At 44.8% G+C, this 68,930-nt stretch overlaps 11 protein-coding genes, 1 long non-coding RNA gene and 1 pseudogene across 12 annotated transcripts; 7 read left to right on the forward strand and 6 right to left on the reverse strand.

The window, feature by feature from the left end:
* Window positions 1-2,341: 2,341 nt before the first annotated feature.
* LOC130150477 (histone H2A) lies at window positions 2,342-2,831 on the forward strand. The gene has a single exon (XM_056341473.1). The coding sequence runs from the start codon at window positions 2,378-2,380 to the stop codon at window positions 2,765-2,767; it is 390 nt and encodes a 129-aa protein (XP_056197448.1). The 5' UTR covers window positions 2,342-2,377; the 3' UTR covers window positions 2,768-2,831.
* A 1,897-nt stretch (window positions 2,832-4,728) lies between these two features.
* Window positions 4,729-5,491, forward strand: LOC130150460 (histone H1). Its single transcript, XM_056341455.1, has one exon. The coding sequence runs from the start codon at window positions 4,771-4,773 to the stop codon at window positions 5,425-5,427; it is 657 nt and encodes a 218-aa protein (XP_056197430.1). The 5' UTR covers window positions 4,729-4,770; the 3' UTR covers window positions 5,428-5,491.
* Window positions 5,492-6,449: 958 nt separating this feature from the next.
* On the reverse strand, window positions 6,450-11,916 carry LOC130150478 (histone H2B 1/2/3/4/6). Its single transcript, XM_056341474.1, has 3 exons — window positions 11,783-11,916; window positions 9,694-9,858; window positions 6,450-7,642 (listed from the first exon to the last, which is right to left on the reverse strand). The coding sequence occupies exon 3, from the start codon at window positions 7,257-7,259 to the stop codon at window positions 6,879-6,881; it is 381 nt and encodes a 126-aa protein (XP_056197449.1). The 5' UTR covers window positions 7,260-7,642; window positions 9,694-9,858; window positions 11,783-11,916; the 3' UTR covers window positions 6,450-6,878.
* Window positions 11,917-13,957: 2,041 nt separating this feature from the next.
* Window positions 13,958-17,046, reverse strand: LOC130150488 (histone H3-like; annotated as a pseudogene).
* LOC130150469 (histone H3) lies at window positions 15,242-15,738 on the forward strand. The gene has a single exon (XM_056341463.1). It carries the CDS (start codon window positions 15,278-15,280, stop codon window positions 15,686-15,688), a length of 411 nt encoding a protein of 136 aa, XP_056197438.1. The 5' UTR covers window positions 15,242-15,277; the 3' UTR covers window positions 15,689-15,738.
* Window positions 17,047-20,849: 3,803 nt separating the features above from the next.
* LOC130150489 (uncharacterized) lies at window positions 20,850-25,790 on the forward strand. The gene is made up of 2 exons (XR_008822238.1): window positions 20,850-22,637; window positions 23,206-25,790. It is a non-coding gene; the product is annotated as an uncharacterized LOC130150489 (long non-coding RNA).
* Window positions 25,791-27,919: 2,129 nt separating this feature from the next.
* On the reverse strand, window positions 27,920-28,677 carry LOC130150471 (histone H2A-IV). The gene has a single exon (XM_056341466.1). It carries the CDS (start codon window positions 28,625-28,627, stop codon window positions 28,238-28,240), a length of 390 nt encoding a protein of 129 aa, XP_056197441.1. The 5' UTR covers window positions 28,628-28,677; the 3' UTR covers window positions 27,920-28,237.
* Window positions 28,678-28,954: 277 nt separating this feature from the next.
* Window positions 28,955-29,475, forward strand: LOC130150481 (histone H2B 8). The gene has a single exon (XM_056341477.1). The coding sequence runs from the start codon at window positions 29,014-29,016 to the stop codon at window positions 29,392-29,394; it is 381 nt and encodes a 126-aa protein (XP_056197452.1). The 5' UTR covers window positions 28,955-29,013; the 3' UTR covers window positions 29,395-29,475.
* Window positions 29,476-50,583: 21,108 nt separating this feature from the next.
* Window positions 50,584-51,026, forward strand: LOC130150480 (histone H2B 1/2/3/4/6-like). Its single transcript, XM_056341476.1, has one exon. The coding sequence runs from the start codon at window positions 50,599-50,601 to the stop codon at window positions 50,977-50,979; it is 381 nt and encodes a 126-aa protein (XP_056197451.1). The 5' UTR covers window positions 50,584-50,598; the 3' UTR covers window positions 50,980-51,026.
* A 286-nt stretch (window positions 51,027-51,312) lies between these two features.
* On the reverse strand, window positions 51,313-51,941 carry LOC130150470 (histone H4). Its single transcript, XM_056341465.1, has one exon. The coding sequence runs from the start codon at window positions 51,678-51,680 to the stop codon at window positions 51,369-51,371; it is 312 nt and encodes a 103-aa protein (XP_056197440.1). The 5' UTR covers window positions 51,681-51,941; the 3' UTR covers window positions 51,313-51,368.
* Window positions 51,942-56,695: 4,754 nt separating this feature from the next.
* On the reverse strand, window positions 56,696-57,633 carry LOC130150473 (histone H2A.J). The gene has a single exon (XM_056341468.1). It carries the CDS (start codon window positions 57,570-57,572, stop codon window positions 57,183-57,185), a length of 390 nt encoding a protein of 129 aa, XP_056197443.1. The 5' UTR covers window positions 57,573-57,633; the 3' UTR covers window positions 56,696-57,182.
* A 222-nt stretch (window positions 57,634-57,855) lies between these two features.
* On the forward strand, window positions 57,856-58,600 carry LOC130150479 (histone H2B 1/2/3/4/6). Its single transcript, XM_056341475.1, has one exon. It carries the CDS (start codon window positions 57,901-57,903, stop codon window positions 58,279-58,281), a length of 381 nt encoding a protein of 126 aa, XP_056197450.1. The 5' UTR covers window positions 57,856-57,900; the 3' UTR covers window positions 58,282-58,600.
* Window positions 58,601-59,528: 928 nt separating this feature from the next.
* LOC130150458 (histone H1.10) lies at window positions 59,529-60,459 on the reverse strand. The gene has a single exon (XM_056341452.1). The coding sequence runs from the start codon at window positions 60,425-60,427 to the stop codon at window positions 59,762-59,764; it is 666 nt and encodes a 221-aa protein (XP_056197427.1). The 5' UTR covers window positions 60,428-60,459; the 3' UTR covers window positions 59,529-59,761.
* Between the last annotated feature and the right edge of the window lie 8,471 nt (window positions 60,460-68,930).

Here is a 68,930-nt window from a genome sequence, read left to right on the forward strand (position 1 = left end):
AAAGCAATTTCATTACTAAATGACAATACTTTAATCAACTAGATATATTTTTCTCTTTATACAAGTGTATAATCTTTGACCTTTGATAATGACTCTGAGTGGAATCCTTAAAAAAGAACAGGTCAATGAAATTTGCTTTGGCTGAACATCCATTTAATTATCAAAGGTTTTGTTCTTATACATACTTCTACCAAGAAAAAAATAGGACAATGCTCCCTAGTGTCTACCATGTCTCAGTACCCCAACACCCATAAAAAAGGGATTGAATAAGAAAGTGTGTGGAATAGATATACATGTGTATATAGATTTAACATACTGTTAATTTAATTGGAGGAGGGAGAGTTGAATCAATGTTTAGTATTTAAATAGAAATTATTTTCTTAGGGGGGAGAAAAGAACACAATAGAAAGCTCGTGGCATATTCAAGAATAGTCTGTGTTTCAATATAGCCTGTAGAAACAATTATGTATTTAGTTTATGATGGCACGGGTCATGGACACAATCCTGTAATGCTATCTTCTCTACAGCTCCAGAACAGACGCTTTCAGCTCTGGATAACTGGTAACATAATCCCAGGCCAATTTCTTCTTGGTTTTTGTGTTGTCATATAGAGCTTTGGGATTCTTTGTAATACCACCTTCATCTTGTGGTCACATTTTTCATGTGTGGTCCTGAGTAGTGTTCACAGAAGAAAAAATTATCATGGGGAGGAAAAGGACTGGGAGGGGATGGAGCTGCAGTGATGTGATGTGACTTGCCCAGCGCATCATTGAAAATTAGTGACTGCATAAAGATGGAAATAGAAGACTCTTGAGGTTAGTGAATTTTGCACAATCCATTGAATGATACCACTAAGGAAAGATGCTTTCTAAATGTTACTGAACCTTCAGAACGGGGAGCTGGTCTTAGTTACCCAGAAACAAGCTGTGGCAGTACTTTGTGTGTGCTATAAAGTTCTTTTTGTTTTGCCTTGTTTATAATTTTCCTGCTGCAACTGGCATACACTGAACAGTTTTGATCGGAATTCCTGTTATTGTACCCTTCTGGAAAGAAGGCTGTGGTTCTCTCTTGATCTCAGAGTTGCAATGTTTAGATGAAATACTGTCTTTTGGCGTCGTTTTTTTGTTTTGTTTTGGTTTTGTTTTGTTTTGTTGGGGTTTTTTTTGGTAGGCTATCATGGATGGCCCGGTGGGAGTCATATCTTTGTCTTTCCCTGAACTATGACAATACTAGCATCATATCTGTATTATAGGGTCTGGGGTGCATTACAAAGAAGAACCCACATATTAGAGTGCAAAAACATTAAGGAACAAAAAATCACACAACTGGAATTTATGGAAATGAGCAGAATCCCATGCTGTGGGGAAAATGGAGGAAGAGCCTGCCATGCAACACTGAGGTAGCACAAGGATGTGGCTAAGTCCAGGGTGAACGTTCCTTCATGGCTGTAGACAAGGATAGGGTCTGTCCATACTCAAAATATATGGAAGAACGAGAAAAAGTTGCCAGGGAATAAAGAGAAACCATGGGTAATTAGTGCAATGGAGGAAAAAGGACCAGGGATCTCATACAAACATTCTGAATCTTGAAGAAGTCGCTTCAGCTTATTGCTGCAGTGAGATATTCTCCAGTTTGAGTAAAAGTGTGACAGCCTGACTTCTAATGTTCTGCAGAATAGCCTTGCAAGTAATACTGTATTAGTCTGATTACAGTAATATGAGTCATTTGTTTCCAGAATCAGAGAAAAATCCTGTTACATGTTCCTGCCTAGTTTCTAAACATTATCAGTAGTGCTGGGTTGCAAGTGGTCCTACCAAAAGGAATGTTTCTCTTTTGTAATGATAGTACTTTTTTACAAAGTAATCCTGTAGTAGCATTTCTGAGGTTCTAAATACAGAATTATTTCTAAAACAACAACGATGGCATCAGGAGAGGTTCCCCCCGTTCCTGGAAGGCCGCTGCAGGCGAGGACCCGTCTCCCTCTAAGATGGCCTTCTGGAGCGCGTCTTGGGGTCACGGCTGTCGGGCTGCGCAGCCGAACACAGCCAGGAGCAGAGCGGAGGCGGTGGGCGGTGGGGCTGGATCCCCGCCCAGGGGTGGGCGCTGGCCCCACCGCGCCGGGAGCGCCCAGCCCGTCCCCCTCCCCCTGCCGGCTGGCGGGCGGGGGCAGCTCGGCGGGGCGGGCCGGTCGCCCGCTCCCCCATTGGATGGATTTGGATCCGCAGCCCCATTGGTCGGAGCGAGAGAGAGCGTGCTACGACCAATCAGAAAGCAGGCCGGGGCGCGCGGGGACGCTATAAAAGGGGCCGGGCGCGGGGTCTAGTGACGCGTATTGCAACGTCGTTGGGGTGGTGGTTGAAGGAGATCGTCGAGAGCGATGTCCGGCCGCGGGAAGCAGGGCGGGAAGGCGCGGGCCAAGGCCAAGTCGCGCTCGTCGCGGGCCGGGCTGCAGTTCCCCGTGGGCCGCGTGCACCGGCTGCTGCGCAAGGGCAACTACGCGGAGCGGGTGGGCGCCGGCGCCCCGGTGTACCTGGCGGCCGTGCTGGAGTACCTGACGGCCGAGATCCTGGAGCTGGCGGGCAACGCGGCCCGCGACAACAAGAAGACGCGCATCATCCCCCGCCACCTGCAGCTCGCCATCCGCAACGACGAGGAGCTCAACAAGCTGCTGGGCAAGGTGACCATCGCGCAGGGCGGCGTGCTGCCCAACATCCAGGCCGTGCTGCTGCCCAAGAAGACCGACAGCCACAAGGCAAAGAGCAAATAAACTCCGAACTTGAGGAGCAGACCTACTTCAAAAGTAACCCAAAGGCTCTTTTTAGAGCCACCCACTTTGTCATAAAAGGAGCTGTAATTTTAGGAAAAAAGTCTTCAATCCTCATAACCAAAATCTCACAACAGGATGTGTCATATTTGCGTTCTAAAATGAGATTCAAGTTTAGAAACTCCAAAAGTTCTTGTTGCCAGATTTATGCCATGTGAAAGGAATTTGGTGTGGTAGGGTCCAGAGAGGCAGTTCAGTTCTATGGCAAGGAGCCCACAGGCCCAGCGGGCCTCTCCTTTTTCAGCTTAGCTCTATGTGAAGTTGGGGTAACTCACTGATGTGTCTTAAAACAGCCCTGCCCCCCTTCCCCCCCCAATATTTTGACCTGGAGACTTGCTACAAAAGACAGACATTTGGAATTATTAATTTTCTATGGGGTTTTCTCATTGCTTTGTCTGAGCTGCCTTGCCCTTTTTCTGCCTGAAATCTGAATGGGTTGAAAATAATTAGTGAACGCTGGACAGGCAATTTAAGGGGAAAAATGACTGTTGCCATTTTACATTCTACCTTCAACATAGTGCTGAACATTACCATAAAGATTTTGAAATAGAAACGTAAAATCAGTGGTCATAGGTTAAGAAACATAATTTAATTATTATACATTTGAAAACATAATTTTACTCGCATCATAACTGAACAAAATGTTAGTACCGCTGACAGTTACAGTAGCAAGAGGTAGCAAGCATTTTGCAGGCCTTTGGTAAAAAAAGGCTTATAAGAAATAATAAAAATATCAGAGAATACTTGTTTTAATTCTCTGTTTCTGTAAAAAAGCAAGCATTTATTTCTTTAAGCATGGTCTTAGTAAAGTGCAGATGAGGACTTTCCCCTACTTGCCAGCAGCCAGTTGTTTTAGTATAGCAGATACATCAGTTGGATATACTATTTTTAGTATTACTTCCAGTGCCTAAATCCCGCCACTGGACATTAAAGAAACTGAATATTTCACAATCTGCTGTGAAAGGGGAGCCGTAACTGGTAACTTGAGCAAGTTTGATTGTGTAGAAGTATGGAAAAAGCAGCAGCAGCAGTGTCTCCTTAGATAATGATGACTCAGATTTTTACCAATCAGGCTGTATCAAAGTAAAAACACTGCTGAATTATGAAATGATGGGGCACTGATTATAATTCTTAACAAAACCTGGCCGTGTTCAGTTCTTACGTCTCCTAATTTATTAAGAAAATTAATATTTCTGCAGCAGAGCACTGGGGAACCATGTCTGCATTGTGCTCACTGAGCAACACAGTACAAGCTGCTATGCTGTAAAAAGTCATCTCCTTCTGGGACAAAAACAGCCCTTCATAAAACTTTAATCTGCTTCTTGCTTAGTTGCATAATGCACTAATTTAATTTATTTTAATTATTTTGAAAGGGGTAAAGGATTTTGGACAAAGAAGCTAATTTCTAATCCATATTCAGTGCTCAGGATGAGCCTGTGTTACTTCCTCCTCTTTGAAATCAATTTGCGATAAAAATATCGGTTCAAATTCCTGATTTTCAGTTCAGATTAAGAGAAGACCCTTTAAAGAATAATAATTAATTACTCTGGATATTTAGTTGCCCACATCGCGGATTTTATTTAGAAGGAAAAACAAAAGTTTCTGTCTCCGGAGGTCTGTCCAGGTCCAGGACTCGGGGTTTATCGCCTCTTTTTTAACTCACCCTTTGCCTCTTCGAGGGGAAACTTTGCAGAGGGGAACAACAGTCTTTCTTTTCCACGCCGCTGCGAACTGGGGGGGGGTTGGTGGCAGAAATTCTGATAAAAACAGGCTTTTTTGACTCCTAAGAAACACAAAATGAGCGGGGAGAAGGGACCTTTCTGCCGTGCAGCGGGGCGGGCTCTGCAACGCACCAATCACCGCGCGGCTCCTCTCTATAAATATGAGGCCGCTGACTTGCTCCAGGCCCAGTGGTTTCCCCTGATTCGTGGACGACAGCTGCCACTATGTCGGAGACCGCGCCTGTTGCCGCTCCCGCTGTCTCTGCTCCCGGGGCGAAAGCCGCCGCCAAGAAGCCGAAGAAGGCGGCGGGCGGCTCCAAGGCCCGCAAGCCCGCGGGCCCCAGCGTCACCGAGCTGATCACCAAGGCCGTGTCCGCCTCCAAGGAGCGCAAGGGGCTCTCCCTCGCCGCGCTCAAGAAGGCGCTGGCCGCCGGCGGCTACGATGTGGAGAAGAACAACAGCCGCATCAAGCTGGGGCTCAAGAGCCTCGTCAACAAGGGCACCCTGGTGCAGACCAAGGGCACCGGCGCCTCCGGGTCTTTTAAGCTGAATAAGAAACCGGGTGAGACAAAAGAAAAGGCAACCAAGAAAAAGCCGGCAGCTAAGCCCAAGAAGCCGGCTGCCAAGAAGCCCGCCAGCGCCGCTAAGAAGCCCAAGAAGGCGGCAGCAGTGAAGAAAAGCCCCAAGAAAGCCAAGAAGCCGGCGGCCACCGCGACCAAGAAAGCAGCCAAGAGCCCCAAGAAAGCGGCCAAGGCAGGCCGTCCCAAGAAAGCGGCGAAGAGCCCGGCCAAAGCGAAGGCGGTGAAGCCCAAAGCAGCCAAGCCTAAAGCAGCTAAGCCCAAAGCAGCCAAGGCGAAGAAGGTGGCGCCCAAGAAGAAGTAAGACGACTCAGAATAGAGAGTCTACTCATTTAAATAAACCCAAAGGCTCTTTTAAGAGCCACCCACTTATTCTTAAAAAGAGCTGGAACACTATGGTAATCCTAGCAGCTAAACCAAATCTTAGGAAGTTTTAGTAGTAATTGATGCCGTAGTAGGGTAGTTACCATCTTCGAAACGTGCGGTACAGCCTTCATGGGAGAGCCGGGCTTCCTTAAAGAGGAAGTGTCTTCTACGTGCAGTCCGGCAGCTCCGCGGCAGCGGCGGCACTTGCCCCGCCCCCTCTTAATTGACCGGCACAGCCGAGAGCAGCGACGGGCAGCCCCGCGCGCCAGCGAGCACCCCTTGGTTGCGGGGCCCGGGGGAGTTTAAAAGTCCCGCGCTGGGCCCGGATTGGCCCCTTCCACCCTCCAGCCCCGCCCTCCCCTCGCGGCACCGCCTCGTGGGGCGGTGACCGGTGACACCCCGCTCCCCCTCACACTGAGGCTGTTCCCGGGGCCGTCCCCCGCGCGGGTTACGTAGGGCGCCGCATCGGCTCTCCTTCCCCCCTCGGATGGGCTCCGGGGCCGGGCGCGGTGTGGGGCGGGGATGGGGACACGCGTGCGCCGTGCCCTGCTGCTGCCTTGGCCCCGCAGCGAAAGGCTGCCCTGTGCGGCAGCCTAGCCTCTGCGGCGGAAATTGGCTTTCGCACGAACTTGCGGCCCCATGCCCCATACTCAGACCCTGGGTACCTTGCACATCACCAACCGCCCCCAGCTTCACTTCCATAACTTTAGTGTTGTTTTTTTTTTAAAGTACCAACTCCTGCGCAACTTCGGGAATTGGCGTTTTAAACCGCAAAATGTTCGCAAAGAAAAATCTTTGCCCGTTGCCTCGAGTACACACAACTACAGTGAAGAAAAAAAATAAAAAAATAGGGGCGGGTGCAGTGGAATGTTCAGAAAACAAAGAAACCGAACTGCAAACACCTGAAAAACTTGCTTCAGAAACTGCTTTCGAAATATTTAGTCACTGAGGAGGCCAAAATAAAAATTATTTTTTATTTAACAGGTACAGCGCACAGAATTCTTAATAGCAGCTAGCATTTTGTACTGGACTTACCAAGAGGAATTAAACCCCTTAGAAAATGAAATGTTACCTACCTTCCCCCCAAGGACTCTGAACTCTTGAAAGCAGAATTAGCAAAACACTAGGACAGATTCAAGACCAGAAATCCTAAGCTTGAAACAAGTACAACTCTAAGGTGAGCACAAACTGTTAAATAAGAGCCCTCCACCCTTAAAATTAAGTAGTCGCGTTTCAGCCACTTGAAAGTACTTAATTTTCAAATTATGTGCAAACAGGCTGTTTACATACCTCCTACCTCCCAAGAAAAGTAGTATTCAGCCCTTCTATCTGAAAAAATTGGTGGCTCTTAAAAGAGCCTTTGGGTTTGAAGTGACGGTCCGAGACACTCTACTTGGAGCTGGTGTACTTGGTGACAGCCTTGGTGCCCTCGGAGACGGCGTGCTTGGCCAGCTCACCGGGCAGCAGCAGCCGCACGGCCGTCTGGATCTCCCGCGAGGTGATGGTGGAGCGCTTGTTGTAGTGCGCCAGGCGCGAGGCCTCGCCGGCGATGCGCTCGAAGATGTCGTTGACAAAGGAGTTCATGATGCCCATGGCCTTGGACGAGATGCCCGTGTCGGGGTGCACCTGCTTCAGCACCTTGTACACGTAGATCGAGTAGCTCTCCTTGCGGCTCTTCTTGCGCTTCTTGTCGCCCTTCTTCTGCGTCTTGGTCACCGCCTTCTTGGAGCCCTTCTTGGGCGCGGGGGCGGATTTAGCCGGCTCGGGCATAGCTGAAGCTGCGCGCTGGCTCTGTAGCACCGAAATGTCCGATAATGCGATTACTCCTATATTTATAGGAACCTTATGCAAATATCTAGCCTCAGCGATCAGCGCTTCTATTGGATAATGGACTCAGTGACGTCTACAATCGTACGAACAGCTTTGTAATTGGTCACTTTTACATCCCACGCTATTATTGGTTAATAATTCGAACGCTGTCAGCCAATCACATTGATCTCTTTCAATCCCTCAGTTCGGTGGCCAAGCTCGTTCTTGCTGTCGGGCCTCGCCCTGCCCCCGGGGTCACCTCGGAGCATCTGAGCTCCCGGGTCTCCTGAAGCTGCCTGCTCCGGTGGATTTTTACGTACAAAATGTAGTTATCAGCAATTACTCTAGAAAAGAAAAAACAAAACAAAACCCAAACCTAGAGAAAATTGTAAAGGGTTTTGCTACTCTTTTTTTCCTTCCAAGAAATATACCTGCATACCTTATGTAATAGCCTGCATTTGTAACAGCCACAAGTTAAATATAAAGGCGAAAAAATATAACCAGAATACATATAGAGGATCTGGAATACGAAGCATTATTAATATTGTTTGAATAATTTCTCTGTCCCACAGACCGTGGCTTGTTTTTCAGGACTTTAAATGAGATGGAAGTTCTGATTTAATTTGTATCTTCAAAGAACGTAGACTTCTTTTGAGATGAAATAAATGTTGGATGAATGTGTTTAAGGCAAACCCAAGATAATCCTAGTGGATTTTAAATTGCATTTTGAATTTATGATCAATCAGAAGTTGAAGCTATTTTCATATTAATTTGACTTGTGCAAGAAGAAAATACAATCTGTAATCAACTGAAACAATTTAACACCATTAAGAGTTCTGATGTACTGGCATTTTTTTTTTTTATTAAAATGCTGTATGGTGACATTAGAAGATACAATTATAGACTCATTCATCAACAAATTAGAGCACTAAAATACACTTTTAAAGGGTTCAACTTCATTTGTGGTTGAATGAAGCTAGGATTGGGTAAGTTGGTATCAAATACCCAGTGCTATAATGATGCTATTTCCTTTTGGAACGTGTTGTGGTTTAACTAGGTACCACACAGCTGCTTGCTCACTGCAGAAGGATAGGGAGAAGAATTGGGAAGGACTGTAAAACTCAAGCATTGCAATAAGAACAATTTAATAATTGAAATAAACCAAACCAAAACAAAACAGCATAATAATTAAAAAAATCTAATGAGAAGGAGGGAGAAGGGGAGAGGAACAAAATCCAAAAGTAAGGAAGAAAAAAAAAAGAAGTGATGTACAACACACTGCTGAGCAATGTGCAGCCAGTAGCGATTCACCGACCCCGGCTTATATATTGAGCATGACATTCTATGGTATTGGACTAGCCCTTTGGCTAGTTTGAGTCAGCTGTCCTGGCTGTGTCCCCTCCCAATTTCTTGTGCCCTGTCCAACCTTCTTGGCAAGGCCTGAGAAACTACAAAGTCCTTAACTTAGTATAAACATTACCTAGCAACGTCTAAAACCATCTGTTACCCACATTGTTCTCACACCATATCCAAAACACAGCACTGCACCAGCTACTAAGAAGAAAATTAACTCTGTCCCAGCTGAAACCAGGAGAGAACCCTTAAGGGCCATTCAAAGTCTAGACTTTTTTGGTATCAGAGGAGACAGACAGTATGGGGCCTATACAAGAAACCTACCTGGCACAGGTAAATGTAGTTTAAGGTAGGTAACACTGCTAAAACCAAACCAAAACTAATTGTTAGAAAGAGATTCTGGATACCAGCACAAGCAATAAAAAGACCTATCACCTCACCAGGCTGATTATACTTCTGCTTTTTCTTTTTTTTCCCTTTTCTTGTCGTGTCACACACACACCCCACCCCCCTTTACCCTGCTGGGCAGAATTCTGGATTCACAAAGATTTCCAGCCTACATACAAATTAGTGCTGTCTCAACAAAGGGAACCAGGCAAGGAAAGGGTGGGACCTTTCTCTTTCCTAGCCAGTAAAGCTAGCTTGCAAATGCTTCTCTTGTGCTCAACAACTCTACTGGAGAGACAAAGGCAGCCACCTGTGCTGAGCAACTTCATCATGCTGCCTCTGTGATGCTGTGGATCTCTGGTTTAACGTCTGTTGCCCCACCACCACCCTTGCTCCTCCTCATCAGGAACAGCAATGGGATAGATGCTCATCCATCTCCTATTTGCTCTGCTTCCCCCACAGCTGTCTTCAGCAGCTCAATCTAGCTTGGAGAAAATCTGGTAAGACAGAAGGGAGCTCTTTCTGCCTTTTCAAGAGAAGAAAAGTAGTTCTCTCTTTTTCAGTAAAGCGAGAAGAGAAGCCAATGTGGCCCATCTTTACACATTTAACTCTTTACACTGTGAACCTGATTACCTTTTTTTGTCATAAACATTACCTGGAAAAGCAGTTCACTGAGAACACCTCTGCCTGGTAACAGGACTTCTGATGAACACCTGTGAAAGTCCATGATTTGACATGCCCCTTGGGGACAGTGTGGTGTAGGATCACCAGTTTTCTCTCCACAATAGCAGACAAAGGCTGTTGCTCTTGTTACACTGCTCTGAAAGACAAAATTTAGAATAACAAAGGGCAATATCAGCAATGTAAAGTACATAGGTCCAGAAAGCAGAGGCATTAAAAATGCAGCACCTCTCCTCCCAAAAAAACCAAAACCACTTGTGCAAACACCCTCCTCCCCATGTTAATCCTTTTAAATCTGTTGATCATTTCCAACAAAAATGGCAGTTGATCCAAGTCTCACAGATTCTCAGTTCCAGTAAGTTTTCTAAAGATCAGCTACAGAGTAGAAAGAAATCCAGGTTAGAACTCCCAGTGAGGAAAAGTAGTTACTTGTGAACTGGACAACTACTGCTTTGTTTTAGCCTTCCAGCTAAAAAAATCTGTTAAACCAAAATATCTCAGTAATAACTAAATGCCAGTCATTCCCGGTATAGTGTGGTGGTGTGTGCTGCCTTCACAAAGAGATACAGCTGGACAGTACTGAAGGCAAAATAACTGGGGATGGGAGTAGGAAGAAGGTTAGAAGATATTTATAAAGGGAACTAGAGTTCTTGGAAAGGAATGATTGTGGAAACCTTATCAGCGATGGCAGAAGAGCTGAGTTTAGTGCACTGTTTAGACAGGATATATGTAAAAGAAATGTAGACATACATATTTCTCTCAGAAGTCTAAAAAAACATGTTCACTAAAGGAAACGGATGGGAACTTGTTAACATCCAGTCACCCATCATCCATTCCCCTTCAGTAACACTGGACTTTCTAGTGACTGACCAAAGGTTGGGAGCATCCATAAGAAATAATCCTTCAGAGTGAGGAAACCTAAGTCTGATAGGAGGGAACAAAAAAGGCTTCAAGAACAGCCCTAGAACAGTTCAAGGATGTCAGTGTTGGAAGGAGTCACCAGCATACTGCATATTACCAAACAGTATGAACAAACAGGAGTAACTGCTCCAGCTTGAAATTTTTAGGAGGCAATGAGAACACATAAAGGCAAAGCTGCTGTCAGTGTTTTGCTACTACATCTCCTGGGTGAGCTCTGCACAGATTTTTCTGGAAAATGCTCCTTCTTATTCTGAAATCTTGAGTCAGAAAGACAATTCTTTTACATCTGTACTTGTTGCCTAAATGGGCTTCAAGAATAAAAATGGATTTTTTGAGTAGTATCTTAACTTTAATTATCCCACGTTCTGAAGCCTCTTCAGCCAGAAACGCTAGAGAACCAGTTGTCTGAAGAAGTCAGAAACCTGTGTATTATCTTGGGCTTACAGAGTACACCATGCCAATGCCAAAAGCTTAGAAAAAAACCAACAAAAAAACATTTAACAAAGCAAACAAGCAGAGACAAAGAAGTAGATTTTAAGCATAGTAGGATAACTGCTGGAGATTCAGATTGGTGTCTGAACGCTACTTTGTTTTAGTCTGATGTGTTCCACACAGAGGAATACAGAGAAAAGAACCAAGGAGAAGTCCAAGAAAAAGTTATAGAACAACTAGAGCATCAACAGAAGACACTGTGTACATAGCCTTAGGAATTATTACAAATATATTGATGATGAGGCAGAACTGTCTAGTCGTTGTGGTTATTCTGGAAAATTTCTAAAGCACATGATGTGCCTTAGAATCACATTTGAGAAGTCAAGTTTTATGGTTATGGGTAGTTACTGTAGACCTTTTAGTTGCTGAGGTTGCAATATTAAACATAATTATGTTATATGCTGCATATCTTGCTGTCTATACCTGCAAGTTTTCTAGGTTGTTAATTGTTGAATGGTGCTATAATCAGAAGGCCTTATTATTACTTAGAGTAACAGTCAATATGTGGGTCACATTTCTACAGGATAAAATAACTACTGGAAAAGCCACAAGGTAAAAGGAAAGGATAAAGGAGAGACAGGAAGTTGCCATGCATTTCCCAAAACATTTGGACACTTGAGATGACTAAAAATGATTAAAATGATACCTACCATTTGTTAAAATTATGTGCCCCTGCTTATGAATGCAGCTGTAGAACTACAGTTAAAAATATCATATGTTCAAAAAGTAAAACTACATGAAGAAAAACAGCAAAAGGAATACTTTGAGATATTACGTATCAATGAAGATTAAGTCAAAGAAAATTAACAAACACATGACATATCTTTGAAGGCAGAAGAAACAATCTACTTTTTGTCACGGGCACATTAAAGACACGAAAATCAGTTCCTGTCTCGGCACCTCAGTCCCATAAACACAAAAAAGTCATGTGATCGTTGTTTTAGACACGAGAAACAAAGCCAGAGTATGTCGTACCCACAAAAGAAAAAAAAAAAGCTGATTAATTAATTAATTAATTTGGCTGTTGGTATAAAAGGGTGGATTTACGCAAACACCGCGACAACCACAACGGCCGGGTCCCCACCTACCCGGCCGGGCCCTTTGTTGGAGCGCAGCGAAATGGCGGCGGCTCCGCGCGGGCGGGAAGCGGCGCTCCCGGCCCCGCCGCCCCCATTGGCTGGATTTTGCTGCAGACCCGCGGCCGGCGGGGCCCGGCTCCCCCGCCGACACCGAGCGCCGCAGCAACGGGACCGGGCAGCCGAGCGCAGGAGAGCGTTCCCCCGCCCGAAGATTCGCTCCCGCAGCGCCCAGGCCGAGCCGGCGGCGGGGTCGGCTGTTTCCCGGGGCCGGGGCCGGCACCTTGCCGCCCGCCCCGCCCCCTGCCGGGGGCGATGGCGCGAACGTCCCCGCCCGCAGGGGGAAGAACGCGGAGGAGAGCCCGCCCTTGCCCTGCCTCGTCGCAGTTCTCAACCAGGTCGGACTACGGGCTATATAAGAGCGGCGCTGGCGGGTGTTGCCACCGCGCGTTGTTCACGTCGGGTAGACGCTGATCATGTCTGGCAGAGGCAAGGGCGGGAAGGGGCTCGGCAAAGGGGGCGCCAAGCGCCACCGCAAGGTGCTGCGCGACAACATCCAGGGCATCACCAAGCCGGCCATCCGGCGCCTGGCGCGGCGCGGCGGCGTGAAGCGCATCTCGGGGCTCATCTACGAGGAGACGCGCGGCGTGCTGAAGGTCTTCCTGGAGAACGTGATCCGCGACGCCGTCACCTACACCGAGCACGCCAAGCGCAAGACGGTCACGGCCATGGACGTGGTGTACGCTCTCAAGCGCCAGGGGCGCACCCTCTACGGCTTCGGCGGATAAACCTGGGGCTTGGCATAGGTTACGCTTTTAGAACACAAAGGCTCTTTTCAGAGCCACCCATGTCATCAGGAGAAGAGCCTTAATCGCTGTTGAAGATCTGTCGTGGTTTTACGGTCACGATAAAGTTGGGGGGGGGGGGGGGGAGGGTTGTCGGGTGTATGCCGAGCTTCTGCTGTTACTGCCCGTACCGGGCCGTACGGCCCGATGTCTAGGGGTCCGGCTTACAGCCCCGAATGCTTAACGGGCAAATTTGCAATCGGTGACTGGCTATATCCCCATTGCCCTGTCCGATGACAATAGGGGGGAGCAGGCGGAGCTAGTGCGTGACTTGAGGCTCTCTGGGCTCCACAGAAAAGCACGTTCGGCTCGTAAAGATGACTGCGTCCTCGGCGCTCCGCTCGCGCTCCTTCGGACAGGGTACATAGAAGGGACAGGCAGGCAGGAAAAATCGGACGCCGGCGGCAAGCGCCACTGCGGCAGCCGCTCCCCGCTACCAGCTTCACCGCGACAGCCTGAAACGGGAAGCTCGTGAAATGGCGGCGGCGCGCGCTCTGCCATTCGGGGGCGGGACAGAGCGGGAAGGCGGGGGGGGAGGGGAAGAGACCGTTAAGAGCGGCCGTAGCGCCCCGGGGGCTGCAGGGGAAAGAAGCCGCGAGCCCCGTGCGGAAACGCCTTCCCTTAGTGCTCTCCTATTGCGGAAAGGCTGTTGGTCCCCTGGATACCAGTACCGACACGCACCCCCCCACGACCCTCCTTCCCCCAGCTTTAAACGGGGCACCTCAGAACTGCCAAATTACTGGTCTGGGCGGGGGGGGGGGGAAGGGTCCCACGCTACCGGCAGTCCGAACCTTCCCATCATCCCAGAAGCAGCGCTGCCTCAAGCACGGGAAAGCGCACTCGGCAGCGGCTGCATATGCCTGCTCCCACAACCCCAGAGATACAGCTCTCTCCAGTGGCCGTGTGGCGGCTCTTAAAAGAGCCTTTCGGTTTGGTGATGGCAAGGCAGGAGCCTCAGGCCCGCTCGCCGCGGATGCGGCGTGCCAGCTGGATGTCCTTGGGCATGATGGTGACGCGCTTGGCGTGGATGGCGCACAGGTTGGTGTCCTCGAAGAGCCCCACCAGGTAGGCCTCGCTCGCCTCCTGCAGCGCCATCACGGCCGAGCTCTGGAAGCGCAGGTCGGTCTTGAAGTCCTGCGCGATCTCGCGCACCAGCCGCTGGAAGGGCAGCTTGCGGATCAGCAGCTCCGTCGACTTCTGGTAGCGCCGGATCTCGCGCAGCGCCACCGTGCCGGGCCGGTAGCGGTGCGGCTTCTTCACGCCGCCCGTGGCCGGCGCGCTCTTGCGGGCCGCCTTGGTGGCCAGCTGCTTGCGGGGCGCCTTCCCGCCCGTCGACTTACGCGCCGTCTGCTTCGTGCGCGCCATTGCAGATCATAAACCCACTGTCTCGCGGTGAACCCCGATCGCATTTCAGACTCCTATTTATAGCGGTCGGGCCCCGCCTTCCCAGTTGTGATTGGTCAAAACCGGGAAGAATTTAATTGCGTCACCTCGGAGGCAGCTGAAGGCGCCCAAAGTCCGAGCCCTCACCTAAGGGGTGCAGTCGCTCTTTTATTTTTTTTCATATAAAATTTGAAGTTTTATCTATTATTTACTAACCCTGTTTTTTTCTCTCAATTGTTTAAAACTCTCAATCGTGCTTGTAAACTCTATGATACAAGTATACGATGTAATACTGTACACTATTTTAGCTGCTAAAAACCCACACTAATATGGGAGTTCTACTTTTGGATTGCAATTAAAGCTCTCCATTACTCCTGAAATACCTCCCTAAATGATTTAGTACGGCAAAATAAAAGCGAGCGGCTTTTTGCATAATTAGGTTTTATATAAGGAAACCTGTAAGAAAAAGATGAACTTTCAGATAAACCTAGAAAATGTGTTTAGGTTTCATATTTAACCATTTTCAGTAGTAGGCTACTTTTACGATTACATTAGTATAATTGATTTGATGAAGGGAGCAATACATTAAGGGTAATCGTTAAAAAGGGGGAAAGTAGTTTCCGAAGAAAAGGAACATGAAAAGATTATGCCTGTGATTGAAACAGCAGGGTTTAGCATACAAAGGGTTAACGCGGGATTTTCAAATTAGCCCAATGAAATGGCGCTTCCTCTCAGCCAATGAACCAGCAGAGATCGCGTATATAAACGAGTCAGCGCAGAGCGCCCGGAAGAGTTTTACATTGCTACTTCTAGTAGTACTGTAAGGAAGAAGACTTTAGAGATGGCGCGCACGAAGCAGACGGCGCGTAAGTCGACGGGCGGGAAGGCGCCCCGCAAGCAGCTGGCCACCAAGGCGGCCCGCAAGAGCGCGCCGGCCACGGGCGGCGTGAAGAAGCCGCACCGCTACCGGCCCGGCACGGTGGCGCTGCGCGAGATCCGGCGCTACCAGAAGTCGACGGAGCTGCTGATCCGCAAGCTGCCCTTCCAGCGGCTGGTGCGCGAGATCGCGCAGGACTTCAAGACCGACCTGCGCTTCCAGAGCTCGGCCGTGATGGCGCTGCAGGAGGCGAGCGAGGCCTACCTGGTGGGGCTCTTCGAGGACACCAACCTGTGCGCCATCCACGCCAAGCGCGTCACCATCATGCCCAAGGACATCCAGCTGGCACGCCGCATCCGCGGCGAGCGGGCCTGAGGCTCCTGCCTTGCCATCACCAAACCGAAAGGCTCTTTTAAGAGCCGCCACACGGCCACTGGAGAGAGCTGTATCTCTGGGGTTGTGGGAGCAGGCATATGCAGCCGCTGCCGAGTGCGCTTTCCCGTGCTTGAGGCAGCGCTGCTTCTGGGATGATGGGAAGGTTCGGACTGCCGGTAGCGTGGGACCCTTCCCCCCCCCCCCGCCCAGACCAGTAATTTGGCAGTTCTGAGGTGCCCCGTTTAAAGCTGGGGGAAGGAGGGTCGTGGGGGGGTGCGTGTCGGTACTGGTATCCAGGGGACCAACAGCCTTTCCGCAATAGGAGAGCACTAAGGGAAGGCGTTTCCGCACGGGGCTCGCGGCTTCTTTCCCCTGCAGCCCCCGGGGCGCTACGGCCGCTCTTAACGGTCTCTTCCCCTCCCCCCCCCGCCTTCCCGCTCTGTCCCGCCCCCGAATGGCAGAGCGCGCGCCGCCGCCATTTCACGAGCTTCCCGTTTCAGGCTGTCGCGGTGAAGCTGGTAGCGGGGAGCGGCTGCCGCAGTGGCGCTTGCCGCCGGCGTCCGATTTTTCCTGCCTGCCTGTCCCTTCTATGTACCCTGTCCGAAGGAGCGCGAGCGGAGCGCCGAGGACGCAGTCATCTTTACGAGCCGAACGTGCTTTTCTGTGGAGCCCAGAGAGCCTCAAGTCACGCACTAGCTCCGCCTGCTCCCCCCTATTGTTATCGGACAGGGCAATGGGGATATAGCCAGTCACCGATTGCAAATTTGCCCGTTCAGCATTCGGGGCTGTAAGCCGGACCCCTAGACATCGGGCCGTACGGCCCGGTACGGGCAGTAACAGCAGAAGCTCGGCATACACCCGACAACCCTCCCCCCCCCCCCCCCCCCCAACTTTATCGTGACCGTAAAACCACGACAGATCTTCAACAGCGATTAAGGCTCTTCTCCTGATGACATGGGTGGCTCTGAAAAGAGCCTTTGTGTTCTAAAAGCGTAACCTATGCCAAGCCCCAGGTTTATCCGCCGAAGCCGTAGAGGGTGCGCCCCTGGCGCTTGAGAGCGTACACCACGTCCATGGCCGTGACCGTCTTGCGCTTGGCGTGCTCGGTGTAGGTGACGGCGTCGCGGATCACGTTCTCCAGGAAGACCTTCAGCACGCCGCGCGTCTCCTCGTAGATGAGCCCCGAGATACGCTTCACGCCGCCGCGCCGCGCCAGGCGCCGGATGGCCGGCTTGGTGATGCCCTGGATGTTGTCGCGCAGCACCTTGCGGTGGCGCTTGGCGCCCCCTTTGCCGAGCCCCTTCCCGCCCTTGCCTCTGCCAGACATGATCAGCGTCTACCCGACGTGAACAACGCGCGGTGGCAACACCCGCCAGCGCCGCTCTTATATAGCCCGTAGTCCGACCTGGTTGAGAACTGCGACGAGGCAGGGCAAGGGCGGGCTCTCCTCCGCGTTCTTCCCCCTGCGGGCGGGGACGTTCGCGCCATCGCCCCCGGCAGGGGGCGGGGCGGGCGGCAAGGTGCCGGCCCCGGCCCCGGGAAACAGCCGACCCCGCCGCCGGCTCGGCCTGGGCGCTGCGGGAGCGAATCTTCGGGCGGGGGAACGCTCTCCTGCGCTCGGCTGCCCGGTCCCGTTGCTGCGGCGCTCGGTGTCGGCGGGGGAGCCGGGCCCCGCCGGCCGCGGGTCTGCAGCAAAATCCAGCCAATGGGGGCGGCGGGGCCGGGAGCGCCGCTTCCCGCCCGCGCGGAGCCGCCGCCATTTCGCTGCGCTCCAACAAAGGGCCCGGCCGGGTAGGTGGGGGACCTGGACGTCGCGGTTGTAGCGGTGTGGTGAATCGATGTTGTCGATTTGGGGATGATCACTGTGCGCAACGTTGCCCGCGGAATACTTTTGGCAATACCTTTGGGGTCTGTAACGGTTCCGGTGTTCCGGGATAGCAGCATTTTTTCAGGAGAAGATATAGGGGCGCCGTTCGCGCCACGAGTGCACTGCGCGGGAGCTGCTGCAGTGACTCCTGGAGGCACGACCGGTATAGAAAGCCCTTAAACTTTGGGTGCCCGTACACGCAGTTTTACTTTTCCTGACTTTGTATTTAATTTTTTCCCCGAATATGTATTTAACGTATTTTTATTTTGCTTTTGAAGCATCATCTTATAAATGCTTTCCCAGATATTTATTATTTACCATCTTTTTGTTTTTTTGTTGTCGTTTTGTCCCTGGGTAACTTTCATGTAATACACAGGTTTTAGAATTTGTTTGATTGCAAAGGTATTTGTCTTTTTGTTTGATCCTCCCCATCTTTTCCTTGTTTCCTGATAGGTCCCCATTACTAGATGCTTCCTGATCATAAAATTTTTTTGCTTGGTTATTTCACAGCCCTCTCCATTTGAGCTGTAACTTTGCTGCCCCCCCCCCCCCCCCCCCTTTGTTCTTTTATTCCAAGAAAAAGGGATGAATTTTTCTCCGTGTTTGGGGCTTCTAGGGTTTGGGTTTTTTGATATTTTTTTTTTTCTATCTCTCTGTAGCCTTCTAGTATGTATGTTGTTAAATTCAGGTTTTTTGGCCACCATTTTAATAAGCCTGTTTCCATGTGTAGATAGCCAGCTTTGTTGTGTTTATCAGCCTTTATGAATATGACCCAGCAGTTCAACAGAAATAGCAAAGATGTATTTATCTTTGCAAATCAACCCTAACAGCGGTCTTGGCAGAGATGAACCTCCTCAGTTTATATTAGAATCATTAGTGTGCAAAGACACAGTTATGAGTTCACAGACTGACTGAGAAAAAAAGAATTGATATGCAGCCTTTTTTTCTCCCCCATTTATTGGTTACAGCATAAATAGAATACAAGAGAGCTCAGTAACGCTTCTGCATAACTATAAAGTACATTCTTCCCTCCTTGTTACTTCTCTCAGTACTTAATATAAAACACCTTTTCCCTGAGAGGTAATAGTGTGTTTTCCCCTCTATTTGTCTAGATTCAAAGAACCTCTATTGTTCTCTTTGGGACTGCTGAAATAATTATTTTTTCTTTCTCATCTGGCATATTTATTTTTAATCATGCATTATTTGCACTTTTTTATAGCCTTGCCTTCAATTCACTTAATGACTTCAAATGCGTAACTGTTAATGTTCTTCTAGATTATCCACTTAATTCTCTTTTTGTGGTTTAGTGGGAACAGGTATTCTTGCCTTGCAAGTTCCCCTATTCACCTCCTGTGCCTAGTGTTGATTGGCACTTTGTCAAAAAGTTTCAGTCTCCTTTAGCATCCATTTCTTGCTTCTTTTTAGTTCACTGGATCTCTGTTTGTGGCATTTATTTTGCACTTAAAATTTTGGCACAAAATTTAACTTTTGCTTATTTTTCATCATACTTCCTTGATTCTCTCTTTATTAGACGTACTTAAATAAACAACTTTTCATCCTTATCCAGGGTCCGTTACTCCTGAAGAGTGACAACCCAGCTGCAGAACTGAAGCAGCTGCCAATGTAGCTTGTTCCTGAGATAAGCAATAACTTAGCTTCAAAAGGCATAAAACCCACAGATTTTCTAACGCATGATTATGACCAATTTCACACCAAATTTCTGTAGATACCATAGCAATGTACAAACATATGTTGCTGCATTACAGTGTGCTTGAGTTATTTGAGGAAATATTATTCTATATATCACAACTGTGAAATATAGGTTATGTTTACCCAGTTTTATCTTTTCCACACCAAACAACAGACAGTTTAATTTTAGCATAATATATGTGTGGTGTCTTTCTAAACTTTTCACTGGCAGCTGTAGGTATAAAGTAACAGTGTGTATATTCTTGAAATGTTGGGGTGCTCCTGAAAATAGACAAAACTAAACCAAAAGGAGGGGCATACATCCTGTTTACAGGGCTCAAACCTTTCAACGTTCTGGAAAAGAAGGAAGGAGCTCTGTGCAATCTGCATTGACTAAATCTTGGAGTAACACTTCCATTTCCTAATACGACATTTTGGTCTCATTTTATGGCTAGTGTTCATTCATCACTCCTGGTGGTTCATTTACATGAATTCTTGACCAAGAACCAGCCAAGTGAGTATATGAATTACCCATTAATTTTATTGATTTTTATTTTTATTTTTTTTACAGTTCAGCTTTTCTCATTAATTAAGACAGAATGGGGAGGGGGAAAGTTCTGTTTCCCTCTTTCTGATAAGGCATTAGTTGAAAGAGCCTTGAGCTGTTTCCCATGGTGTGGGAAGGCAGCCAGGGCACAATGGACTGAAGGAGCAGGTTGGGTGAGGGCAGAAAGGAGTGAGAAAACTGTACTCCTCTTTCTACTCTAGGTACGTTGTAGCAGATCATAATGCTCCTGTCTTTCTCCATCATCTCTTAATCTCTCACCCTGTTATTCCTGCTAATACTCCTGGCCTTCCTAAGAGACAACCATCCCCTGAGGAAGCTGCTGAAATAATTAAATTCTAAAATCTGTTTTCTCTTCAGTGATCTACTTTTCCTTGAAGTTTTCAGGAAACCTGTTTTGTTGTTATCTGAAGGAGTCGCTGGTCTCTCAATAGATCTGCCAGCACATGTATTTTTGGGTCCTTAGGAGAATGAATATCAATTTACAAAGTCTCTGCAGCATGGTTGTTTTTTTTAAAACTAGCTAAAAGTATTGTGATAGAAATGTTGCAGTTTGGAGATATAGATCTGCCCCACATCCTAAAGCAGAAGCTTGTGCTAAACATGCTGGTTTACTTAAGTGAGACATTTGTGAGGGAAAGGAATTAAACCGCGTCATCTTCCTAGGGAAGTGTAAGTGTTCTCAGAGCATAATCACATGAAAAGTAAAGTCCAGCTAAACACGGAGATGGATTTTTGCCTAGAATGACAACCAACATGATGAAAATATTACAGACACTATCTAATTCCGTGGGAAAAAAATATTGCTGTACACTGCATCACAAGCTTATTACAGCACAAGCAAAATTAATGTTTTGTATAGCCTACTCATATGGAGATTCCAACCTGTCAGTCTCTGCCCAGGCCATCTGCCAGAAATATTACAGGCCCATCAACATGACTGGTTGTTATTCTCTCAATATAAAGGGGAATCCCACATTTTTCATGTGACAGCTTGATATGCCCCTAAATTATTGCTGGAATGTCTGAGTTTTGGTCAGCTTAGCCCTAGTTTTCGTTCTCATTCACCTGGAATAACCTGATGGAGGACCTGGCACCTGGGACAATGGCTCCCCATGGGTCTTTCTGCCCAGTGAACAGCAGGATTCCTTCTCGGGTTGCATTTGCCTCTGAACTCTACTTGCAACTTTGTACTGAAGGCAACAGCTGGTGCATCCAAAGACACTTTCCTCCAGTACAAGCTATAAATCAGCATGGATCATGGCAGCTCATGCCCCAGAAACAGTGGGGTCCACCTCTGACAGAGCATTATAAACCTCACTGAAATCATATATGTACTTATTAATTACTGATGCTTAAAAGTGTTACCTTTTCATGCATTGATGTGTTTACACAGTTACCTCCAGTAATGCTTGCTGGTTGTCCCCAAAATCACAGACAAGGACAAGGGATAGCCCAGGATGAAAGCAAAAAAAACCCCAACCAAACAAACACATAGGAGAAAGTTACAAAGTCCTTTACAAGGACTATTTCCCTATTTCCCAACCCTTACCCCCCATTTTTCATGTATGGTAATGAAATAGTAATCTTATTAGTATTATCTTGATAATTGTTATCCTATGCTGCTGCTTTTCTGTATGATACTGTCCTTTTACACATCCAGCATGTTAAATGTGCTTGCATGCACACAAACACATTCAAGCATCTAGTATGATATTTTCTGTTGAAATGCCCACCCTAAAGAAGCCTTAGAGCTGCTCTGATGTGACTGCAAGGTCCTTCAGCATTTAGCAGTGCGTGCACACACATTGAGTACCTAGGGCTAGCAACTAATGGAAACTTCACCACCTATAGAGACATGTGGACTTAGACTTCTGGGTCACAATGTAAGGTGGCAAATCCAACCATTCTTTTGTTGATGAACAAAACCTCCGTTTGCCTGATGTGCAACACTGATCTTCCTGTGACCTTTATAGCATGCACATCTTGGGCTTTCTAAACTTCAGTAGTTTTGGATGTCGTTAAATGAAAATAAACTTCAGCCTTCTCACTTATTCACTTTTTTAAACCATAGATTTTAGGTTCACTGCGTGTCCTCCTGCCCCTGATCCGTGAGTCAATCTTCAAACTGTCTCACCACCATCTTCTACGTTCACTTCAACCTCCAGGTTGAGCCTAATAAAAAAATCCTCCCACATCTGAAAACAAATAAATAACTAAACAAACCATTTGTTCAATGCTCAGAAGCACTTCAGTGAAAACTGAATATCAACAATCGCTAGATGAGGAACAGAGAGCGAAACAGAGGATATTGTATCTTTTTACCATTGTAGCATTTTGTGCAATAGTTGCACCTTGAGTGCTGTGCCCATTTCTGGCCTCCAAATAATAATAGCTAAAAAAGATTTAGTGCAACTGGAAAAGAAGGTTTGAGAAAAGTGGTAAAGATGATTTGAGGTCTGAAATGTATTTTGTAATAAGTATACTAGGACACTTTCAGAACAGAGAAAACTACTGGGTGAAGATGTTCTTGCTTATCTTTACTATTCACAAGGTTATTTGTTAAATGTATCAGACTTAGTTAGTTTGATAATTATAAAGTTAGTTACCAACCAAAAGGTTACTGATGCCAGAAAGACTGCCTAAATATCATAGGCAGTTTCCTAAAGTAAATGGACTCCTTATCTCTATAGGCTTTTTCCAAATGAAAGAGAAGAGCTGAAGATGCAGAGTGACAGGGTGAGGAAGGAGCACCTCTCTCCTCAACAGAAACCAATTCTGGAGTGCACAGCTACTTGCATTACCGCAAGCACTTCCTAATACTGGTGGTGAATAGTTTCCATCTCTTAAAGACTTCTAAACTGATTCCTAATGGCATGAACTGCCATTTAATTACCTACACTTCCTCAGAGTCAGTTTTGTTTTTGTCATAAGGTCAAAAAACCCCAAACAGCAAACCCCAGCAAAACACTACTAAAAAAAGGACTTCTAAAAGAAAGCTCCCATTTTAGTTTAGTTTTGTTTGTTTGTTGTTCCCCACCCCACCCCGGGCTTCCAAGTTACTAGCATCCTGTTTTGTGCAGGTATTTCCATGGTTCTCTCGCAAACTACTTGGAGGGAAGGACTTGTTTTCTATTTAAAATCCCTCCCCACATGTCAGGGGCAACATCATTCATACACAGAGTGCAGAGGCAAGAATTAATTGAATTTTTTAAGACCTGATATATAGACATGCATGCCATCTGGAGAGGTTTGTCTGCATCAGCCTAGCTAGTATGGTAGTGTTGTTTCTGTACTGTGCAGTCACGTGTCAAGTTTTCTAGGACAGAATGGACAACGGGAGCAAAGCTCTAATGATCACAGATTCCTTCCTTACTGAAGCAGTTTATCATGCAGGGTCCGTTCCTCTCTCAGCAGCGAAGCCTGCAGAATCAAAATGGAAATCAAAGCTGGAAGTCATACCTCTCCTCATTTTTTTGTTTGTGGCTTGGTTTTGTTTTTGGTTTGTTGTTTTGGTTTTTTAACCCTGGGCAGCAGCCACAGTATCAATAAAGCACAGTTAAAATAAGACCGACCGTGGATGCAAGAAGCACTGGAGATATTGACAGAACGCAGGCTGGTTTTACCAGCAGCCAGGGCGAGGTGCTCCCCATTTCACCGCGGTGTCATCCGGCAGATCCACCTGCCTTGCCTGCCAGTTAACGACATGGAGAGGACTCGGGGGGGAGAGGGGTGGGGGTGGCAGAGAATGTAACCTGGGGGAGACAGAGGGGAAGGGAGGGAGAGGAGGAGGAGAAGGCAGAGGGGGAAGCCGCTTCCTGGGCAGGATTGGTCAGGAATTGCTGCAGCTCGGGTGCAGCGGCCCCGCGCCTCCCCGCCTCGCTCCCCAGCCTCGGCTGGTGTACGGGGGCGGGGTGGGGGTGGGGTGGTGGAGCACCCCAGCCCGACCGACACCACCCCACCCCCCGTTACTCGGCTGTGCCACGGTAACGTTAGAGAGATTCTCAGAAGATTTAAAGAGAAAGATGGAAAAGCACTGAGCTACGGTTTACAGCAGTCTGCTTTGCTGTTAATACCAGGTATACTGGGAGCGTTTATTGTTACCTGCAAATGCAGATTTCTGTTGGATTTCTACAGCTCTAGTGCAACTGGCTTTCAGATTTTCATTCAAGTTTCCTGAATGTCAGCATCAGTGCCTCTGAAATTATTGGACACATGTGAGTTTCTTTCATATTTACCAAAGTCTAAATTGATCCTGTTCGGTGTCAGAGAAAAACACAATAGTATCGATACTTTTTTTTTTAAAAAACACTTCATTAATATCTAAGCAGGTTTGTTCTGAAGTCAATATGAAAAGTAAATTACTAATGATGTTACTCAAAAGGTTTCTATACATTACAACAGATTTATAAGATATTACTATTTTATTTTGGTTTGCTGTGTATGGTCACAGAAAGGTACTAAAGGACTAAAAATCCAAGTGAAAAGATTTGAAAGTAATTTATGAAAAGACCTACAAATGTTTATAACCTTTCCATAGACTGCATTACATAAATGACCGAACAAGTTTTACAAAGAACAGCCCACAGCCTCATGGAGATACACTTCTGTTGACCTAGGCACATACACCAACTTGCCTACATTTTTGGTAAATATGGTAGCCTAAAGCAACTTCTCCTGAAAGGCAAGAGGAAAAATAATTAAAAAATAACATCAAAGCTTCCTTTCAGACTGTAGAAGACTGCTTAGTATCAAGGGAGTTTGAACAATCTATTTATCCTGTCCACAATCAGGTCATTACTGAGCAGCCCAGCATAGTCTTTTTCAAGAAAAACGGGAATAAGAATTTTTGAAGGAAAATAATAATTTGAAGGCTTTTGCCATACACTACTGTCACTATAACAAAGTCAACAGGAAAGTGAACGTCCTTATATTACTTTATTTGTCTGCACACTTGGGAATGCTTCTGTGGGAACTTCTGCTACCGAACATTGTCTTTTATTTAAATTGTATTTTCTTTAAATTGTATTTTCTTGCACATTATCTTCTAGTGCTTTACAGAAAAGCAGAGAACTATTAAGTAATGCAGGTTGAATAACATTCTTTGAGTGCAAGCTGTCTGAGAGATTGCACTACCTATGCTATAAGCCAGTACTTTAAAGCATAACAGTCTATTTTGTGAGGACTTAAAGACCAAAAGTAATTTAGGTCATCTGTGACACTACACGTCTTTTCATGACTGCCAGCATCTCTGATGCACTCTTCTTAAATGTAAAGCCTTTCTCCTTTATGAGAATTTAGGCTGCCTGAACAGTTGGAAATAAATTTAGGAAGGAAACCAGATTAATTAGAAATCAATATGCAATGAAATAAAACATTTGTCCTTTTGAAGAGAAATTCTTTAACTCTTACCTGTCATGTAAGTAAATAAGTTATACGATCAGTTTCTTCTATTTTAAAATATACAAACCTTTTGTTTCACTATGGTATGCAGACAGATGTGTTCATTTATAACAAGCACAGTTACATGAGGTAGAATAACATATTGCCCTACTACATAAAATGTGAATGTGCTGATCAGGAGAAATAAAGATACGCAATAATTGTAGGCAAATATTCCAGTCATAGTTTAGCTGAAGAAAAAAAAGGATTTGGTATCCAGAACTCATCAGTTTTCCTGTACTAATAAAAACATACTAAAAAACATCTTGAAAATGCTGTTGGTGGCATAGATAACAGAACATTAGTCATCAAATACTATAGAAGGAAACCGAGCTCATTACATGCACCGTCTCAAGGGGGAAACATGGCCAGAAAGGCAGAGAACAAAACGGTAAGATTAATGAATTACAACTACTGAGTGTAACTAGTTTCTAGTGAAGATAATAGAGAAGAAAACAACCGAAGAAAAGAACTTTAGACTGTATTTTAATCTGCCTGTATCTCATTTGTAAATAAAGTTAAAATACTTGTGTTTTCAAGTGATTTTTCAATCAGTGGGGAAAACTCCTCCTTCCCTAATTTCCAAGAGAAACTGAACAGAGATACTTCCTTCTCAAGCAGTTCAGGGTCTTATTGCTTTTGAAAAAAAAAGAGAAATGCTCCCTCCCCACACCGTGTTTTTGAGGACAAAAATAAAACCCAGAGGCCTCCGTTTCAAAACACGGGATTTTCAGATGGCCCAATCAGGCCTTCTGCAAATCAGTCCTTTGCTGCAGACCCACGCAATCTCTTCCCCTATATCAACCAATAGAATATTATACTGCGTACGAGAAACTGAGATTATTAAGAAAAAAAAATCCTCAAGTGCTTTACACCTAGTTCTAGCTTCAAATTTCAGCGTAGTTACCAATAAGTTCCTGTAGCTGATACTGTTTCAAAATCCAGCTCTTAACGGTAGGTGATTAGTACCTAAGGCAATTTCATTCAGCAAGACACGGCCGATAACAGAAAAAAAATCCACTCCTCTCTGAGTATTTAGGGTCAAAGCAAAACAAAAACAACAACAAAAAAAATCAACAAGCCAACTTGAAAATTGCGTAAGAAGCAAGTACCGTTTCAAACCAGTCCCGCGATTCTCGTCTTGTTTCCAAGCAACATTTCGGCCGGGCACTCCCCTGTTATCTCCCTCTGCTTGAGAAACATTTTCCATTACACATTGGATTGGCAAAATGGCTCGCTCCTCTGCCTCCAGAGGCAGGACAGTGCAAAAAGCACCACAGTTTTCCCCGCCTTAGCTCTCAGGAGGCACTTTTAAAGAACAAAGAAAACACCCCCCGCCTTCAGACAGCCTGAATCGGAGACTCCAAGTCTTGCATTCCCACCTCCCCTTCGGGCAGTTTTTTCTTCCACATAAACCACTACTGAATGAAAAAACAAATAAAAGCCCCTTTCATCGATATCGGCCTGACGAAAGAGGGAACACCGTGTCCGTTACAGGGGAAGAAAAGCTAATCTGTTCCGAGGAAACGAGGGGAGAAGCGCCTTCCCTGCCTTCCAAGCAAGGTAAACTCCCAGAGGCACGAATGGCAGAGAGGCTCCTCCCTACAAATGGCAGCCTCTCGCTTATTACCTTGATTTACACCACAATGACACACCACCACCACCCCCTTTTTCAAACCCATCTCTGCCCATGTCCGAGCCTTTGCTCGCTGCTCCGGCCCCCGCCTCCAGGAAACTGAAGGCGGCTCTAAAGCTCCCGGCCCCACCACCACCGACCGAGCTGGTTGCCAAGGCCGTCCCCGCCTCCACGGAGCGCAAGGGGCTCCCGCGCTCTAGCAGGCCAAGGCGACCGCTAAGAACCCCGAAAAGTCGGCGGCCGCCGTGGCCAAGAGGCCCTAAAAGTCGACGAAGCCCGCCCTGCACCTAAAGGTAGCACCAAAGGGCACGGCCAAGGCAAAAAAGGCAGCACCCGAGAGGCAATACAGTAAAAGCAAAGGAAAGCTTTACAGAAAAGCCCAACAACGCTTTTAAGTGCAGCTCAAGCCGTCAGAGTGAAAAAGAACTGGAAACACCAGTAGAAGTCTATACTGTTACACGGTGATCCCCTACTGCAAATATATGTGACTTTTTGTAGTGCTTCTACACAATCTCACACGCTAAGAAGTACGGTTGAGCCTATTTTGTTTTAACTCGTGACCCTCCATTACAATTTCCACCACCGATAAATTGCTCAGAACAGTAAATACTGCCCTTTAGAAACCATCCATGATTAGTTACAGGACAGCTCCCCAGGCAAACACTAAATTCTCTCACCGCTGCCTGCAAGCAATAAATCGCAAAGAAAGAACTTCAGCGTGCAGAAGGACAAAGCCGCCCCTACACACAAGGCACTCGGACTCCGTTACGGCCCGTGAAACAGGAACAGGGGCGCCTGCGCCGGGACTAAAGCGCGCTCCATCCCGTCTGGGTTTGAAACCCGCGCGCTCTCCTTGGATTGGCCAGCGGCGGCCCCGCCCCCCACAGTGGGCAGGCACAACCCCCGGCCCCTCACCCCGCCACAGCCCACCTCTGCCGCGGGTCGGGGTGCTTACCCCCCACTGGAACCAAGGAGAGGGCAGCAGCGAGCGCACGCTTGCTGTGTTCTCATCTCTCCTCACACCATGCTGTGGTGACCGATTTAATCAATCGCAACTACTACTTTTATTGATTTTTAAAAAAAGTGAATCGGAGAAACATTTACATAAGAAACTTGTATACATAAAACTTCCTGAAGAAAAATACAGGCAATCTACACTGATCAGAATGAAGCTGGAAGATCTAATAGTTTTGGCTTCAAAAAAGCCTTCCCTCACATCTAAAAATTTCCCAGATAAAAACAAAAAAATTCTGCAGATGCACATATATTTAGGGCTCAGGTGTTCCTGCTCTTTCTGGGAAGACGTGGGTGGCTCTGAAAAGAGCCTTTGAGTTTTTTGTTTAAAGAGCTTTACTTGGCTTTAGCCTTGTGGCTGTCGGTCTTCTTGGGCAGCAGCACGGCCTGGATGTTGGGCAGCACGCCGCCCTGCGCGATGGTCACCTTGCCCAGCAGCTTGTTGAGCTCCTCGTCGTTGCGGATGGCGAGCTGCAGGTGGCGGGGGATGATGCGCGTCTTCTTGTTGTCGCGGGCCGCGTTGCCCGCCAGCTCCAGGATCTCGGCCGTCAGGTACTCCAGCACGGCCGCCAGGTACACCGGGGCGCCGGCGCCCACCCGCTCCGCGTAGTTGCCCTTGCGCAGCAGCCGGTGCACGCGGCCCACGGGGAACTGCAGCCCGGCCCGCGACGAGCGCGACTTGGCCTTGGCCCGCGCCTTCCCGCCCTGCTTCCCGCGGCCGGACATCACTTCGCTTAGAACTCTAACAGTGAAAAAAAAAAAGGGAAAAAAAAAACCCCAACCAAAAAAGACTTACCTAACTAACGAAAAAGCTGTAAAACCAGAACAAATGTAGTGAGGGAGGCCACCCTGCCTTTTTATCCCTTCCTTCTCGGGTTCGGTGGGACTTGTGATTGGTGGAGGCGCCGATTATGAAATTAACCAATGGGAAGAGAGATGCAATAGCGACCAATTGGAGCTGCTAGCTGCTTTGACATCACGAACCCGATTTGTCCAATAGACTGGAACAGCCTTGAGTCAGCTCATTTGCATACCGTCCCTATAAATACAGGGGTCGCCGCTATTGTATTTACGTCGTTACTGCGGTAGACAGGTAGTGACAGACTTGTAAAATGCCGGAACCAGCCAAATCAGCTCCTGCTCCGAAGAAGGGCTCTAAGAAAGCCGTCACCAAGACGCAGAAGAAAGGTGACAAGAAACGTAGAAAGACTAGGAAGGAGAGCTACTCGATCTACGTGTACAAGGTGCTGAAGCAGGTGCACCCCGACACGGGCATCTCGTCCAAGGCCATGGGCATCATGAACTCCTTCGTCAACGACATCTTCGAGCGCATTGCCGGCGAGGCCTCGCGCCTGGCGCACTACAACAAGCGCTCCACCATCACCTCGCGGGAGATCCAGACGGCCGTGCGGCTGCTGCTGCCCGGTGAGCTGGCCAAGCACGCCGTCTCCGAGGGCACCAAGGCTGTCACCAAGTACACCAGCTCCAAGTAAATTTTTGTTTGAAAGATCAACTAACCCAAAGGCTCTTTTAAGAGCCACCCACATATTCAGTAAAAGAGTCGTTCACACTGATTTGATTCGGTGAGTGGCAATTGTGTTTAGCACTGTTTTTGTTGCCAGGCAAGAACATACTGTTTAATAGAGAAAATTTTTTCAGGATAAAAGTACCAGGGCTTATTTGGGTCTTGCGTGTTCTCTATCCTGACTGCTCATCAGGCAGATCTATAAAGGCTTACAAGTCTGAGTTCTAAAGCTATTAAAGTTTTACTTTGTCATTTTAGAGTAATTATCTGGGTTCCAATTTTTGTATATATACAGGGAAATATGTAGCTGTGTTTAGCGTGTTTTGGTGTTTTTTTCCTGCTGTTCCGATATGAAATAAAGTATGTAGGGTTTTCCTTACATTTTCAGCCTTAATCCAAATGAGTTTATGCCTTGTCTAAGAAAATGTCATTGTCGCCTTTGAACACCAGCTGTCATTCTCAAACGACTAGGCAAGCCAGAGCAGCTTGTTTACTTAAAGACATGGGGATTAATTTGTATATGTGACATTTGGAAGACTAATCTTTAATGAAAGTTATACTGCGCACAGAAGTGAAATGTTATAAAGAACAGTATAATTTTAGTCCCACATTTTGTATGGAAGTGGTGTAGTTTTTTGTGTTGCTTCTCTTTAATGGAGAAAAAGCTGAGTAGGAGAGCTTCCTCGTAGATCCTAAGTGACAACGTAGTCGGAAAATACAGATTAAAAAAATAACGGATGTTTAAGAAGTGAATGAGAGCGATTTATCATACTTAATGTGGTGCAGGATATGCAGGGAAGGCTGCTTTTTCGGGAAAAAAAAAACCAAAACAAACCCAAACACGTTTGCAAAGAGGCTGAAATGTTGGCTGCCGGGGACAGGGGCGGCGGTAAAAAGCCTGCTACGCAGCCCGTGTAAAAACCCTGCATCCGCTGGGAGGTTGCCGCTATGGCAGAGCGCCCAGCCACCGCCGGCCCCGCTCGGCCGGGCAGAGCCTAGGGGAAAAGAGAAGACAGAATGCCGTCACGGCCAGCGGAGGAGGGGACTGCGGCGTGTGCTAGCAGCCGTTACCCGCCCTGCCCCCCTCCATGCCTGTCGCCGGGCTTTTCAAATCGTTCCCATTGTCCAATGGGATTTCTGCTTTTCCTCTAGCCAATCACAGCGCGGTGGTACCCATAAATTGCGGGCCCGACGTTCGCTTTCTGCACAGACACTCACTGCTGAGTGCTTGAAGCTTATTGCGGCAAGATGGCGCGCACGAAGCAGACGGCGCGTAAGTCGACGGGCGGGAAGGCGCCCCGCAAGCAGCTGGCCACCAAGGCGGCCCGCAAGAGCGCGCCGGCCACGGGCGGCGTGAAGAAGCCGCACCGCTACCGGCCCGGCACGGTGGCGCTGCGCGAGATCCGGCGCTACCAGAAGTCGACGGAGCTGCTGATCCGCAAGCTGCCCTTCCAGCGGCTGGTGCGCGAGATCGCGCAGGACTTCAAGACCGACCTGCGCTTCCAGAGCTCGGCCGTGATGGCGCTGCAGGAGGCGAGCGAGGCCTACCTGGTGGGGCTCTTCGAGGACACCAACCTGTGCGCCATCCACGCCAAGCGCGTCACCATCATGCCCAAGGACATCCAGCTGGCACGCCGCATACGCGGCGAGCGTGCTTAATCTTCTAGCAAAACGGACCTTTGAGATTATCGAAAACCCAAAGGCTCTTTTAAGAGCCACCACATGGCACTAAACGGAGCTGTAAACTCTTTAAGTTCTATATAGGCAGTGATGCGTTTTGGTGTTTTCGGGTGGCTTTATAGTGACCGGAGCCTGTATCTCGTCAAGTAAGTACCAAATGGAATGTGGCAGTCACAATTCAAAAACAGAAAAGGATTTTTTCAGTAGCAAGTACGGTGTGGTTTATTCATGACGAGGTGATTGTGCTAGGACAAGTTTAGCCTAAAAATTATGTATGCGTTTTTTCAGATGGTGTAAGTTAAAAATTTTTGGCTGCTAAAGAAAAAGTAGGGCACGGGCTTTCCTTTTCTAAAGGAAATGCTTGGCTCTAAAAGATTCATATGTTTTTGTCTGTTTACTGCAAAGAATGCTTTTGAGACAGCCAAAGTTGAATTTATAAAGTTAACTTTTTAGAACTGCATTTTCCATTAACTAAAATTGTATTCGGTTATGAGTAATGTAAATTCCTCGTGCTATGCTGCTTTTATTTTTATGTTCTTATGGTAACAATTTTACTGGTTTTCCCTGTGAAAAGTATTGTTTTATTTTACAAACCCCTTTTTTTTGAAGTGGGGAGTGGGGTAGCGTGATTTTTCCCTGAAGCCCCAGGAAGCCCTTTCCCGCCCTTCCAGGAAAGGCACCATTCGGCAGTTTTCTTAGTGTTTTATCACCCGTTGTCTGATCGTCTCTGTCCTGAGAGACTTCCCCTGGGCATCTTCAGCCCTTCTCAAGCACTTCTAGTTTATTCCTGACATAAATATATTTCCAGAGCGCTAGAGACAGGGTAGTTGCAAGGGTAATCTCTGCAAGTCCTGTTTTTAAGAGGTGTGCTTTTTTTTTTGCTTTGGTCTTCTGGGATACACGTGGCACGTTTCATGGTGCTGGGTATCCTGTATGAATTATTAGAGATACCTATTTAGATCAACTTTCTTGGTCTGTGATTAGGCTCCCGAAAATATTTGCTGCACTGAGGAAGTGTTTTCCACGGAGTATTAGTGATGAACAACTTGACATAGTGTCCGAAATTGTTGTCAAATGGAGACTCTTGCCTATCAGTCCTGTTCGGTCACTTAATTTTTTTTCTAGTGGACCTACCAGGAAAACAGGGTTTCTCCCTGACTTAAGTTCACCTGCACAGACCCTCACCCTCATAATAAATAGATCTGTAGTTGGTGCCTGAAAATTGTACGTTTCCAAAAGTGTCTGACTTTCCGTCGTCCTTTAGTTCTGTTCTTATACTACAGGCTTTTTTATGTAATTTGGGAAGCTTGCTGTTCCATTGAGGTGTTGGAAATAATGTCTGATTTTTTTCAATGCTACAAACGAGCAGCTGTGCCTTTAAGAAGCAGTTGGATCGAGTTGAATAGAGCCTTTGTTTAAACTCGGGAAAAAACCCACGGAGAACTGTGGAAATAATTCTCTTGGAAAGCCTAAACCTGCAAGACTCCTGGTTTTGTTATCTGTTGATAGGGTTCATATTAGGAAATTTTCTTTTCTGTGTCGGGAACTTGGACTCTGCAGCAAAATCTGACCAATCCCGTGCCCGGACACACCATTTTCTTTCCCTTGTTTTTCTCACTTTCAGCCATTTTCTAATACTTTACCTCGACGGGTAAAATGGAGGGGCTAATGTGTCGGAAATAGATTGTCTTAATTCCTACAGTACTATGCGATTTATTCATACATACAGCCCCCTTTTGTTCCTTGACATAGGATTTGCGTTTTTCAGAACAGATGAATTTTTTTTTTACAGTAGATGATCAGCAGTGTGATTGCAGAAATGAGTCTTAGTGAAAGCAAACTAATTTCTTCTTACTGTCTGTGATAGCAAGAGATCTATTTATCTAAACCCGTTTACATATGTTACTACTATTAATTAAATCAAGTAAAATATTTTTTATTTTTGTATACTAGGTGATTAATTCATAAGCAAACAGTCAGAATACTTAAATCCCAGCAGAAATTTGGGTCAAAAACTATGCTTTCTTGCATGCACAAGAAATTATTTTTGGAGGAGTGACACAGGGAAAGAGGTTATATTTCGCTTAATCTGTCATTTTTCCTCTAGTCTTTTGAAGATCTTGGCCTGTCCTATTAAATATAGTACTATTTGGACAATTGCATGCTTGAGTTGTGAAAACCACTAACACCCCCATCAACTGAGAAGGAAACAGTTGTGCAAGGCTTCTGCAAGAAGGGTGAGCTCATATGAACTCACAATTATAATGCCTGAGTCTGAGGTAGTTTTGGGGTGTTATATGTCTTGAAAAGACATTAATAATAACCTAGCATAGCTTGTCCTAGTGGACCAGGCTAGAAATTGGGAAGAATTATGTGGATTTTAAAAGTCTTTAATAGCTGCAGATGACTGTAGTAGTGATATGGGGAACAGTGGTAGACTGATTGTATCTTAATACAGTAGTAGTAGGCTTTGGTCTTACCTTACAGAAGTGATAAATCCTGTCTGGAATCCTATTCCTATCAGTTTGCATATGGTGATGAGTTAACTGTAAAGAGAAACAGCCGAAATCCCAAATTGGATGTAAGTTTGGGAGGAATCCTTTTATAAGGTATGGGTATCAAGAGCATTTAAAATTGAGCATTTTAAGCAAAGATAAAGTGCTTAAGGATTTGAAGTACTTGCCACAAAATTCAGAATAAAATTGATCAATTAAATCTGATGTAGAGTATATCCTGGAAGGTATTTGCTAAAGCAAAACCCAAACATACCATGATTTAGAAATGAAGCTGTATTTGCCATAGACAGTTTTTGATATAAAACTTTTTTTAATCTAAGACACACAGGTGACTTGGTGTAAGATATACTAGTTCCAAGTGACAGTAAAAGTGGAGTTTCCTCTGATACCAGTAAGATCTAGCAGTATTTTGGTGTTTTTTGCAGGGGAGAGTGAGTAAATCAATGTGGCTAGGTAGAAGCAAAGTAATGAGATGAGCAGACCAGAGTGCTGCCCAGCTGAGGACCAGCTTGCAAACTGGTAGTGGTATAGGGTGCTTTTGTTGGTGACTTGTGATGCTGAGTAAGATCTTTGCTAAGACTTGCTGGCTGTTCTGCTGTCCTCTGAGCAGACCAGGCACTCTGTTGGTATGGTCTGGCTCAGATCACTGCTTGGAAGGATGTACTTCCTGTCAGATGGAAGGGTAAGATGGACCATAACCACTGAGGCCCTGGTGAAATACTTCCTTTCATCAAAAATGCATAAAAAACTCTGAAAGCATCTTTCTAGTACAAAAATATTAGCCCTGCTTGACTCTTACTAGTTTCTGAAAAACTCTGAACAGATGTATCCATATGAAAAGAGTTGAGGTTTTAAAATTTTGAATTAACTTGTAGTGTAAAAAACTTTAAGGGTGATATGGTGGTTTCCATGCTAGGCAGTACTTAAAGATAAACCCTAAACATCCTATCACATTCTCTTCATTTGCACATCCCTTTTCAGGGCTGCTTCACAAGCGAATCACCTGTTTGTTACAGTCTTCAGTAATCAGGATCAGTGAAGTCTGAGCTCAGCCAGTCTCAGCTCTCCTACTAGCCTGGGCAGTACTGCCTTGCTGCATCTTATCCTCTTCTCTTCCACCTTTGAATCATACTGTGTTTTCAACTGGATATAAGCACCTTTCAGACTGTAGATGTACAGACATTGTCATAATGGTATGAACACTTGCTAAGATTTCATATTACATATTGTTGAGCTTCAGGAAGTACTGCTTGTCAGCTACTGCTGTTAGGGATTTAGGTACATTGGCCACCATAACAAGGTCCAGTCCTTGGATCCTGCTGATTCATGTGTGGTCTGGGTGAAGGTTTCCAATTCTTCTGTTACTAGTTCTCAGGTTACAACTTGAGCTAGTTGCCTCCAGAGAGGTACCCCTGCAACAGATCATGCCCCTCAGCTACACCTGCAGCACCCAGCACTTGATCCTCAAGTCCAATCACTTAATTTTGCTTCTTGGTCTCTTGATTTCTTATTGGTTTTCACTGTTGCTGGGCTGGCTGCCTTCTGAAGTTACCTCATTCTCTTGGAATTGTTTCCTTGGTCCTTATCTTCATTCTGCTAGTATCTGCCAGATTAAGCTAGTCTGTGTTAGCAGCATTAGTTTTCTCAAAGTTTACTTCTGGTCAGCTCTTGCAGCTTAAGGCTTTAACTACTTTAGCTACTAGTGTTAAGCTACTAATGCAAAATGAGACAATTCAGCGGAGAAAACAGGTAACCAAATTTCTTCTGTAACACTATGAACTGGTAGTAACAGCTTCGCTGAGAATAGATTCCCCCTTTGACTGAAGTAACATGATAGTAATAAAAAGGCAACCTACTCAAGGAACATATATAAACAAATCAAACCAAATGTTATGAAAAGCAGCTGGTAGATGAAAACTAAGCACAACTGGTCATGTTGGCTCTGAGAGACAAACTCTTTGAACTAAAAATTATTGGTGTTCTAGTGTCCTGTAAAACTGTGTATAGTTCTACAGTATACTGTAAAAGATGCATTGCCCTAGTTCTAAAATTTGGTCTAACAAACATTTCCATGCCTTCTTAAAAGTTAGGGAAATGTAACACAATATAGACCACAAAGAACTGTAGCCATAGAGCTCTCTGTAATGTGAAAGTCCAGGAGCGAAGACATTTCCAGGCTCTCTAATCTCCTTTATTCAGCAACAGGTCCTGCTTGTAGGACAGCACTGTGGCGAAGTCCCTAAGCATCTAGGTTGCAGTCTGTATGAAAAATCACCTCCTACTCTAGGCGTGTGTCTTACTGTCCTAGTTGACTGTACAGAGCTGCAGTATGCAGCAGTGTTGCAAAGCCCTTACTTCTGGTGAACACTTCACTATTCTGTAACTGCCAAACTCCAAAGCCTTAAACACTCATGAAAGAGTGGTGGCCTTTACAGCTCCAATTAGTACTCATACAGCTTTAGTAATTGAAATACTGAGATGGGGAAAAAAATATACTTGTCCAAAAATGTGAAAACCGATGTATTCCTGAAACTCTGGAATTAGTATATGCAAGTGTCTGAAAGAAGAGAAGAAGCACAGCTGTAAGTATGGAGGGTGTCAGTTGCACCTAGATAGTAATAAAGAGCCCCAAATTTCTACCTGCAGCTTGTCTGGGACACCCAGGCTGTGAAAACAAAGCAGAGCATAAAGCAAGGGGCAGTATAAAGGAAAGCAATTGAGAGGAGAGGAAGATAATGATCAGTCCTGGACCAATAAGGCATTCTGCTATAGAGACAACCAGTGGTGAGTGAATTCCAATGCTTACAGAAGTCTTAGATGTTGAAGAGACAGAAGAATAGAATTGCTGTTAGCTTCTAAACTGCACAAGAGGCCATTCAAAGATGACCACATTGTAGCCAGCACCTCCCCCTCCCTGGAGAGCTGCTGAGGGCTCATAGCAAGCATTCCTTGTCCTGCCTGTCCCTGAAAGCAATACCACCCTGCCCTTTTGCAAACTTGGTCTTTTGGGTATGTATCTGTTTTAGGATTGATTTAAAGAACGAAGTCAAAATTTCTTAGTGACTAAGTATCCTTTATTGGCAGCGCTGGATGCACGGGGGACCCTTCCACCTAACGTGCATGCTTTAAGTAACTAATTAGCTTATTTATACAATAAGACAAACAATTAACACCTATACATATTCATTACCTAATCCTGCCTACCCTCACTTCGTGTGTTAATTAGCTTATCAGTCCTTCGTGCTTGCGCAAATTCCTCCAAGAATTGTGGGCAGTGGTCTCTGGGAGGAAGTAGGTCTTCCTCATGGTACTTTTCACCTTTTGCCTGGTATGTGATGGTCTTGCAAGTTTGCAGTGTTCTTATGGGTCTGAGCTAATTTATGTCCTTGTCGACATCTGTTTCTTCTGCTTGTTTCTTTTACTCGCTCCCTCTAGGTAACTTTTAAACAGGGCCCTTGTTAGAGAAAGTTAAAGAAAGAGAAACAGACTCCTCCTTTGATCAGTTATTCATTAATTATTTCTTTCAGACTATGGTTACATGGCCTAATTACTATACCTACATTCTTTGAGTAAATATAAGTTCTTAGCCTTGGTACAGGGCTGTACAGAGGATTTCATAGCCGCTTTGGTTGTGCAACTACTAGTTTCATTAGAATATATTTCTTATATTCATTAACTACAAGGCTTATTCTATCCTAAAGTGAATTCATACAATATCATTCCCCCCTTTTCTAGGTACATGCAAATTCCTTTGCATCATATGTATCTACTTGTATTCAAACACCAAAGCATACACTTAAATAATATACATACAAATATTCCAAATACTATAAAAATTATTACAACAAATATCTGCTTCAACCATTGAAGGTCAGGTAACCAAGAAGTCAGCTTGTTCCACATTTCTTCAAATCCCCAAGAAAGATCATCTTTTGTAATCTCGTGCAATACTCTGGTTTGTTACCAAATTTCTTCTAAATCAGTGGAAACTCTTCCACTCTGATCTATGTATATACAACAACTGGTATTAATAATTGTACATACTCCCCCTTGAGCAGCCAATAATGAATACAAAGCCATTCTGTTCTGTAATTCCACTTGTGACAAGCTAGATATTTCTATTTGCTATGTCTTTATAGCATCGATTGTTTTGTTTTCCAAGTTTTCTATCATTGCTGATATATTGACTATAGTTTTTTTTTTTTTCAGTTCACTTACTCCTAACCACAGGATAAACCATTGGGAAAGCTATGAAAAGCACTTGGCTTTTCTATTAAAGAATTTTTGATTACTCGTCTAATTCTCCGCATATGATTTCTCAGGTATCCTTTTGACAAAGAATCATGTAACATCATGTTAGGAACTACTGCTCCTAAGGTACATGTTCCCATCTGTTTTTTTTGGTAATATCTTTCAGGCTGTATCATTACACAGCCAGTACCATCCTCTTCCTTCCGGTATTGGCCAAGCTGTGGAGTTAACAGAAATAGAGGTACCAATATTTAAAGTTGTATTATAAGAAGTTTGATTTCCTACATAGGTCACAGGGTTACAGTCCATGTTTCCCAATCCTTTGGGTGGATTACATCACTGAACACACGTATAGTATGACTCTTGCACCTTAGGACTATTTATCTCTAATTTCAAAATTTCATCATTTTCAATACTCGAAGAGGTATTTTCCCCACAGTTTTTCCCAAGATTTATTCCTAGGTAATGGAATTCCAATCAATGATATACCCTTTTCTCCATATTCAGGCAGATGTGTACATATCCAACAATCAGTTTTATTCAGAGCCTGAGATATGCCTTGTACCAGGGATAAATGTACATTATTATTCCACAGAGTTAAGTACAAATTTGGCAAACATCTGACTATAATTATGACCTGAAGAATCGTAGTTCTGTGGGTCCTGCCGAGGCAACGGCCCATGATTTCTCAGGAGTTTTCTTTACTCTTGAATAATGGATCCAAGCGGCTTGTTCTTTTCTGTTCATCTTCGTCACTTTGTCAAGAGAAATACTGGATTCACAAGTGAAGAAATCTGTTTTCACATTACATGAGACTTTGCTGGACTGTTATTCTGTTCTAGTTCATGTTTGTTAATAAATTGTTATTTGTTGTTTACTAATTGTCAAATGGTTCATTGAAGTTACTTTGCATCAAACACACAGTTTTCAAAATAAATCCAAAGGGTTGGGTAATACATATAATAATAACCTACAAAAACAAAACCTAAACCCAACACTTATAGCTATATGTTTCACTTAAAATATAGTGTTTATAGTTCATTTAAATAATATTGATTTTTATTATTACTTAACACTTTTTTTTACATGCATCACTGTCACGGGTAGACTATAGGGATTTTGCATGTGTGGTCTTTCACGATTTTTCCAACACATTCCATGGGGCTTTAAAATTGTGTATGTGCATGTTCAAAGGTATACACAGATCATGTGTGTGATAAAAACATGGCTACTGCATGTCTAGATGAAGTCCCAAACCCATTTCCTGACCTTACCACTCCAGTAAGTCTATTAATGGTAACATTTATGGCACTATGGTCAAACAATAGGTCCCTGTTTTCAATGTAATGTTTTCTCACCACCAGACCGCCACATCACCTGCCAGGGAAGAAGGGTCTAGAGTGCACATTTCCCCCTCTGAACATTCTGTATGGTGAGTGTTCTCAAAACGTTTAACCTATATGGTTCATTGGAAAGGGGAATGAAACTTTTTTTTTTTTCTTCCTGTTGTTTAGGCAGAGGGTGTGTTTTTCTGCTGTCACACATCAAGAACTTATGGCAGAGGTGGAAAAGTATAAAAGTCATTACCATATCCTCATCTATGCGTTCCTGGTGGTTGTTTTTGCTGTTATTCTATTTTTATTCTTACTCAGCCTACGTTGTTATCTGAATTGTTAAGAGTCAATTGTTTCCAAATTCCCGTTGGCTAGTAAATTGTTATTGTGTGTACATTTTGGCATACTACTCAAATTTGTTTAACGCCATCGGGTGAAACCATAATGGCAAATTGCATGTTAGTTATAATGTGTTGAATTAACCTTATAAAACATGGAACAGCACATGGCAAAAACAATAAGGTGGCTAATCCACATAACAAATAAAATAGGATTCATTTTACCCGGGGGCTCCTGAGAAGCCAGGAAAACAAGTCAATATTCGTCTTTCCAAGTTCGGACTGGAATAGGGGCTACTTCCCTATCTCTGATGTGATTTGTTTAACTACCTCACCATTGTCATCAATTTTCAAACAACAATTGGAAACAAATAATTTACCACAAACACCTCCTTCTTCAGCTAGCAGGTAATCGAGAACCATCCTGTGTTGATAAATTGCATTTCACATCAAGAGCTTTAGCTGTTTGATTAGTAATAATTTCCAAGACAGCTTGTAGAGGAATGACACTATTCAGATTGTAGATAGGTTCTTGAGCACCGCTAATGAGTTCATTAGGATTCCAAGTTGCAGGTGCATAATACTGTATGATACGTTGCGGTGTCCATTCATTTAATAAATATTGGTACCCCCCTTTTCTTGGGAGTTTGGAAAAATCAACTTGTCACTGTTGCCCTGGCTAATTTTCAAACACATTTCACATTGCTGTTTTATTTTATCACCTGTTTTATTACAGTATACAGGTTCCGCCCTATCAATTTCTGATTTAGACTTTTACATAAATTATCAGCTCCCCAGTGCGTCTTATTATGTTCTGTTAGGGCTGTGGTCCATATTAAATTGGATGGTACCACTATACGACCATCCCTCAAATAAGTCCACTTATTTTATCATTCATGTCCTGAATTAGCTTTAAGTTTTCTTTAGAATAGTTTGGCTCCTGATCTGTACTTATAGTTTGGATTTTACCATCTGGTATTAAGGATAATTCCTCCTTTCCTACATCCTCTGCTACTTGTCTGGCCTCATGGTTGGCCAGGCAGTTTCCAATTTCCAGATCAGTGCCTCAATGGGTCATCTTATGTTCTTCCTTCCTGGATGACCCTCTTATAACGGAGGGGGTCATTCCTCATATCAAGGTCTGGCATGGCATATGTTCCCACCGCTCAACGCCTACTGGGTTGCAGCCAACAGCAGAGCTCAAGATTCTTCTTGGTGGCAAACACAGAGGCCAACCCAATCTTGCCCTTGATTGTGGCAGGAGGCACTTGACCAACCTTATTCCTTGTACTTTGTTGTCAGTGCAGAGTTTCATCTGGCATCCCATAACAAGTCAGTCATGGTAAAACACACAGATTTACATTAGTAGAACTATTACAGAGTGTATTTTATTTTAGTTTTTATGCCAATAACCCCCACAGCCCTGCTGACCACAGGATATTATTTTACCTGAACTAGGCAGGCCTCCCGCTTATCATTTTTACTGTAACAGGGAAAGCATTTTTCGCCTTACCTGGAATTTATTTCCAGATATACCTGGTTAAAGATTTCTTTTACTTCAGGGAGGTCCTCTCTTCCACTTTTCTGTTGAATTAAAGATAAGCTCAACATTTTAATAAATTGATCATTTTTAACTTTTGGTTTCATTTCCCCTTCTTTAAAGGTCTAGATGTTCTAATAAATCTCATCCCAACAAAGATTTTGGTGAATTTGGCATTCTTATTTGTTTTCTTGGTTTGTACTTTAAAGGTTTCAGGATATTTTCCTGGTGGCCAGCAGCTCCCACAACTGTAACAAATTCTTTTCACTGAAGTTTAACACCAAATAAGTTGGTTTTGTATTCACAAACTTTTCTACATCACAATTACCTAGTAACAATCAACTCGAAACTTTATCCAGTCCTATTCACAACCAACTTTCAAACATCTAAATTTCCCCATCAAAGATTCACCTTTATTCTGCTCAGACCCACTGTCTGCCCTAAAGGGGCCGTTACCGGTCCTGTTGTACTGCAAATGCTGCAGCAATTGGGGTGACATTGTCAGGTCCTTCTGCTTAATCGTCAGCAACAGCAACCCCCTCCTCCTCACCATCAGGAGGACTGGGGGCAGGAGATGCTCTTCCTGCTCTTCAGGTTACACAAGCCTGCCTCTGCAACAGCGCTTCTGTTTTAACTCTTTCTTACCCTGAACGCAAAACTGTTACTTGTTGCTTTAAGTCTGTGTTCTTACGTATCAGCTTTCGCGGGCAAACAGCAAACACCCTGCCGTGCGTCCAGCAGGATTCAGCCGCACCTTCGAGGGGGTACGGGGGGTTGTACAAACTCATTCCAATACTAACACTTTCACACGGTCTTTGACTCTCCACCCCCCACCCACCCCCTGCTTCAGATCTTACATACATTAGTATAAATTTTATCTTACAACGTGTGAGAAGCTATGGACTAGGGTATTGTTTATTAAGATTTATGTTAAACCCAATGTAAAGGTTAGGCAACAAAAGATAAGATAACCGCAATCGCTTACACAAACTAAACCAGATACCTCTTGCGCAAGATAAGATAACCACCAGATATCCAGGAACCGACAGAAGCAGGACAAACAACCCCATATAAGGACATATGAGTGAGGGGTCAACTATGGGACGAAGGAGGAAGACTTCTTACGTCGGCCTCAACGACCACCAGGAGGCAGAAAACGACCCCCTAACAACAACTGAAGCATGCCTCCACTACCTCATGAACACGGAAGTAAAGATGTATAAAAAGGGACTGTTTGAACTGCTCAGTATGGCAGTTGGCGGAGCGCAGACTCCCCTGTCGTCCAGCGCTGTTTTTGCTCATATTCTACTTGCTATAATTAATAAAATTTTAATTGGATTATGATCCGTTGTGGTCTCAATTTATAACAAACGTGTTTCATTCTGGTTGCTCCACAGAAGGAACCACAACCTGAGCTCTCTTTTTTTTTTTTTTTTTAATTTAATTTAATTTAATTTTTTTTTTACACAAATATTTCAACGGGAACATCCTTTTAGTTTAGGTCTCAGGTTTTTTGTTTTTGTTGTTTCTTTGTGGGTTTGGTGGGTTTTTTTGTTTGTTTGGGTTTTTTTGTTTGTTTTTTTTTTTAATCCTTTTCTAGAGCCATAATCAAAGATCAGGTGGTGTTAATCCCACACTCCTCCTGTCACAGAAACATATCAGCACACATTTCTTGAGGCGAGAGGAAAATGGGATGAAGTATAACATTTACTGTAATAAAACATTATAATTCAGTGTCCCATTTAAGGGCCATGTCTCTCAGTCCCCCAACTTATACAGGAGCCACCACTGATTACAGTACTTACAAAAGTTCTCTTATTCACGGTTCCCGAGGCTGCACCCACCCCCCCCGCCATTTCCTTCCAGTGACTTAAAACACATCCCAACAGACTCTTTCTTACTATTCCACCACTTTGTTATCTCAATCGCTATCCCAGCCATAGACCACTCTAATTTCAGTTACAGCTTTCTCTCTTATCCCAGGGCGTCCAAACCTTACAGTTAGGGCATTCAGTTTCTTGTCCCCACCATATAATAATTCTTTACACCATATACACTTTAAAACATATAGAGGTTCACATTCACCCCTCAGATGTTCAAGACAATTTATAATATACTTAATACAGAAATGTTCTCACATTTCTAGCATAAATGCGTATAACAATTATTAATTAAAAGACCACTTTTCTCCACATTCCAGCTTATAAAGCGGCAACCATTGATTACAATATTTTATCAATGTTTTCCTATTCACATTTCCACCAGCAGATCCTCCAATATCCTTCCAGTGACTCAAAACACATCCTAAAGGGCTTTTCTTTGAAATCCCACCACTTTGTTTTCCTCCCATTTTCCACTTCACACTAACAGAATACACTTAACACTTAAAAAATGCAACATGCAGGTACCTTTCTACAGCAACATCAAAACTCCACTATTATTGCCAAGAGTATAGCCAATATCACAATAACAATAATCAGAGCCAAATTCCACATCCAATACGTCAAAAAACCATAAAAAGCAAGATTACCAAGAATATAGCCAAAATCACAATATCGATAATCAGAGTCAAATTTCCATGCCCAATAAGTCAGAAAACCGTAATAAGTGAGACCGTACCAAACGAGCCCTATAGGTGAACTTGCCAGGCTCCAAACTGCAATTTAATGCCAACCAAACGTATACTTAAGGTGCTAGCCACAAAAGTATACACCACCCTGCAGAAGTTTAACTTTTGACTTACGGGCAGTTCCAAATGACCGGTCTACCAAACAAACAAACCAAAATAAAGAATACCGTCACTTACAGCAATGGGGTCCTTGTCTGCCGCCGCAGTGATCCGTTGAGTCAAGGAGTCCCTCTGGGAAATCCTGGGGGTACCCTGGGGAGTCCTATCCCCAGCGGGTCCTACAGCCTGGCAGAGAAGTATCTCACCTGGGTCACCAGATTGATTTAAAGAACGAAGTCAAAATTTCTTAGTGACTAAGTATCCTTTATTGGCAGCGCCGGATGCACGGGGAACCCTTCCGCCTAACGTGCATGTTTAAAGTAACTAATAAGTTTATATTTATACAATAAGACAAACAATTAACACCTATACATATTCATTACCTAATCCCGCCTACCCTCACTTCGTGTGTTAATTAGCTTATCAGTCCTTCGTGCTTGCGCAAATTCCTCCAAGAATTGTGGGCAGTGGTCTCTGGGAGGAAGTAGGTCTTCCTCATGGTACTTTTCACCTTTTGCCTGGTATGTGATGGGTCTTGCAAGTTTGCAGTGTTCTTATGGGTCTGAGCTAATTTATGTCCTTGTCGACATCTGTTTCTTCTGCTTGTTTCTTTTACTCGCTCCCTCTAGGTAACTTTTAAACAGGCCCCTTGTTAGAGAAAGTTAAAGAAAGAGAAACAGACTCCTCCTTTGATCAGTTATTCATTAATTATTTCTTTCAGACTATGGTTACATGGCCTAATTACTATACCTACATTCTTTGAGTAAATATAAGTTCTTAGCCTTGGTACAGGGCTGTACAGAGGATTTCATAGCCGCTTTGGTTGTGCAACTACTAGTTTCATTAGAATATATTTCTTATATTCAATATATTTTAACTACAAGGCTTATTCTATCCTAAAGTGAATTCATACAATATCAGGATGCACAAGTGAAATCACTTTTGCTTTAAAATAATGCTTTCCATTCCTTTTCAGTTCTTGCACTGAGCTTTGCTGCAGGACATCAATGTCTAGATGATGTGGGATTTTTCTTAATATCAGTTAACAATTAATCATGGAGAAATAACGATTTGTTATTCAGCTTCCAGGCAATTGTAGTGTATGCTTCAGTTCCAGAACAACTTCCCTGTCTTCTAGGCTGTTTTACCCCTAAACACTGACAAGTTGCTAGCATAGAACTGGGAAGAAAATGTGTTACTAGGATTGATGGCTCCACCTTTATACATCAGCAGAGACTATACTGTGCTCTGTTATCTGTTCTGATGCACATGTGGTTCTGAAATGTAGTTTAGAAATTCAAAAAACTGCTCAAATCTCCTGTGTATCCTTTTTGCTTTGATATTTACCCTTTATACTGACCCATCATTATACATTTCTAAAGACCTTCCAGTATTTCCTTGCCTCCCCTGTATAATGAGTATTTGAGATGGTTATGACCACCCCCCTTCTCTCTGCACTTGTGGGATGGTTTATTTGGTTGGGGTTTTTTTTTGTGTGTGGTGTTGGTTTTCTGTTTGTTTTTTGTTTTGGTTTGGGGTTTTTTTTGTGTATGTTTGTTTGGGTTTTTTTAGCCCAAACACACCACTGAGATGGACCAGTGAAGTTATACAAAATGCTGATCTGTAAAGCTTCAGTCTGTGAGGCCATTAGTAAGGAAGAAATTGTTCCAGAGGGCACATGAGATAATTTTCATTAAGTGTTCAGTGTGCTCACACATGAATCTTAGCATAATATGCCAATGTTTTAATGTGCATGTCGATGCAGAGCTTAATGCATGGTGTAAGAAGCATGATGGAAAAGGGAAGAAGAATGGTTTCTGGTGTTGCCTAAAGTCCTGAATTAACTATATGTTAAACAAGTATATGCACAAAGTTTAAGTTAAGATGACCCGCTCTCTCAAGCCATCAAAACTGATGTATGAAGGACTACTTGATTGTGGGAGTCAACCTTTGGAAACAACACATAGTAAGATCACAGTTACCTAAATGATGCAGAAGGAAGCCTTCAAGTAAGAAAGTTCTGGCTACAAGAGAAGACAAGCTGAATAACGTGTTGCAGCCCACAGGAAATTAGTTGGAAGTAGGACAAAATTAATTGTGGTAGTGGGAGATCGCAACCTTCAACTCAAATACAGCCCCCTCCCCCCAAGAGGGCAAACCCCCGCTTTGGGAGCATGCGTAGGTCACTTGCATTGGAAGCAAGAAACTTGTAACCAATCCTGTGCATGAAATGAAATATGTAATGTGCTATGAATATGCAAGTACTCTACTTCCTATAACGTGTACCCTCTAACAGCTTGGTGTGCATGTTAGCAGGAAAAATCCCCCACGCACCCAGCACTGCAATAAATCAATGGCAAATTATAAACTGTCATTTGCTTTGGAGAGTATTCCTGGTTACGATTTTTGGTAACACTGGGACACAGCCTTTCAGGAACAGCCAAAAATTGAATGCAAAGCTTGGTGTGGTTTAGATGCCGATTTAATGAGCTGAGCTCTCAACATTTTCAGTATTAGACTACTCATGGTCCATGAAAAGCAGGCAACATCCCCACTGCACCAATGCAATAAGTAGCATTTGAGAATTTCTGTTTACTTTTGTGCAGTCAGCCAGCTCATTGTCAAAATTGCTCACGCTGACTTTAAAGGACTTCAAAGCAAAGAACCAGATTTGTTGTTGTTTTGGGGAAAAGGAACATATCTGGAAAAAATTAAACTTTTTTACATGGATATGGACTAGTCCACTTCCAGGAGAGATTATTTTACAAGTCTAAGAGGTAATTACACAGATGCCAAAGAAAATGCAGGGGTTGGTTGCCAAACTACTCTGGTAATATCAGCCTAGGTCAATATAACACAAAAGTTTCAGCAAACCAAACGTGTCACTCCACCTCTGCATTCAATGCCTGAAAACTGTCACAGTGTAAGCAGCATTGCCAGGCCAGTTCTTGCTGTTTCGCTGGTTTAGGCAGGTGTGTGCAGAGTTTGAGTTCGCCTTGCAGCAGCATAAGTGCAGTCTACACAAATAAAATGAACAGTCTAATGTGAAATAGTAAATACTGATTACATGCTATGAGGACTGCATAGCAGCTGGTATGTATGTGCATGAGTATGTGCAGTTGTTATACATTTTCAGGTATCTGTCACTTCTGATATCTTTAGACTTAGCCCAAATCCAAAGTTCTTAATTTATCCCTGTAAAATGTACCTGTGTGATGGTCCTGGAATGAACAGGGAAAGACCAAACTAAAAGTTCTTCAAAATACATTGTATTTTAAGAACACTACAAAATATTGATACTTTGTATCCTCAAGAGTATTTGGGGGTTTGGTTTGATACCTATAATTTTTTTAAAAATACCTTCGAAATGACATTTAAGAGTTAATATTTATCAACTGTTTAACTAAAAGTACAGTTTAAAGTTCTCACTAATCTACCACACTGCCCCAGTACAGATGCAGAACTCCACTACTGTACTATCTAGCAGAGCTGCCCTCACCCATGTCCCACAGAAATGCAAAGCAGCACTCCCAGGCCTTTCCTGAGACCCTCCATGAGACCCTGCCTGGTGTTCGCTGTTGCAAAAGGAATGATTCTCCCTTTCTTCTCCTTGAGATATTTTTCCACAAGTGTTTCATTTATCCATCAATCCTATGGCTGTCTTTACTGAACATTCCGATTTGGGTTTTGGAGTTGCTGATGGATTTTGCTCTGTAAATGTAAGAGGCTTATCTGACTGGAGGCTGACAAGCACAATACTAACAGATCTATCACTTAATTGTAGGAGACTCTAGTTTAAATGTAGGAATCAAATAGAAGGCTAGCTGGTGGTGTTTATAAAAAGATGACTAACCAGAAAAGTCAAGAGGGCCTCATATCAAGGGAAAAACAAACAAATAGGCTATGACACTTCACTGAATACTTAAGTCACAGTTCCAAAACTGGTGGTTGCCTGAATTATAAAATAGTTTCTGTCAATAGATTTGCACAATTTTAAAAAGAAGGCTGAAGAGTTTTGAACAAGCTTGTCTGGTGAGGAAGGAAATGGAAGAAAAGCTAAAAGTTAACAGATATTGAAAGGAAAAAAACACCCCACTTTTCTGCCTTATGTTTCTCTGTTTGGAAAAAGTAATATATATAAAGATACATTAAAAATGTCTATCTTCTAAAAGGATAGTAACTTCCTTTTTGCACATGTATCTATTATACACTCTAGGGCATGAGGGGGGGTGGTAAAGGGAAAAAATGAGGTAAAGTTCTTAACCTATTGTATAATATGTTATGATTAATACATAAGGAAGGTGTGTGTGTATCTGTCCGTCTGTGTGAGCGCAGTACTGAAACTTTTTTTTTTGTTTTCCTAAGAAGTTACAGAAATTTATGCCAGTGAAGATTTTTTCATAATGCTATAAATTCTCAGAATATGAAGACTAAATGCAAATTAAAACAGAAACCACACCATAACAAAATCCTTGATATCTTCAAGAAATTTTTAATTTTCCCATTTCTTGAAGACTTATTTATGTTTATTTCAATATTCCTCTATTAAATGGGAAAATGATTTATTATTGCCAAAGTCACTATAAATTAGTGAAAACCTGTACAGTTAAAAAGAAGAAAGGAAACCCCCAAGTAGTCCAAAACCATTTTAGGTTTTTAATTTTGAAATTGTATTTAATCTCAGTATATATTATTTTAATATTAATCGGTTTCAGGAAGTAAAGTTTATTAGTTTAAGCAAGTTTGCCCTAAACCAGGGAAGTTAGTAACATGAGAACATTAATCTGTGGGGTTTTGTTAACCTTTAAAAATACAAATAGCATTCCTATATTAAATGGCATGTGTTTAGCATGGAAATAACTGAAGCATTAATGTGAGAGTAGTGTAACAGTCTTTTTTTTCCATTAAGGTACTGAGCAAAACCAGGTCTTTTGCTTCCCCAATAGGAAGTATTCCCAGAATATGGTGGTGTGACCTGTGCTGCTTCATTATGGTCTATTCTCTTGAAATAATTCTTGAGGCTCTCAGCTTTTCTCAGAGTGGTCCAAAATATCTTTGATAAGTAAAGGTATGACAAATATATGTGTGTGTGTGTGTATGCATGTGCTGTGACGAAAAAAACCCAAATCCAAATTAATCATGTTTTAAGTTACAGGAAGGAAATACTACGTTGCATTTTAAAAAAGATCCCTTGTCTTATCACGTAGCTTGAGCGTTTCCTTCCCGTGCACTTTTAAGCAACACGTAGCAGGACTTAGCAAAAGAAAGAAGCTGTAGGTAGAAGAGGACAAGGCTGAAAAAGATTCTATGAATATACCCGAAGAAGGTCTCGATGCAGGCAAATATTACATAGCTAAAAAATTTTGAAAGCAACACGTGAAGCGTCCAAAGCAAAACCGGGGGCGGGCGGGGGCCGGCGGCGGGGCGGGGCGGCAGCGTGAGCGCGGCCCCGGATTGGCCGGATTTTGCCGCAGACCCGCGGGCAGCGGGGAGGGCCGGGGCCGGGGGCGCCGCCGCAGCCGCTCTCGCCACCGTCGGAGACCCGGCGCTGCCTCGCAACGGCCGCCCGCGCAGGGGGGCAGGGACGGGGCGGGTGGGTCAGGAAAGAAGCCGAAAGACGGGCCGGGGCAGCGCGCAGGGCGGCCGGGCGGCGGGAGGCGCGGGGCGGAAGCGCAGCCCCGCCCGCGACAGGCGGAGCCACCGGGCGCGTCGCGGGGGCCGGGGCCGGGGAGAGCGCCTCGGCCGCCGTCTCGCGGGAAGCCCGCGCCGAGCCGCGCGGGGACCGCCCGGGGGCGGCGGGCGGGGGCAAGGGCGGAGACTGGGGCCGAGCCCCCCGCCTCCGCGCCGCAGTCCTCAACCAGGTCGGCTCCCGGGGAATATACTGCGGCTCCACGGTGGCGGCGGCGTGCAGTGTGCGGCTGCAGTAACGCTGGCATGTCTGGCAGAGGCAAGGGCGGGAAGGGGCTCGGCAAAGGGGGCGCCAAGCGCCACCGCAAGGTGCTGCGCGACAACATCCAGGGCATCACCAAGCCGGCCATCCGGCGCCTGGCGCGGCGCGGCGGCGTGAAGCGCATCTCGGGGCTCATCTACGAGGAGACGCGCGGCGTGCTGAAGGTCTTCCTGGAGAACGTGATCCGCGACGCCGTCACCTACACCGAGCACGCCAAGCGCAAGACGGTCACGGCCATGGACGTGGTGTACGCTCTCAAGCGCCAGGGGCGCACCCTCTACGGCTTCGGCGGATAAACTTGAATTGCAAACGTTAACGCTGTCAAAATCAAGGCTCTTTTCAGAGCCACCCACATATTTCACAACGAGAGCTGTTCATTACTGAAATAGTTTGCAAACTTAACGGAGCTGTAACCTTAAAACACGAATTGTAATAAATTGAGAATTAAAAAACTGGAGCAAAATTCAGTCTTTATGAGCATCCTGAATAACTACTGCAAAGTGCCCAGTGTACTAAGAGCACACATGTTAAATAATAGCATTAGTAACTGTATTCAAGTGTGTTTTTTGTTTACCTATTTATGTAAGTTTTTTAGCTGGTGAAGATAGTACCCTCATCACAATAACTGCAAAGCAGAGTCATGTAGAATGCAGTGCTTAAGCCGTGACTATTACAGGATGGAAGTGCCTCTACGTTAAGATTTTCTACTCCAATAAAAATGGGACGATTACAATCCACTAATTTGTATAACTCCTTTATAAATGCCAAGGGATGCAAGGGCTATTTTCGATGTTCTTGAAGGTATAGTGAAGATCTTTGAAAGACACTTTTAAGGATGCCTGAGCCGGCTAAATCCGCCCCCACACCCAAGAAGGGCTCCAAGAATGCAGTGACCAAGATGCAAAAGAAAGGGGACAAGAAGCGCAAGAAGAGCCGCAAGGAGAGCTACTCGATCTACGTGTACAAGGTGCTGAAGCAGGTGCACCCCGACACGGGCATCTCGTCCAAGGCCACGGGCATCATGAACTCCTTCGTCAACGACATCTTCGAGCGCATCGCCGGCGAGGCCTCGCGCCTGGCGCACTACAACAAGCGCTCCACCATCACCTCGCGGGAGATCCAGACGGCCGTGCGGCTGCTGCTGCCCGGTGAGCTGGCCAAGCACGCCGTCTCCGAGGGCACCAAGGCTGTCACCAAGTACACCAGCTCCAAGTAGAGTGTCTCGGACCGTTACTTTTAACCCAAAGGCTCTTTTAAGAGCCACAAATTTTTTTGAGAAGGGCTGAATTGCCGTTTTTCTTGGGAGGTAGAAGGTATGTAAACAGCATATTGATTTGCACATTACTGAAAAATTAAGTACTTTTAGGTAACCAAAACATAGCTACTTAAAGGGCAGAGAGCTCTCAACAGTCAGACTAAGAGCCCCACACTCTAAGAGCTGCAAATCAAGTAACATATTTTTTCCAAGTATAAAATCCTGCAGCTTTGAGCTATAAAATTGCACTTTACATAGTATTTCAGTAATGAACAGCTCTCGTTGTGAAATATGTGGGTGGCTCTGAAAAGAGCCTTGATTTTGACAGCGTTAACGTTTGCAATTCAAGTTTATCCGCCGAAGCCGTAGAGGGTGCGCCCCTGGCGCTTGAGAGCGTACACCACGTCCATGGCCGTGACCGTCTTGCGCTTGGCGTGCTCGGTGTAGGTGACGGCGTCGCGGATCACGTTCTCCAGGAAGACCTTCAGCACGCCGCGCGTCTCCTCGTAGATGAGCCCCGAGATGCGCTTCACGCCGCCGCGCCGCGCCAGGCGCCGGATGGCCGGCTTGGTGATGCCCTGGATGTTGTCGCGCAGCACCTTGCGGTGGCGCTTGGCGCCCCCTTTGCCGAGCCCCTTCCCGCCCTTGCCTCTGCCAGACATGCCAGCGTTACTGCAGCCGCACACTGCACGCCGCCGCCACCGTGGAGCCGCAGTATATTCCCCGGGAGCCGACCTGGTTGAGGACTGCGGCGCGGAGGCGGGGGGCTCGGCCCCAGTCTCCGCCCTTGCCCCCGCCCGCCGCCCCCGGGCGGTCCCCGCGCGGCTCGGCGCGGGCTTCCCGCGAGACGGCGGCCGAGGCGCTCTCCCCGGCCCCGGCCCCCGCGACGCGCCCGGTGGCTCCGCCTGTCGCGGGCGGGGCTGCGCTTCCGCCCCGCGCCTCCCGCCGCCCGGCCGCCCTGCGCGCTGCCCCGGCCCGTCTTTCGGCTTCTTTCCTGACCCACCCGCCCCGTCCCTGCCCCCCTGCGCGGGCGGCCGTTGCGAGGCAGCGCCGGGTCTCCGACGGTGGCGAGAGCGGCTGCGGCGGCGCCCCCGGCCCCGGCCCTCCCCGCTGCCCGCGGGTCTGCGGCAAAATCCGGCCAATCCGGGGCCGCGCTCACGCTGCCGCCCCGCCCCGCCGCCGGCCCCCGCTTCCGCTCGTTGGGAGCCCGCAGAGCGCGGGTTTCTCGGCCGCGGTCTCTTTGTCCGTTTCAGCCGTGACGTTTCCGTGTTTTCTTTGTCTGTTCGGACAGTGAGCTTCCGACAGATGCCCCTTCCTCCGTGCAGCCCTCTGGGCTGGGCACCGAGCGTTCAGCGCTTTCATGTCCACACCGAGCTACCCGCAGGTCGGTGCGAGAGGGAGCAGGGTGAGCGGCCCTACGCAGCAGGGGATATCGCCAACGAGGGGCCCCGGTGGGAAGCGCTTAGACGTTAGGCTTCCGTGAAGGCGACTTGGTGCAGCTGCTGGAGAACGCGGAAGGGCCCGCCCGCCCTTCTCGCCCGCCCTTCTCGCCCGCCCTTCTCGCCCGCCCTTCTTCTCGCCCGCCCTTCTTCTCGCCCTTCTCCTCCTCCTCATTCAGCGCCATCCCCGCAGCGCGGTCCCACGGGCAGCGCGGGGCGCAGGGCGTCGGGCTCGTTCCCGGCGGCTGGCAGCCTCTGGAATGGGGAAGTGCTCGATGGCGTGCAGCTGGGTCCGGCAAGCCAAAGAGAGCGTTAGTCATTACCAACCAGATGTTTGTATACTATTTGAAAAAATGAATGATAGTCAAGTTTTCCTTCTTCAGATGAGGAATCTAGACATTTTGCCGTGTATATCACGCTTTTGCTAACAGACCTCACATACGTGCTGATTGCAGTATGTTGAGCTGTATTTGTAAAGTGAATGAATAAATACTGAAAGCATTAGGAGGCTATTTTTAAAATGAGTGTGTTGGGCTTTTAACTGTTAGTTACACAGAATAAAAGCAATATAGCTATGGTACATGCAAATTATTCTGTTATTAGTATTATGCAGTTCAAACATGTTTACCTTTTAGAAATGATTGATTGTGTTTTAGATTTGTACAGTTGTTTATGTAATTTCATTCCCAAATATAATTTACAGAATTCAGGCAACACCTCCAGAATACTTCTTGGCAGAATAAATTGAGGGCAAAATGTGATTGAGATATTCATGCTACAGGTGTACATTACAGGTGTCCAAATACATACCAAGTCTTTTTTACCATTATCATTATCACTGTGAATTCCATTTTCATTCAAACTGTTACTCTGAGTTAAATTAAAGACTTGCCACTCAATTATATATGCAACAAAGCTGGCAAAACTAGCTTTAATTGAGTTCATGTTCACTTTTGGGATGAAAATAATGAATTACAGCTCTCTCTGCACTAACTGGAAGGTTTGTCAGTAGTGGACCTGCCAGGCTGGTGGCTAATATCACCATTTGCCTCTACAAAGTCTGCTTTGTTCTTTATACCTGGAGATCTGGTTATGTTTCCTGAGGCAGTTATAAACAATCTTCTGAATACTAAAGAAAGTAAAAAAAAGAAAATAAATTACACAAAATCATTTAGTGTGTCAAAATCATCACTTCCTAACTCTTCCTAACTGCAGGGTGAGTATCCTTGTGCAATTCCCTCTGTCAGTACAACCACTGGAAGACTTGGAAAATTGTCTTCCACAGTGTCCTGGCAGAAATGGGTGATGCAGAGGCTGAGACCAGTAGCTTTCAGATTAATTAGCTGCAAAACCTTTTTCCAAAAGTGTGGACCACAGTTAATATAATTTAATATCATGCTTTCTAGAAGGCTGCGTTGCCTGTAGGTTGCTGCATGTGGCCACAGACATGTTTCCTGAGTGTTTTTGTTAGTGACGTAATCAGCTCTCTCATGGACCAGAGGGTTTTCTTAGAGAAAAATAATGAAAACAGAAAGAAAATTTTGCTACTGAGTGTAATGCCTGATGAAGTTGCTTTTACTGTTGATTTGAGACAATATTTGGATCAAAACCTAGGGTTCAATCCCCAGTTTGTAAGTACTAAATTTTCCTCGTGAGTTTGGATGCATAGTACTAGAAGTTAAATGAGAAAGGAAACACTTGCAAAACTCTGCTCCATTGAAAAAAAAATTATGTAGCTTTTCAAGTGTGCACTAATTAGGACAGTTGCCCTAGTTTCTCATTAAACTATAATGAGGAAATTGCATTTGTTTATTGTAGTAAGAAAATATCTCATCATGACTGCACAAGGAAGTACAAAATTTGCCAAAAAATCATCACATTAGTGCATTATACCCAACTAAAACGTTGTTCTTAATTTTCTTGAGCGCTTGTATGGCAATTTAAATCCGCCTATGTATCAGCTACAACTGTAATAATAACAATAATATGCAAACTAAACTCATGGAAGATCTTTTTAGTAGAGGACGTTCCTAACACTGCTACCAAAGTGAAGGAGAAAAAGAGATAGAAAAGCCTCTTATCTTTTTGCCTATGTGATTTATGACTTTGATATATAGACTTATATTATTAAGCTATCCCTAAACATAACTACAATCTATAGCATTTGAGGGAGATTGGTTGGAGGGTTTTTTTTTTGCATCACAGGTTCTTTGAGAATGCAAAGGGGTACTGGAACCCAGTAATACAGCTAAGGCACCATATGGTATGGATTTCCTCTTTACTACTATTTGTTGTATATGAAAATGAGAAATCTGATTTACTTAAACTTGCTTTGCTACATTCCTTCATCCAGTGGCATATGCCAGGCAGATTTGCCAGCACTCTTATCATATAATCCATCTGATTTATAAGACACTTACATTTGAAGCCTCATCAGTGTGACGGCAGCACAGGGTTCACAACTGGTGAAACCACTAGTGGCTAAGAACAAAAGTAGGGAATACTAGGAAGTGGACTGAAGTATCACAAAGGCTAAAATTCCAGTTATTGAGTTGAGCAGAGTAGTGAGTGAAATACGAGGAAAGAAATTCTGCAGAAAATAATCTAATTCTGATCAGATGACAGGAATAATTTGGATAGATGTACTGGCCTTACTTCCACACTCAGAAGGGCATGACGCTCTCTCTGGTACCGACTCTGATTTCCACAGATAGGAGTTTGTTCACAGAGAAATCCCACTCCTGGATATAGATACCCCCACACCCATGGGCTTTCTCTGGAATTGCAGTGCTTTAATCTAGAGATGCATGCTCGTGGCCCAGAAAGCCCATGCTGTCCCAGGCTGCATAAAAAGCACCCTGGCCTACAGGTCAAGGGAAGTGATTCTCTTCTACTCTGCTGTCGTGAGACACCACCTGGAGTACTCTATCCAGCTCTGGGGTCCCCAGCACAAGGCAGACACAGACCTGTTAGGCTGGGTCCAGAGGAAGGCTGTGAAAATGATCAGAGGGCTGGAACACCTATCTTTTGAAGAAAGGCTAATGCAGTTGGGGTGTTCAGCCTGGGCAAAAGCAGGCTTTGGGGAGACCTTATTGCAGACTTTCAATACAGAAAGACTGAGAGATTTTACCAAGGAAGGTAGAAAGACAGGTGCAAGGATAAAAGACAACAGTTTTAAACTAAAAGGGAGATTTACATTGGAAATAAGGATGATTTTTTTTTTGCAATGCAGGCAGTGGGATACGGTACCAGGCTGCTAAGAGAAGCTGTAGATGGAAGTGTTCAAGGCTGTTCAAGGTTGGATGGTGCTTTGAGGTGCCCCTGCCCACAGCAGGAGGGTTGGACTAGATGCTCCCTTCCAACCCAGACCACTCTATGACTGCAATCTTCTGACACACACATATATAGGTATCTGTTCTGGAAACCAAAAGTAGAAGACTTCTGCATGTTAAAACACAGTTTTTATATCATTACAGTTCTTCAAGAAATGTAGCAGAAGAGAGGTAGTTTCAGCTAATGAGTATCAATAAAACAGCATAATGAAAACATTACAGCTCTACAAGTATCCACTTGCAAACAAAACCCTGAGGCACAGAAACTGCCACCTTATCAGAACAGTCTGGTGCTCCAGACAGCTCTCTTGCTTTGATTCTCTCCAGAAATCATCCCTGATATCCCTCTTTGGCCATGATACAGTCCTACTTAAATAGCCTCTCTGCTACAGCTTGGGGGTGGGCAGGAGAGGCACAGAGGGTAGTATCTTGCTGAAAGTGGTATTTTCCTTCCTCCAAGGCCAGAGCATTCCTCTTTCTCCCCAGGGGACGGGGAGGGCAGAGGTGCTGGCACAAGTGGGAGCTATGGCCTGAATACAATGTGCTGCAGACCACCAGGTGCAAGTTCTGGGAATATTCAAGCAATAGGAATCACCTAGACAATCTTTCTCATAATTTACAACTGAACCTCAACAGCTTTAACAGTGTGCTCTGGGTAATGATTGGGCCAAGGATATAGAAAATTAATTCAAACCATACTACCCACTGTTAACTGACATAAGAATAGCTATGCACAGTGAGGGAATTTACCTGGCAAGACTGAAAATCCCACTTAAATGGGAAATAAATCAGCACTTTGTGTTTCAGAAGAAAAAGGAGTTTCTTCTGAAAGAAAAGATGTATGTTATTACTTCATTGTCCAGGTATGACTACTCAAGGATCAAAGTAAAAATGAGCCAGTTCCCCTACAGAATTTCTCATTTTATTTCTAAATAAAGTTAAGTCACAGCAAACCATTACATCTTTTGAAGAAAAAGCATACAAAAGAAGCCTTTTCTCATTCTTAGATGTATTTATGTGGGTTTAAGATGCTCTCCTATTTATTTATCTATATATCTGCATAGCCTTTTCCGCTCCCCCAATCTTTTAGCCAACCCCCCTGTATTTCACACCTTAAGCAGCCTGAAAAGTCATGAAAATCGAGATCCAACAGTAAAAACAAGTGTTTTGCCAATCCTGCTACAAGACACATGATCAATAAATCACTGGTGTTTTCACTGAAGATACAGACTAGAGCACCTAACACATGCTCTGTAGAAATACCACCTAGCACAGAAGTATTTTTCTAAAAAAGCAACACAACTCTTCTTCTGATTGTGTGGTTGGCTCTGAAAAGAGCCTTTAAGTTATAATGTTATTTTGTTGAAAGTCCAAGCAGCTTTGTTCTCTGAGCTTATTTGCTCTTGGCTTTGTGGCTCTCTGTCTTCTTGGGCAGCAGCACGGCCTGGATGTTGGGCAGCACGCCGCCCTGCGCGATGGTCACCTTGCCCAGCAGCTTGTTGAGCTCCTCGTCGTTGCGGATGGCGAGCTGCAGGTGGCGGGGGATGATGCGCGTCTTCTTGTTGTCGCGGGCCGCGTTGCCCGCCAGCTCCAGGATCTCGGCCGTCAGGTACTCCAGCACGGCCGCCATGTAGACGGGCGCTCCCGCGCCCACCCGCTCCGCGTAGTTGCCCTTGCGCAGCAGCCGGTGCACGCGGCCCACGGGGAACTGCAGCCCGGCCCGCGACGAGCGCGACTTGGCCTTGGCCCGGACTTTGCCTCCCTGCTTCCCGCGGCCGGACATGCTTCAGACAGCACAAAAAGTACGCCCTCCCTTCTCGCGACAAGACTAAGGCAATCATACTGACGCAACGGCTCTTCCCCTTTTATCCCTTCCCTGGGCGGGATTAGCGCTTGCTGATTGGCTGGACTCAGTCATTGCTTACAGAACCAATGACAAGCCGGATCGTATTGTAACCAATCAGAGACAAAGGCACACACTCGTGAGAGAAGATCCAATCGCATTGAACAAATTAGAGGGCTGGTATTTGCATAACAGCCCTATAAATAGAGGGCTCTGCGGCCATTTTGCATGCGACTCCACTACGGAAAAACGGCAGAATTGTGTTAAAATGCCCGAGCCGGCTAAATCCGCCCCCGCGCCCAAGAAGGGCTCCAAGAAAGCGGTGACCAAGACGCAGAAGAAGGGCGACAAGAAGCGCAAGAAGAGCCGCAAGGAGAGCTACTCGATCTACGTGTACAAGGTGCTGAAGCAGGTGCACCCCGACACGGGCATCTCGTCCAAGGCCATGGGCATCATGAACTCCTTTGTCAACGACATCTTCGAGCGCATCGCCGGCGAGGCCTCGCGCCTGGCGCACTACAACAAGCGCTCCACCATCACCTCGCGGGAGATCCAGACGGCCGTGCGGCTGCTGCTGCCCGGTGAGCTGGCCAAGCACGCCGTCTCCGAGGGCACCAAGGCTGTCACCAAGTACACCAGCTCCAAGTAGAGTGTCTCGGACCGTCACTTCAAACCCAAAGGCTCTTTTAAGAGCCATCCACATACTCATTATAAGAGCTTTAACACAGTACTGGTTCGTTAGTTTTGGATGCTAAAATTTATTTGAGATGGTAAATAGAATTTCCAAGTAACTTAAATTCGTAGCAGAACATGCAATGACTGGTAGTTGTCTCTGGAATCCATGTTAAAGTATATAGCTTTAAGTCAATAATGTATTAACTATTACGTCATATATGTTAACATTAAAATACTTTTCCAATAAATAAAGCAGTATCGTTCAGCTTGTGCAGTACAGATTTGAGATGCAGTACATTATATTATACGTTCTGCTATAAAGACAAATCTTTCTGATTTCACATACTTTGCAATCGCTGTATTAATATAACCGCCCCTAAAAAATGAGGATGAGCGGGAAGATGAATGAGCCTGATCAAATATTTTGCATAGGTCTCCCGGGATAGTCTAAGCTTACAAACTGCCTTCTGTATAAGAAGACAGGGAGCAGCCTTGTAGATCCAAAGACCAGGACAAGAAGATTGGGGGGAAGCGAGGACACCTGAGACAGAGGTAGACACTTTGTGAGGAGAAACTGGAGGGAGGAGGGGGGTGTGGACGCGGGAGCACCGGCAGGCGCGGAGTCCGCGCAGGCAGCGCTCCGTGTCCCGTTCGCCGCGCGCGCTTTTCGAAATTCCCCGATCGCCGCATAAGCGGCTGCGGCTTCTCCCGTCAGCCAATCGCCGCCGGCCGCAGGCTGAGCCCCGCAAACACCGCTGCTGCGGGGAGCGCCGCGCCGCTCCGCTCTGCCCCTGCGCTCCGATCGGCCGCAGAGCGCCCTGCCCGCAGCAGCTCCCGACCACTGCCCGGCGGAACTCTGGCCGCACCGCCACCAGGCCGGCAGGGTGCGGAAGAGGATCGCAGGCATCTCTACCTGCCTCCCGTCCCGGCAACCTCTTTCTCAAAAAGCAGGTCGGTGAAGTCACGGAGAATTTGAGACCTGCCCCACAACAGCGTTGCCGATCGGAAAAGATATTGTCAAGGAAGCGGAGGAGCCGTGCCGACAGCTCCCGGGCACAGTCCCTAAAAAGTAGTGGTAATCGCAGCCAGGCTGTTAGGAACCCAAGCTGGTTAGAGCACCGAGAGAAACCTCCACGCCCAAGAGCGACACCCACCCTTAGCAGTCCCTTTAACATGTACAGCCTCTTGCGGTGCTCAGAAAAAGTCAGCCTTTAGAAAGCGTTTTAGCAGGGAACGTAAACTTTATTTTTCCAAGTCTTAGCGTAAACACCGCCGAAGTTTAGCGTCCCATTCACTCCACAGACGAACGTCCCGAACGTCCCACACAGACATGGCGTGGGGTTAGCCCTGCGGCAAGCACGGAGCTCCGCGGCGGAGTGTATCAGCCCTTTCTGGGACAATAGTGGGTGGCTCTTAAAAGAGCCGTTGGGTTTAAGTATTTCCACTTGAAAACTTCACTTCTTGGACGCCGCCTTCTTTGGCTTGGCCGCTTTCGGCTTGGCCGCCTTGGGCTTGGCTGCTTTGGGCTTCACCGCCTTCGCTTTGGCCGGGCTCTTCGCGGCTGCCGCCGCCTTTTTCGGCTTAGCAGCCTTAGTCGCCTTCTTAGGGCTCTTGGCCGCTTTCTTGGCCGCGGCAGCTGCCGGCTTCTTGGCTTTCCTGGGGCTCTTCTTCGCCGCCGCTGCCTTCTTGGGCTTCTTAGCGGCGCTGGCGGGCTTCTTGGCAGCCGGCTTCCTGGGCTTGGCCGCGGCTGCCCGCTTCTTGGGGGCTTTTTCCTTCACTTCGCCAGGCTTCTTGCTGAGGCGGAAAGAGCCGGAGGCGCCGGTGCCCTTGGTCTGCACCAGGGTGCCCTTGTTGACGAGGCTCTTAAGCCCCAGCTTGATGCGGCTGTTGTTCTTCTCCACATCGTAGCCGCCGGCGGCCAGCGCCTTCTTGAGCGCGGCGAGGGAGAGCCCCTTGCGCTCCTTGGAGGCGGACACGGCCTTGGTGATCAGCTCGGTGACGCTGGGGCCCGCGGGCTTGCGGGCCTTGGAGCCGCCCGCCGCCTTCTTCGGCTTCTTGGCGGCGGCCTTGGCGGCGGGGGCCGCGACAGCGGGCGCGGCGGCGGGAGCGGTCTCCGACATCGCTGCAGAGACTTCTTCCTAATCAAAAGAAAGTAATTGGGCTACAGTAACCCCGATGCCTGAATTTATAGCGCAGCGGTGATCTGTGATTGGTGCTTTGCAGAGCCCGCCTAACTGTGAGCCAGGAAGAGCTTTTCGTCCTCCGAGTCTGTGTTTCTTCGGAGTTATAAATTCAGAATTTTTGTAAAATGTGTGCCAGGAAATCACCCCGGTTTCTTCGGGGAATGAAGAGAAGACGGTGGACTTTCATTCGGGGGAGTTTCTTGCTGTTGGGACCCCAGATGAGAAAGAAAAGATGTGTTTAACCCCGTGTTGTGAAGTCAGCAAGACCCCGGGAACGGCAAACTTTTGTTTTTCCATCGAAATTAAAATAAAACCTGTAGCTAAAACTCCTTCCCCGTACTGCAGGCTTATTCTTTAGGGGGTTTTCTCCACACTAGGGTAGAAACCGAGGGGGTAGCTTCATTATTTTTGCCGTAAATTGATTTCAAAGAGAACGAAGTAACACAATTTCATGGCTGAGCTTTGAATATGGATAAAGATTCGGCTCCCTTAACCATATCTTTAACTATTAAGAATACAGTATTTCTACAGAATTTCCTGTTTTGGGGAAATGAGAGTCCTTCAGAAGAATATATGTACTGTTGAAAAGTGTCTGAAACTTGCCAGGGCTCTGCATTTTTTGTGGTGGTTTGTAAGTGAATAGCAAGAATTTGGAATTTTTACCAATAGTCTCTGTTTATAAATTGAAACTGTCAATACCTAGTTAATGCATATAAACTCTGGATAAAGTTCTAGTTTAAAGCTTTTACGGTTGCAGTAGTGTATACAGTTATTCTTTAAGTCTTAACAAATTCAGAAGCAGATTTTCAGGGGGAAAATGTCAAACAGGTATAGATACACTAATATATATTTTAAGCTACTCAAATATTAAAGAAGCCAGCTGGAACCTCGGTTCTTCTCACATAAATTAAATAATGTGGAAATCTGGCCTGCATGAACACAATGCTTCAGCCTCATTATTACCTATAAATATTTGAACACACTTTGTTGAGTGTGTGTCACCCCCACCCCCCCCCCCGTTTTTTAATGTTTCCTAAAATCTGCCATTTAAAGGAAAAGGAAAACAGTTCCAAATTTAGGTTTTCATCCAAATCCTCAGAATTTTGAAATAATTTCCAGAATATCCTCATAAATCAGAATCAGCATTAATTATTATGATCCCACTTAATTATTGTCTCACAAAGTGATAGCAGAAATTTATTATTAATTTTTTAAGGGCTGTTATGAATTGTTTAGGATAATTTTTGAGTATATCAGAAGACAAAAGCTGTGAATGGCTGTAATGAAAAAGCAGCTAGGATTTTTTACCTTGGCTGAAAAGAATAAATTAAGCTGAAATGTCATATTGTGCCCCATTGTGCTTTGTAAAAATTTGCCATGCAAAATGTCAGTAGGCTATTTCAGCAAATGAGCTTCTCATGTATGATGGACAAATTTGAGATTCTAGAAGACAAGTGGTATGTTGCAAAGGGCCCTGGTATTTGTTTTCATACATTAAATGTTTAATACAGTTAAGTTATACTTCATAGTAAATCGTTAGTTGAAATAAGATAGATTAAAATGGCAAGGATAAATAAGATACATTAGAATAACAAAAGCGAAACCAGTGAACCTTTACCTTTTCATATTCTCTTTTAGTTCTTTTTTCTTTTGTTGTGTCTGCAGGCAGGCCAGCTAATAAATACTTTGAAGGAATGAAGAAGAGGAAGGCAAAAGCAGAGAAAGAGAAAAATTAGGCTTTTAGGTGTCCCATAGTAAAAACTGGACAGGCATATTGAAGTGGGCTGTGAGATCTGCCATGCTCCTTGTGAATGTGACACCATTCCCACATAAACAACTAGACCAAATTCACGGTAGCCATAGAGTTTGAAAGCTCAGGCTGGTAACTCAAATGAACAGTAGGAATATGTGCCTGAGAGGTAAAAAGATAGTTGGTTGTGGTAAGATGAGGGCATTATGCTTATTTTCCAGGTTAGGTGAATAGAGATGACCATAAAGCAAAGTCTGACAAAAGACAGAGCTGGCAAGGGATGTCATCTGTCCAGGTTTGTTTAATGTAATGCACATTCTTTAGGGAATAAGGACTAAAAGAAACTTAATGTGCTTTAATCTCTGTAGGTTTTACAATTTAGTATTAGAGCTTTATGACTCTTACGTCTGAAACTGGTCTGGGAGCTGGGAGCAACAGGGAGTGGACAGTAACCACTGGTGGAAGAGTGCTGCTGTAGCCCCAAGGGTTGGTTACCAGCTCCATCCCTCACATTCACACATTTGGGCATGTTTCCCTTTAAACTCGCTCTTTGTAAACCTGTTCTCAGTCCACCAGGAGAGGAGAGATTTTCTTCCCTTCCCACAGCATGTAGGGATTGCTGTCCATAGTCTTTGGCAAGTTTTAAATGCACAAGGTGGTCTGTGTTTTTGTAAGGAAAGCAGACGAAGGAGGTTATTATCTGAGAATTTCAAGGAGCAAAATTTAGGACTTCTCCCACTTTTGGTTCTGGGTGTGTCCCTGCAAATCTGCATGTCTTTTGAACAGTTTCCTGCTCCCTGTTCTGAGTAGCACTGCTGAAGCTCTTTGTTTTTCCCTAGTAGTCTGAGACACTGGGAGACCTGGCAGCTGCTCTCCAGCATTATGTGTCAGCATCCTTCATTGCATCTATTCGTCAACCATCACACTGGCTCTGTTCTGAACAGGGAATTATTCCTGGCCTACTTCTGAGCAGTGAACATTTTCTTGGTCTTAGCAACCATTTCTGCAAAAGCCCATCTTTCTCTAAAGAGAAGGGCTTTAGAGCTATGAAGTGGTGTGAAAAAGGGAGTCTTTTCTAGTCATTTCCCCCCCTGGCCTCAGCAATGACATTTTATCCTTAACTGGATAAAATAAACATGTTAGAATCTTCCAAAAATTTTCAAGTTTTCATTGCTGGAAATAGCTGTTAAAAGCAACACTGGACCAAACAATTCTCAGTTTTCAGAAAGGCCAATCTCTCTTTACCTTACATATATCATTGATATTACCCTGGGTGTTTTACAGATAAGAGAAGAAGACAAAGCAAAGCAAGAATCCCACCACATATTTTAGCAAATCTGTGGTAGATTATGGAATGTTTTTTCAATCTTTCAGAGAAATTTTCTTCCTGCCAAGCAACGTTACTTGAAAACACAAGTTTTGAGTGTGAGCTGGTAATAAAAAATGTTGGCAGTTTCCATGTGAAGCAACAAATATTTAAGTGTGACTCCTTTCACACTAAATTTCAAATAAATAGCAAAGATTGAAAGTTCTGTGGTTTTCCTTTCCAAGTACCCTGTCCAAATGCAGAGTCTGTTTATCTCCTACTCAGGACCTCAAACTAATTTCTTATGCCTCTTTAAAATGCATACCCTTACTTCCCTAAAATGAAACCTCATTTCCATGCATCATCACACAACATGCCCTGACTTCCTTCCATGCCTGGCAGTATAGTTGCTAGTGCAGATCACAGAAGACCCTACAAAATGTCTGCATATTTTCCAGTGCAAGGACCTTCAAAACAAAAGTAGCTCACATATGTCCTGGTTTTGGTCAGTATAGAGTTAAGTTTTCTGCTCAGTAGCGGGCACAATGTTATGTCTTGGATTTAGTATGAGAATGAGGTTAATAGTGCACTGATGCTTTTAGTTGTTGCTAAGTAATGTTTACACTAAGTCAAGAACTTTTCTGTTGTTAAGGCTGCCTCCAGGGACACAAGAAATTGGGAGGGGACACAGGCACGACAGCTGACCTGAACTAGCCAAAAGGATATTCCATACCATAGAACGTCATGCTGAGTATATAAACTGGGGGAGTTAGTTGAGGCAGGCTGATGGCTGCTTGGGGACTGGCTGGGCATCAGTCAGCAGGTGGTGAGCAATTGTATTGTGCATCATTTGTTTTGGTTTTTTCCTCTTGGATTTTATTCTTCTCCCTCTCTCTCCTTTTCATCTACTATTATTATTACTGTTGTTGTTGTTATTGTTGTTATTATTATTAATTTTATTTCAATTATTAAATTGATCTTATCTCAACCTATGAATTTTACCCTTTTCCTGATTCTCCTTCCCATCCCACTGGGGGCAGAAGAGGAGTAAGTGAGTGGCTGCATCATACTTGGTTGGTGTTTGGAGTTAAACCGCGACAACATATAACATAAACAGTCATTCCTAAAAGTGTATAGTAGAGAAAACAGTAGATTTTTTTCTTATCAAGAGACATTCCATATGGAGGAGAAACAGATTAGACTTTAGACAAATAAAGGCCAATTAGACATTTAGCTGTAGGAGGAAAACAATCCAGGTAAGCTGATTAGCAACATTTAGCTGAAAGCCTACACTCGTTTAATTATAATTACTATTGTTAGCATGGTGAAGACTCAGAGAAATTACAAACTTTTAGTTGAGGCATACTATCTTCTTGACAAAGAATGATTTTGCAGACATTTAGGGAATCCCTGGACATTAGTCAAGTCTCTGGTATGCTGCAACTATATTGACAATACTGATTCAGCAATCATGAAGTTTATGTAATAGGGAAGGGTTAAGATTTTAAATGGCTGTCAGTAGTAAAGAACTCCGTATCCTTTTAGATATATACTTCAACAAAGCTAACAAGATATACTGACATATTTAATTGTTAGGGCAATCACATCTCCTAAAAAAAGGTCTTCTGATATAACACCTAGCATAATAGGTCTGATCCCCATGCTCAAAGAAGGATCGGCTAGAGCAGGGAGATGCCACGACCTTTCTGGGCAGCCTGTTCCAAAAAATTATTTCTTATATTTAAGTAGAATTTGCTGTGTTTGAGTTTGTGTGTATTGTCTCCTGTCCTGGACATTACTGAGAAAATTCTGGTTCTGCCTCCTTTAGTTCCCCCATCAGGTATCTGAACACATAGATAAGACCCTCAGCTGCTTCTTCCAGCTGAACCATCTCAGCTATTTCAGCCTGTCCTCATAGGACAGATACTCCAGTGCCTTCATCAGCTTTGTGGCTCTTCACTGGTGTCAGTTATGCCCATGCCCCTGTTGCACAGGAGAGCCCAGAGCTGGACACAGCATTCCAGTTGGTTCTTACCAGTGCTGACTGGAGGGAAACAATATTTTGCAAATAATATTTATCCAGGTTAATTTGGGAAACATACATACAGGTTAACTCTGAATGGTACTCCTGCCCCTTTTAAAATTTTGGTAGCACATCAAGGTAACTGCAAAAAACATTGTAGCCTCTTACATAGCCCTTCATTTCAAGGCTTGTCAAAACCAGTTTGAGCTACCCTGATTCGGCTCAGCGATCATGTTGTCCATAGACCTTGTTAAGGCCAGTTGGAGTCTCTGCAAAACTGCCACTTCAAACAAAATCCCTACATTCTGGGGTGATCAAAAGGTGGGGAGACATGACTCTCCTGCCTGCCATAATATATATTTGCTACCCAGCAAAAAAGAAAGGGCTGTGCATTTTAATGAATCAGCCTCAGAATCTCCTTGTGTGTCCAGAAAATGCTGCCTAAAGCATCAAAATATTTTTTCCAGCTTGTGAAAGTCTTTGGATCAGAGATCGTCTTGTAAGCAAATTTCACTTCACCCATCCCTGGGACTGAGAATTATCATTACCAGTAGAATCACAGAATAACAGAAACATTTAGTTTGGAAAAGACCTTTAAGGTTATAAAATCCTATCATTAACTCAGGATTGCCAAATCTACTAATAAACCATGTCTCTAAGCACCACATCTATGCTTTTTTTAAACACATGGTAATTTCACCACTTCCCTGGGCAGCCTGTTCCAATGTTTGATCACCTTTTCAGTGAAGATATTTTTCCTAATATCCAGTCTAAACCTCCCCTGGCATAACTTGAGGCTGTTTCCTCTTGCCTTGTTGTTTGTTAGCTGGGAGAAAAGACCTGCCCCCACCTCCCTACAACCTCCTTTCAGAGAGTTGTAGAGAGCAATAATGTCCCCCCAAGTCTCCTTTTCTCCAGACTAAACAACCCAGTTCCCTCAGCCTCTGCTGATAAGACTTGTTCTCTAGACCCTTCACCAGCTTTGTTGCCCTTCTCTGGCCATGTTTCAGCACCTCTACAACTCTTTTGAAATGAGGGGCCCCAAAGTGAACACAGTATTTAAGGTGTGGATGATATGTAGTAGTATTACTACACACAGGAATCCCAGTTATAAGCAGGATTCTGTTCTACTTGATTATGTAGACTAATTAACTTTTCATTGTTTTCAGCTGTATTTTTTTTAGTTGAAGAAAGAGAGGAAGAAGGTAAACGCAGAAAAAAAACCAGGGTTCTACACGCAAAACGTTAGAAATGTAACTGTACCTGTTACTCTCACTGAGTGTCTGGAAAAAACTAAAATGTGGTATCTGAACCTTTGTTACATGCTGTCTATTATCCCAGGTGCACAGTACAATCAAATGACAATTCTTTTTTTTTTTTTTTTTTTTTTGTGAGTCAGATTGCAAATACTGATTCAGTCAGAGATGAAAATTGAAACTAGGCCATCAATATATAAAAATCTGCATCCTATAACTTTAGTGGCATTCAAGATGTACATGTTATTATAAGCCATTTGCTTAGCTATCAAAGATAGTCCTAGCCCTTCATGGCAAGTGAAGGGAAATAGGATGCTGAAAGCTTACCTGCAGTAATATGCAGCAGACACAGCTATGCACCCAACCCATGCAGCCAGTCTTGTTACTCAATATACTTAAGGTATCTGAAGAATATGGGCAAGAACTAAGCACATAATAAGACATTCTGGGGTATGGATTTATGCATTGCACAGGTTTACAGACTCAGCAAACCTTGGGGAAGGAATACCTCATTCATATCAAGTTGTACAAATTACCAGCTCAGCCAAATTCAAGGAAGGTGTGAATAAAAATAAGGATTTACCATACTCAAAATAGACATTGGTTTGTAAGAAATAAGGAATGAAATTAAAACCATGTTTAACTGGCTTGATCCAAAATTCACATTAGAAAGAGTCCCAGTAGAGGATGCAATGTTCCCCTAGCACTGGCTGATACACTGCAGATTTTTCTCTCTGTTTCTTTTTATGTCATTTTATAAAAATATTAGAAGTGAACTAATAATCAGTAAAACTTGGTCTAGCACACACCCACACCCTCCCCTGCTTACAGGATAGAAACTTATACTTAAATGTTTATGATTGTCAGCTATGAAATCAAAATGCAGAGTTCTGTCAGTATCAGTATTAGGCCTGGCACAATTTTATTTATGATATGAATTACATGTAGTATAAACGGCATGTATAGAAGTGCTATGGGTACCAACAAGCAAAGAAATGCTACAATGATGGTGGACTGTTTATATATTGAAAAATGCCTGATAAATTGGAGACACTGCCCTCAAAAATATTTAAGATACTTCACCTGGAAAGAAATATATCAGTTTTACAAATACTGGACAGTAGCAGTTGACTAGCACTTGAGTAAATTTGTATTTTCAGGTTACAGCTGACGATGAATCAACAACAGTATATTATTATGTATTAAGAAAGGAACACAATGACGACATCCATGAGACAGCAATGACGACATCCATGAGACAGATGAAGAAGAGTTTCTTCTGTAATCAGGAATGGTATAGTCTCACTTGGAGCTTTAGGTCTAGCTTTTAGAACTGAACTTCAGGTATTGAGAAGTGAACAATAAGACACTCCACAGAAAAGAGCAAGAGTAATTATTAGAGAGATCTAGGAACTATTCCCTGATGGAAAGGCACATACTGCTAGAGTTCCCTGACTCAAAAAGAAGGCTGAAAAACTACAGTTTCTTCTCAAACACTTAAAACATGAAGAGGAAGTCATCCCTCCTCAGTATACGTTGTAGGAAATACAGGAACTAATGTTCTTTGCCACAGCAGGTTAGCAGTAAGGATATGATTTCTAATATGGAGTAGAGCAACTATCAGAAATAAAAGGGGTTCAGCTGGCTCTTGATGATGGGTGAAAAGCAACAAAAATTGGTGATGTCTAGGTACTGGTAATTGTCATAGAACTATAGATTAGAGAGTATTGATGTGGACAAGGGATAAGTGCTGGATGTAATACACTTGTCATTTAGTAATATTTTGGAACAATTTCCTATAGCATTCTTATTTGTGATCTGAGGGAGTATAGGCAGGATCAGCAGGCTGGTAGACATTTGAAAAAAAGGTCAAAGGGCTGTAGTTAACAACTTAGTGTCTGCGGGCAACCAGTAAAGAAAAGAGTGCCCCAGGGCTGAGTACTTGATACTGTTGACCTGGATGGTAAGAGAGAATGTACCCTTAATATGTTTGGATGATACTCAGTTAGGATGGGTAGATAGAGTCAAAAGTTAGACATTTAATTAAAATTGACTTTAATAAACTTGAGGTGTGGGCGAAAAGAAATCTTGTACAGTTTATCCAA

This window comes from Falco biarmicus, chromosome 5 (assembly GCF_023638135.1).
Source record: "Falco biarmicus isolate bFalBia1 chromosome 5, bFalBia1.pri, whole genome shotgun sequence".
NCBI lineage: Eukaryota > Metazoa > Chordata > Aves > Falconiformes > Falconidae > Falco > Falco biarmicus.

Coding starts and splice junctions, on each gene's coding strand:
- LOC130150477 (XM_056341473.1), top strand. CDS start 2,378: ATGTCCGGCCGCGGGAAGCAGGGCGGGAAGGCGCGGGCCAAGGCCAAG.
- LOC130150460 (XM_056341455.1), top strand. CDS start 4,771: ATGTCGGAGACCGCGCCTGTTGCCGCTCCCGCTGTCTCTGCTCCCGGG.
- LOC130150478 (XM_056341474.1), bottom strand. CDS start 7,259: ATGCCCGAGCCGGCTAAATCCGCCCCCGCGCCCAAGAAGGGCTCCAAG.
- LOC130150469 (XM_056341463.1), top strand. CDS start 15,278: ATGGCGCGCACGAAGCAGACGGCGCGTAAGTCGACGGGCGGGAAGGCG.
- LOC130150471 (XM_056341466.1), bottom strand. CDS start 28,627: ATGTCCGGCCGCGGGAAGCAGGGCGGGAAGGCGCGGGCCAAGGCCAAG.
- LOC130150481 (XM_056341477.1), top strand. CDS start 29,014: ATGCCGGAACCAGCCAAATCAGCTCCTGCTCCGAAGAAGGGCTCTAAG.
- LOC130150480 (XM_056341476.1), top strand. CDS start 50,599: ATGCCTGAGCCGGCTAAATCCGCCCCCACACCCAAGAAGGGCTCCAAG.
- LOC130150470 (XM_056341465.1), bottom strand. CDS start 51,680: ATGTCTGGCAGAGGCAAGGGCGGGAAGGGGCTCGGCAAAGGGGGCGCC.
- LOC130150473 (XM_056341468.1), bottom strand. CDS start 57,572: ATGTCCGGCCGCGGGAAGCAGGGAGGCAAAGTCCGGGCCAAGGCCAAG.
- LOC130150479 (XM_056341475.1), top strand. CDS start 57,901: ATGCCCGAGCCGGCTAAATCCGCCCCCGCGCCCAAGAAGGGCTCCAAG.
- LOC130150458 (XM_056341452.1), bottom strand. CDS start 60,427: ATGTCGGAGACCGCTCCCGCCGCCGCGCCCGCTGTCGCGGCCCCCGCC.